The 69,891-nt window shown below is 54.3% G+C and overlaps 1 protein-coding gene and 4 long non-coding RNA genes across 7 annotated transcripts in view; 4 read left to right on the top strand and 1 right to left on the bottom strand.

Moving 5' to 3' along the window:
• Positions 1 to 12,733, bottom strand: part of LOC138734151 (ranBP-type and C3HC4-type zinc finger-containing protein 1-like) — a 13,970-nt gene extending 1,237 nt beyond the window's left edge. Inside the window, exons 1-13 of one of the 3 annotated variants that reach the window (XM_069881726.1) lie at positions 12,471 to 12,733; positions 11,508 to 11,682; positions 10,731 to 10,832; positions 8,320 to 8,461; positions 7,013 to 7,103; positions 5,812 to 6,091; positions 5,045 to 5,166; positions 3,971 to 4,144; positions 2,819 to 2,979; positions 1,950 to 2,061; positions 1,393 to 1,572; positions 896 to 994; positions 1 to 6 (exon numbers count right to left, since the gene is read on the bottom strand). The exon at positions 1 to 6 is cut by the window's left edge and continues 138 nt beyond it. In XM_069881726.1, coding sequence (XP_069737827.1) covers positions 1 to 6; positions 896 to 994; positions 1,393 to 1,572; positions 1,950 to 2,061; positions 2,819 to 2,979; positions 3,971 to 4,144; positions 5,045 to 5,166; positions 5,812 to 6,091; positions 7,013 to 7,103; positions 8,320 to 8,461; positions 10,731 to 10,832; positions 11,508 to 11,682; positions 12,471 to 12,722 — 1,896 coding nt within the window. In that variant the 5' untranslated portion in view covers positions 12,723 to 12,733. The remainder of the gene's footprint in view (positions 7 to 895; positions 995 to 1,392; positions 1,573 to 1,949; positions 2,062 to 2,818; positions 2,980 to 3,970; positions 4,145 to 5,044; positions 5,167 to 5,811; positions 6,092 to 7,012; positions 7,104 to 8,319; positions 8,462 to 10,730; positions 10,833 to 11,507; positions 11,683 to 12,470) is intronic. The other 2 variants (XM_069881728.1, XM_069881729.1) reach the window with 2 other exon arrangements.
• Positions 12,734 to 28,206: 15,473 nt separating this feature from the next.
• LOC138734175 (uncharacterized) lies at positions 28,207 to 29,045 on the top strand. The gene is made up of 2 exons (XR_011339537.1): positions 28,207 to 28,731; positions 28,820 to 29,045. It is a non-coding gene; the product is annotated as an uncharacterized lncRNA (long non-coding RNA).
• Positions 29,046 to 41,047: 12,002 nt separating this feature from the next.
• LOC138734176 (uncharacterized) lies at positions 41,048 to 41,866 on the top strand. Its single transcript, XR_011339538.1, has 2 exons — positions 41,048 to 41,552; positions 41,641 to 41,866. It is a non-coding gene; the product is annotated as an uncharacterized lncRNA (long non-coding RNA).
• Positions 41,867 to 56,859: 14,993 nt separating this feature from the next.
• On the top strand, positions 56,860 to 57,681 carry LOC138734170 (uncharacterized). The gene is made up of 2 exons (XR_011339533.1): positions 56,860 to 57,364; positions 57,453 to 57,681. It is a non-coding gene; the product is annotated as an uncharacterized lncRNA (long non-coding RNA).
• Positions 57,682 to 65,674: 7,993 nt separating this feature from the next.
• Positions 65,675 to 66,493, top strand: LOC138734171 (uncharacterized). Its single transcript, XR_011339534.1, has 2 exons — positions 65,675 to 66,179; positions 66,268 to 66,493. It is a non-coding gene; the product is annotated as an uncharacterized lncRNA (long non-coding RNA).
• The last annotated feature ends 3,398 nt before the right edge of the window (positions 66,494 to 69,891 follow it).

The raw sequence follows: 69,891 nt of genomic DNA, 5'->3' as shown, positions 1-69,891 counted from the left end.
CAGGGTCTGCGGGCACCCGAACCCGGCCCGGTGACACCAGAACCCATCATGGTGGCACCAAAACCCAGCCCGGTGGCACCAAAACCCAGCCCGGTGGCACCCAATCCCTCCTCTCGACACCAAAATCCATCCTGGTGACACCAAAACCCTCTTCTAGACACCAAAACCCATCCCAGCGACACCCAAACCCGGCCCGGTGACACCAGAACCCATCATGGTGGCACCAAAACCCAGCCCAGTGGCACCCAATCCCTCCTCTCGACACCAAAATCCATCCCGGTGTTACCAAAACCCATCCCAGTGACACCAAAACCCATCATGGTGAGACCAAAACCCAGCCTGGTGACACCAAAACCCAGCCTGGTGACACCAAAACCCAGCCTGGTGACACCAAAATCCATCCCAGTGACACCAAAACCCATCCCAGTGACACCACAACCCTCTTCTAGACACCAAAACCCAGCCTGGTGTCACCAAAACCCATCCCGGTGACACCAAAACCCATCCTGGTGTTACCAAAACCCACCCCGGTGACACCTAGACCCTCTTCTAGACACCAAAATCCATCCCAGTGTCACCAAACCCCATCCCGGTGACATCAAAACCCATCATGGTGACACCAAACCCCATCATGGTGACATCAAAACCCTCTTCTAGACACCAAAACCCATCCCAATGACATCAAAACCCAGCCCAGTGGCACCAAAACCCATCGTGGTGACACCAAAATCCATCCCAGTGACACCAAATCCCATCCCAGTGACACCAAATCCCATCCCAGTGGCAACAAAACCCATCCTGGTGTCACCAAAACCTTCTCAGTGACATCAAACCCCATCCCGGTGCCACCAGACCCCATCCCGGTGTCCCCAAGCCCCTGGTGGTGGCCCCCGACCTGCAGCATGGCGTTGGTTTGCCGAGCGGCCGCGTCGTCCTGGGCTCGAGCTTGGAGATCGTCCTGGTACTGGCGGCAGTTCTGGCCCTCGTGGATGGCCTGGAGGGCGAGAGACGGCACCGGTCGGCACCGCGAGGGGCTCCGAGAAGGTGGAGGTGGAGATGGAGCCACTCAACAGCTCCAGGGGCACCTCCAGGGGCACCTCCATGGTCCCAGGACCCTCTGGAGAAGGTGGAGATGGAGATGGAGCTACTCAACATCTCCAGGGGCACCTCCAGGGGCACCTCCATGGATCCAGGACCCCCTGGAGAAGGTGGAGATGGAGATGGAGCCACTCAACAGCTCCAGGGGCACCTCCAGGGTCACCTCCATGGTCCCAGGACCCTCTGGAGAAGGAGGAGATGGAGATGGAGCCACTCAACATCTCCAGGGGCACCTCCAGGGTCACCTCCAGGGTCACCTCCATGGATCCGGGCCCCCCAGGAGAAGACTCTGACCTTGCAGAGGAGGCAGTTGAGGGCCTGGCAGATGGGACACCGGAACTCGTTGACCGAGTCCTCGTAGAAGCACCAACCGCGGCAGTCGGGCGTCCGGCAGTGGAAGCTGTTGGGGCTTCTCCTCTCGGCCAGGACCAGGCTCCTCTCCAGGAAGAGCCGGTACTCGTCCGGGGACACCAGCTGGAAGGGCAGGAGACACCTCAGGGACCTCCTGGAGACCTTCCGAGTCTCTAATTCAAGGGGTTGGGGTGGTGGAACCTTGGAATCTTGGGTTGGAAGGGTCTTCAAGACCATCTAGAGACCTTCTGAGTCTCTAGTTCAATGGGAAGAGGTGGTAGAACCTTGGAATCTTGGGTTGGGTTGAGTTGGAAGGGACCTCAAAGCCCTTGAAGGTCCAGATCCACCTCCTGATGGATCCACGTGGGGTGGGTTGAAGGCCACGTGGGGTGGGTTGAAGGCCTCCTAGATCCCTCAGGAGGTGGATCTGGACCTCCAAGGGCTTCAAGGTCCCCTCCCGACCCCTCCTGGTGGCCCCAGCTCCAGGGGGACCTTCTCACCGCCCGGATCTCGCGTTCCTGGAGGTGGCTCCCGCAGGCGTAGGACTCGTCGCGGAAGGGACAGGCCACCAGCGGCTCCTCGCTGTGGTTGATCACCTGGCGGAGACATTCCCTGCAGAAGAAGAAGCAGAAGGACCTCAGGTGGCCACCACGGAGCTCTGGGGGGTCCCCATGGAGATTTTGGAGCTCGGGGTGGTCCCCATGGAGCTACGGGTGGTCCCCATGGAGATTTTGGAGCTCCAGGTGGTCCCCATGGAGCTCTAGGTGGTCCTCATGGAGGTTTTGGAGCTCTAGGTGGTCCCCAAGAAGCTCCGAGTGGTCCCCATGGAGGTTTTGGAGCTCTAGGTGGTCCCCATGGAGCTCTAGGTGGTCCTCATGGAGGTTTTGGAGCTCTACGTGGTCCCCATGGAGCTCTAGGTGGTCCCCATGGAAGTTTTGGAGCTCTGGGTGGTCCCCATGGAGCTCCGGGTGGTCCCCATGGAGGTTTTAGAGCTCTAGGTGGTCCCCATGGAGGTTCTGGAGCTCCGGGTGGTCCCCAGGGAGCTCTGGGTGGTCCCCAGGGACGTTTTGGAGCTCAAGGTGGTCCCCGTGGAGCTCCAGATGGTCCCCATGGAGCTCTAGGTGGTCCCCATGGAGTTTTTGGAGCTCCAGGTGGTCCCCATGGAGCTCCGGGTGGTCCCCATGGAGGTTTTGGAGCTCTGGGTGGTCCCTGTGGAGCTCTAGGTGGTCCCCATGGAGCTCCGGGTGGTCCCCATGGAGGTTTCGGAGCTCTGGGAGGTCCCCATGGAGGTTTCGGAGCTCGGGGAGGTCCCCATGGAGGTTGTGGAGCTCGGGGAGGTCCCCGGGAGGGGCGCGGTGGCCGCGGTTACCTGCAGAAGCTGTGGAGACACTCGCGGAGGAGGACGCCCTGGCCCGGGGGGACCAGGCGGCAGCAGATGCGGCACTCGAGGGGCTCCCTGGTGGCCACCAGGACCTCCTGCTCCAGCTCCAGCAGCTGCTGCAGGTTCTCCTGCCGCTCGGCCTCCAGCGCCTGCCGGACAAGGACCAAGGTCACCTCGGAGTGGCCACCAGAGCCCTCAGAGGGGCCACCAGGGCCCTAGAGGGGCCACCAGGGCCCTCAGAGTGGCCACCAGGGCCCTCAGAGTGGCCACCAGCCCCTTGGATCCATCTCCAGGTCCTCAAGATCCATCACCACGTGACTTGGTGGGAAAAGACCTTGGAGATCATCAAGTCCAACCCTCAAGTGGCCACCAGAGCCCTCAGAGTGGCCACCAGGGCCCAACTCTGAGACCCTAAAGTCCAAGACCCCAACTGGAGGATCTTTCAGGTCCTTCCAACCCAACTGGAGGATCTTTCAGGTCCTTCCAACCCAACTGGAGGATCCTTAAGTACCTTCCAACCCAACTGGAGGATCTTTAAGGTCCTTCCAACCCAACTGGATGATCCTTAAGGTCCTTCCAACCCAATCGGAGGATCTTTCAGGTCCTTCCAACCCAACTGGAGGATCCTTAAGGTCCTTCCAACCCAACTGGATGATCCTTAAGGTCCTTCCACCCCAATCGGAGGATCTTTCAGGTCCTTCCAACCCAACTGGAGGATCCTTAAGATCCTTCCAACCCAACTGGAAGATCCCTAAGGTCCTTCCAACCCAACTGGAGGATATTTGAGGTCCTTCCAACCCAACTGGAGGATCTTTGAGGTCCTTCCAACCCAACTGGAGGATCCTTAAGGTCCTTCCAACCCAACTGGAGGATCCTTAAGGTCCTTCCAACCCAACTGGAGGATCTTCCAGGTCCTTCCAACCCAACTGGAGGACCCTGAAGGTCCTTCCAACCCAACTGGAGGACCTTGAAGGTCCTTCCAACCCAACTGGAGGACGTTGAAGGTCCTTCCAACCCAACTGGAGGATCTTTCAGGACCTTCCAACCCAACTGGAGGATCCTTAATGTCCTTCCAACCCAACTGGAGGATCTTTCAGGCCCTTCCAACCCAACTGGAGGATCTCTGAGGACTTTCCCCACCTCGTGGTACTTGCGGGTCTCCTCCTGCTCCTGCCGCATCCTCCAAAGCTCCGACTCGTCCGGCTGGTGGCCCCCGGGGACGGAATAATCGGCGGGACGATGGGAGCTGCACATCTCGCAGCCGGGACGCGTCGGCTTGTTGATGAACGTGCACTGGGGGCACGACCAGCCCAACTGGGAGGGGGGCGCTTAGACTGGTTTGTACTGGGAGGGAGGGCCCGGCCCCAGCTGGGGACACGAGGAGCGGGACTGGGGGGACACGGAGGGATCCGGAGCCGGAAAAAGGGGGCGGGAAGCGGGATTGGGACGCGGGAAGAGGCTCCGACCCGGCCCAGAACCTTCAAACTGGGAAAAGAGGGAGAATAGAGCCCAGTGATACTGGTTTGTACTGGGATTGAGAGCCCAGTCCCAGTTGGGGACACGAGGAGCGGGACTGGGGGGACACGGAGGGAGCGGGAGCCGGAAAAAGGGGTCGGGAAGCGGGATGGGGACGCGGGAAGAGCCTCCGACCCGGCCCAGAACCTTCAAACTGGGAGGATGGAGCTCAAATAGGGATGAAGGTTACTGGTTTGTACTGGGATTGAGGTCCCAGTCCCAGTTGGGGACACGAGGAGCGGGACTGGGGGGACACGGAGGGAGCGGGAGCCGGAAAAAGGGGGCGGGAAGCGGGATTGGGACGCGGGAAGAGCCTCCGACCCGGCCCAGAACCTTCAAAGTGGGAGGATGGAGCCCAGTGATACTGGTTTGTACTGGGATTGAGGTCCCAGACCCAGTTGGGGACACGAGGAGCGGGACTGGGGGGACACGGAGGGAGCGGGAGCCGGAAAAAGGGGTTGGGAAGCGGGATTGGGATGCGGGAAGAGCCTCCGACCCGGCCCAGAACCTTCAAACTGGGAAATAAAGGAAGGACTGAGCCCAGTGATACTGGTTTGTACTGGGAGGGAGGGCCCGGCCCCAGCTGGGGACACGAGGAGCGGGACTGGGGGGACACGGAGGGAGCGGGAGCCGGAAAAAGGGGGCGGGAAGCGGGATGGGGACGCGGGAAGAGGCTCCGAGCGGGGCCACGGGTCCCACCTGCGCTGGAGAAGGAGGATCGGGAGCAGCCGGGGGGGATCCGAGGTCTCGGAGCTGGAGGGAATCCAGGGCCTGGTTGGTCTCCGCGAGGTCCAACCTCCTCCCGGCCTCGTTCCCGAAAGCTGGAGGAGAAAAAGAGGGAAGCGGGACGTGAAAACCAAGCCTGGAGACCACCTGGAGACCCAAAACCTCATCCTAGAGTCTCCATTCCCGCTCCCATGGACCCCAAAGTGGGATTAGAGGAGCTCCTGGAGCTTCTGAAATGGTTTTCCAGGCTCCAAGTCATCCTGGAGAGGCCGTTCCACCTTCTCCAGGGGAGCAGGAGGAGCTGAGAAGCTCCTGTGTCCTCCAGACCAGGTGGAGACCACCTGGAGACCCCAAAACCTCATCCTAGAGTCCCCATTCCCACTCCAATTCATCCAAATATGGGATTAGAGGAGCTCCTAGAGCTTCTGAGATGGTTTTCCAGGCTCCAAGTCATCCTGGAGAGGCCGTTCCACCTTCTCCAGTGGAGAAGAAGGTTCTGAAAGGTCCCTGTCCTCTCCAGACCACACAAAGACCACCTGGAGACCCCAAAACCTCATCCTAGAGTCTCCATTCCCACTCCCATGGATCCAAATATGGGATCAGAGGAGCTCCTAGAGCTTCTGAGACGGTCTCCAGCAGCTTCTCCAGCAGAGAAGAAGCTTCTGAGAAGCTCCTGTCCTCTCCAGACCCGGTGGAGACCCCCAACCCCCATCCTAGAGCAGAAGGTGGTGGCCCCAGACCTGGTTTGGAGGAGGTCCTGCTGGGGCAGGTGTTGTATTTGCGGCTCTGCTCCCCGAGGTCGCTGGAGAAGGAGGAGACGGAGCCGAGGAGCAGGCGGGCCTGGTCCTCCTCGTAGCGTTGGCGGGTCAAGTGGGCCGCCTTGGCCGAGAGGAGGTAGAGGAAGGCCACGTCCCCGTCGCGGCGGATGCCGTAGGAGGCCACCGTGCGGTCGTCCACGCAGAGACACTGCCCGATGATCCAGCGCTGGAGCAGGGGGTGGAACCCGTAGTCCTGGAAGATCTGGGAAGAGGCCAAGAAGGTCAAAAACATCCAAATAAAGAGGTGGAGAACGAGGTTTTCCCAAGAGGTTTGGAGCCTGGAGGACGTCGGGATGGGAAGGAGGAGGGTCTGGTGAGGATCGCGTGGTGGGACTTGATGGAGAAGCAGGAGAACCGGAGCTGAGGAGGCTCCAAAGAGGGAGAGGAGAAGGTTGGAGACTCCAGGAGGACCATGAAGGTCCAAAAGGGATCAGAAGGGTCTTCGCTTGCTGGGAATGGAGCTTGTTCCACAAAATCTGTGGAGCCACCATGGCCTGGAGGACACTGGGAGGGGCCTAGAGGACACCGGGAGGGGCCTGGAGGACACCGGGAGGGGCCTGGAGGACACCGGGAGGGGCCTGGAGGACACCGGGAGGGGCCTGGAGGACACCGGGAGGGGCCTGGAGGACACCGGGAGGGGCCTGGAGGAGGTTCTCCTGCTGCTTCCATGGTGGAACTCAAGGGAGAAGCAGGAGAACCGGAGCTGAGGAGGCTCCAAAGAGGGAAAGAAGAAGGTTGGAGACTCCAGGAGGACCATGAAGGTCTAAGAGGACACTGGGAGGGGCCTAGAGAAGGTTCTCCTGATGATCCCATGCTGGAACCCATTGGAGAAGCAGGAGAACCGGAGCTGAGGTGGCTCCAAAGAGGGAGAGGAGAAGGTTGGAGAGACCAGGAGGACCATGAAGGTCTAAGAGGACACTGGGAGGGGCCTGGAGGACACTGGGAGGGGCCTGGAGGAGGTTCTCCTGATGATCCCGTGGTGGAACTCAAGGAAGAAGCAGGAGAACCAGAGCTGAGGAGGCTCCAAAGAGGGAGAGGAGAAGGTTGGAGAGCCCAGGAGGACCATGAAGGTCTAAGAGGACACTGGGAAGGGCCTGGAGGAGGTCCCCGTGCCCCCTCGTACCTGCTGCTTGAGCTCCTCGATGGTCGTGTGAGCCTGGACCTGGATGGTGATGTTGGCAGAAGAGGTGGAGTCCTCCACGCCGACCTTCATGCTGGAGGAGGAGGAGAGAGGACGTTAGGAAGCTCGGTTCTCCCGCTTATTCCTCGTTCCAGCCTCATCCCAGAAGCCTCCAGAGAAGCTGGAGGTCGAGGAGACCTCTTGGAGCTTCAAGGAGACCTCTCGGAGCTTCAAGGATGACGGATCCTCCCTCAGATTGGTCCCAAAATCCAGCGCTTCCCAAGTTTTGGAGCCTCCTAGAGCTCCTCAACCCCCTGGAGACCACGTCAACCTTCTCCTCGTGGAGAAACCTTCAGAGAATCATGGAAGCAGCAGGTTGGAGAAGCTCCATAGGGTCAGAGTCCAACCATCCCACAGGTTCCTCACACGTTCTCCAGCTTCTTCTCCAGCTTCGTTGCTCTTGGCTGGACTCGCTCCAGCCCCTCAAGGTCCTTCTTGGGGCGAGGAACCCAAAACCGAGCTCGGATTTGGAGATGGGGCCTCACCGAGTCCAGAAGAACCTCCCTGGCGCTGCTGGTCACCCCGTTTCTGCTCCAAGCCAAGATGCCCTCGGCCTTCTCGGCCACCTGGGCTCGTGGTCAACCAACCCCCCCAGGTCCTTCTCCTCCAGGGACCTTTCCAGCTGCTCTTCTCCAAGCCTGGAGCTGCTCAGGGTTGAGATCCAAGAGCAGGACCCGGCGTTTGGCCTGGTTGAACCTCATCCCGTGGATCCAAGCTGTCCAGGTCCCTCTGGAGAAGCTCAAACCCCCTCTGGATCATCTCCTTGTGGACTCGGTGAGGTCACACCTTGACTCTTGGCTTGAGTTTTGGGTTCCTCGCTCCAAGAAGGACCTTGAGGGGCTGGAACGAGCGCAGAGAAGAGCGAGGAAGCTGGAGAAGAAGCTGGAGAAGGTGTGAGGAACCTGGGATGGTTCCTCCTGGAGACCTCGTCGCTCTCTCCAACCCCTTGGAAGGAGGTTGTGGAGAGGAGGGAGCCGGGATCTTCTCCCAAGGGGCTTGGAAAAGCATCTCAGGAGGGTTCCCAGAGAGGAACCGAGAGCAACGAGGTTGGAGAAGGACCCAGAGGGTTGGAGAGAAGCCACCCCAGCACGGGATTGATGGGAACGGGGGGAGGAGATGATCCTGAGGGTCTTCTCCGACCTCGAGTCTCCACGGTTTTATGATTCGAGGAGACATCAGGGTCCTGGGGGAGCCAGGAAGGGCCGTGGAGGAGCTGGAGGGGCTGGAAGAAGGTGGTGGGAGCTGCTCACCAGATGGAGTCGGGGGGGTAGGTGGATTCTCTCCAGAGGATGCGGAGCGGGGCCTGCTGGCGCGCCAAGGCCACCGCGGAGCGAGCCGCAAGGTCCTCGTCCCCACACTCGATGGCCTCGCAGAGCTGGAGAGCCAGGTCCTCTGCGGAGGAGGAGAAGGAGAAGGGTCAAGAGGAGAGGCCTCTCGGAGATGTTGCTGAGAAGTTTGGAATTGGAGGACCTCGAAGGTCCTTCCGGCCCAACCGGAGGACCTCTGAGGTCCTTCCGACCCCAACTGGAGGAGCTTCAACGTCCTTCCGACCCCAACTGGAGGATCTTTAAGGTCCTTTCCAACCCAAACTATTCTAGGATCTAGTTGGAAACGTTCCTCCACCAACTTTCCACAAAAAAAGCATCGACTTTAAACCAAAAAGCATCATTTCCTGAAAAAAAATTACGTTTTCCAACCCAAAATGTGGATTCTCCCCAAAAAGCCCTCGATTCTCCCCAAAAAGCCCTCGATTCTCCCCAAAAAGCCCTCGATTCTCCCCAAAAAGCCCTCGATTCTCCCCAAAAAGCCCTCGATTCTCCCCAAATCCCTCAATTTTCCACAAAACCCATGGATTTGCTGGAAAATAAATGACGTTTTCCCACCCAGAACACATCGATTCCCCATGAAAAGCGTCGATTTTCCACCAAAAAAGGCACCGATTTTCCGCAAAAAAAAAGCATCAATTTTCCACAAAAAAACCCTTTAATTTTCCACAAAAAAACCTGTTAATTTTCCGCGAAAAAAACTTTATTTTTTCACAAAACCCCTCTATTTTTCACAAAAAAACCCTCAATTTTCCACGAAAAAAACTCAATTTTCCGCAAAAAAACCCCTTTAATTTTCCGCAAAAAAAACCCCTTTAATTTTCTGAAAAAAACCCTTTATTTTTGCACAAAAAAACCCTCAATTTTCCGCAAAAAAAACCCTTTAATTTTCTGCAAAAAAAAACCCTTTAATTTTCTGAAAAAAATCCTCAATTTTCCACAAAAAACCCTCAATTTTCCGCAAAAAAAACCCTTTAGTTTTCCGCAAAAAAAACCCTTTAATTTTCTGAAAAAAAACCCTTTAATTTTCCACAAAAAACCCCTCAATTTTCCGCAAAAAAACCTCAATTTTCCGCAAAAAAAACCCCTTGATTTTCCACAAAAAAACCCTCCTCGATTTTCCACAAAAAAAACCCCTCGATTTCCACAAAAAGAAACTTGATTTTCCACAAAAAACCCAATTTTCCACAAAAAAACCCCCTTGATTTTCCACAAAAAAAACCCTTGATTTTGCACAAAAAAACCAATTTTCCACAAAAAAAACCCAATTTTCCATAAAAAAACCCCAATTTTCCATTAAAAAAACCCCAATTTTCCATAAACCCCCCTCAATTTTCCACAAAAACCCCTCAACTTTCCACAAAAAACCAATTTTCCACAAAATCCACTGATTTCCCATGAAAAAAATTCTGTTTTCCTAACAAAAAAAGCGATTTCCCACCAAAAAAACCCAATTTCACATGAAAAAAAAGCCAATTTCCCACAAACAATGAGGTTTCCCCGTGAAAAACGTTGATTTCCTGCAAACCCAGTTGATTTCACACCAAAAAAATTAGATTTTTGTATCAAAAAATGCTGACTTTGCACAAAAAGCCGCCATTTCCCATGAAAAGGCACCGAATTTTCTGGGAAAAAGTCAATTTTTCATGGAAAAAAGTTGATTTTTAGCAAAAACCATCGATGTTCTGCTAAGAACGTGGGTCCTGGAGGCACCTCAGCTCCTCCGGGGCCACCTCAGAGCCCTCCGGGGCCACCTCAGAGCCCCCCGGGGCCACCTCGAGCGCCTCCGGGGCCACCTCAGAGCCCTCCGGGGCCACCTCAGAGCCCTCCGGGGCCACCTCAAGCGCCTCCGGGGCCACCTCAAGCGCCTCCGGGGCCACCTCAGAGCCCTCCGGGGCCACCTCAGGCTCCTCCGGGGCCACTTGAAATCCCTCCGGGGCCACCTCAAGCGCCTCCGGGGCCACCCCAGAGCCCTCCGGGGCCACCTCAGCGCCCTCCGGGGCCACCCCAGAGCCCTCCGGGGCCACCTCAGAGCCCTCCGGGGCCACCCCAGCGCCCTCCGGGGCCACCCCAGCGCCCTCCGGGGCCACCTCGAGCGCCTCCGGGGCCACCCCAGCGCCCTCCGGGGCCACCTCAGAGCCCTCCGGGGCCACCTCGAGCGCCTCCGGGGCCACCTCAGAGCCCTCCGGGGCCACCTCAACGAATCCAGAGTTGGATTTTATGACCCTAAAGGTCTTCTCCAAGCTCAATTCCATGAGAAAGGAGCTTGGAGGGTCTCAACCGCGTCTCCCGGTGGCTTCTTGGAGAAGAAAAGAACCAAGAACCATCTCCCTCACCTTTCTCCGCGAGCTCCGAGGCCGGATCCGCCTCGGGATGGGGGTCGGAGGCGGAAGAAGGTGGTGGGGACGAGGCTTGGGGCGCTGGAGACGTCTCAGAAGCTGTGGAGACATCAAGAACATCATCAGCGCTCGCCAATCGTCCTCCCAACGGAGAAGACAATCCGGGAAGACGCGGAAACGAAGGGAAGAGGAACCCGAGAACGTTTCCAGAGGCGGAAAATCCAGAGGGAGCTGGAGAAACGGGGGCTGGAGAACCTCAGGAGAAGCCTAACGTGAGTTCTTCAAGCAGATTGAGGTTCTCCAAGCTCCATCCCACCTGGGATCTTCAAGAGATGGAGCTTCTCCCTCTCCAACCACATCCAGGATCTCCAACCACATCCAGGATCTCCAAGCTCCATCCCATCTGGGATGTTCCAGGTCTTTCCAAGCCCAACCGGAGGACCCTGAAGGTCCTTCCGACCCAACCGGAGGACCCTGAAGGTCCTTCCGACCCAACTGGAGGACCCTGAAGGTCCTTCCGACCCAACCGGAGGACCCTGAAGGTCCTTCCGACCCAACCGGAGGACCCTGAAGGTCCTTCCAAGCCCAACCGGAGGACCCTGAAGGTCCTTCCAAGCCCAACCGGAGGACCCTGAAGGTCCTTCCAAGCCCAACCGGAGGACCCTGAAGGTCCTTCCAAGCCCAACCGGAGGACCCTGAAGGTCCTGCCAAGCCCAAGAACTCCACGATTCTCCACCAATCCCCCCAGGGCCTCCAGGTCCAAGCAGCTCGGACCTTTCTGAGCTTCCCTCAAGGAGCTGCTGAGGATCGTCCACCACTTCTGGGCCTCCCGTTCCTCCTCGAAGTTGAGGATCACGGGATCTTCTGGAGAAGTCGGAACCCTCAGCTCGTGGCACGTGGGGCTCCGGACGCGGTAGGAGATGTCAGAGAGGTTGAACTCGACGAGGTTCTGCGGGAAGAAGAAGGAAAAGGATGGAAAGGGGGCTTGGAAGAGAATTGGGGGACACGGAGCTTCTCCGGGGCTTGGAAGGCCTTAAAGATCCTCCAGTTGCGGTTGGAAGGACCTTGAAGCTCCTCCAGTTGCGCTGGAAGGACCTTGAAGCTCCTCCAGTCGGGCCGGAAGGACCTTCAAGCTCCTCCAGTCGGGCCGGAAGGACCTTCAAGCTCCTCCAGTCGGGCCGGAAGGACCTTCAAGCTCCTCCAGTCGCGCTGGAAGGACCTTCAAGCTCCTCCAGTCGCGCTGGAAGGACCTTCAAGCTCCTCCAGTCGCGCTGGAAGGACCTTCAAGCTCCTCCAGTCGGGCTGGAAGGACCTTCAAGCTCCTCCAGTCGCGCTGGAAGGACCTTCAAGCTCCTCCAGTCGCGCTGGAAGGACCTTCAAGCTCCTCCAGTTGGCTTGGAAGGACCTTCAAGCTCCTCCAGTCGCACTGGAAGGACCTAAAAGATCCTCCAGCTGGGTTGGAAGGACCTTAAGGATCTTCCAGTTGGAGTTTCCAGCCCCGCGGACCCCGTTAACCCCCCAAAACGATCGTTTCCAGCCCCATCGACCCCGTTAACCCCCCAAAACGATCGTTTCCAGCCCCATCGACCCCGTTAACCCCCCAAAACGATCGTTTCCAGCCCCTCAGACCCCGTTAACCCCCCAAAACGATCGTTTCCAGCCCCATCGACCCCGTTAACCCCCCAAAACGATCGTTTCCAGCCCCACGGAGCCCGTTAACCTCCCCTCAGGCCTCACCTCGCCCCCAGGAGCCTCCGTTCCCCTCAGTCCGAGGCGGAAGCGGCGCCTCCCGCCGGTGCCCGGTTGGACGCTGAGCTGGAGCCGGAGGGAGGAGGCGGCGGGGAGCGAGGGGAGGCGGGAGGGCTCGGCCAGCCCCGCCCGCACCGCCATTAACACCGTGGGAGGAGAAGAAGGAGAAGGAGGAAGAGGCGCCGCCGCCTGAGGCCCCGCGGCCACCGGAGAAGGAGCGGGAGCCCCGGGCAGCGCCATCCCTGCTACTTCCGGCGCGAGCGTGACGTCACTTCCGGTCACCGCCCCTCCCTCCTCCCCGCGCTTTGAGTGACGGGCGCTTCCGTCCCGCCCTCCGCGTGCCTTTTGTCCCTCGCAGCCAATCAGAGCGCGGAGCGACGCGAGGGGGCGGGGCTTAATATGATTGACGTGCCTTATAGCCAATAGAAGCATAGGGAGCGTTGATTGACAGCTCGTTCAGCCAATGGGAAGCGAGGAAGGCGGTGGGGGGGGGGGCGGCCCGGACCGGGAAGGGCGGCGGGTGGGGCCTGTCCGCTTGTTGTCGTCCGGGAGCTGGGAGGGGGAGAAGCGGCGCTCAAGCCCCGAGGGAGCCGGCAGGTGCCGCTCAGCCGCTCGTCCCGAGCTTTTGAGGCTGGGGGAGTGGGTTGGGGGGGGTTTAACATGGCGAGGTGCGCGGAGGCCCCCGGGGCCGGCGCCAGGCGGCGGGCGGCGGCGGCGGCGGCCGAGGCGAACGCGCCCTCCTCGAGCTTCCAGCGGAGACGCCTCCTCGTAGCGGCGCGACGGGCCTGAAGGAGCCGCCACGGCGAGGAGGCCGCGCCGGGAACGACAGCGGGAAACGCCGGTAAGCCCCGCTTCCCCGTTAATCCGCGGGGAAGGGCGCGCGGACTACAACTCCCAGCGTGCCCCGCGGCGCGGGATGGGTCTGCTTGTATTGCTAGGCCGCGCGGGGCACGCTGGGAGTCGTAGTCCTCTATGGGGCTTAATGGTGGCGCGGGGCATGGTGGGAGTGGGAAGCCGCAATGGGGAAGCCCTATAGGCGCGCGCGGGGCATGCTGGGAGTTGTAGTTCTCGGCTCGCCGCCATTTTCCTGAGGGGGGGCGCGCAGTGACAGGTCCCTCAGCGGCTCATTTAGTTGGATTCTAAGCGTCTCCAGGGAATGTGGCTCCATCATCTCCCTGGGTGACTCTGTCAGGGCTTGATGACCCTTTTTATGAAGAAGTTCTTGATGTCCAGGCTAGTGGAGCCTGGAGATCCCGGCTCCCTCCTCTCCACGACCTCCTCTCAGGGAGTTGGAGAGAGGAGCAAGGTCTCCCCTCAGCCTCCTCTTCTCCAGGCTGAACCCCCCTCAGGTCCCTCACGCGTCCTCCAGCTTCTTCCCCAGCTTCGTTGCTCTTGTCCGGCTTCTCTCCAGCCCCTCGAGGTCCTTCTTGGAGGGAAGAACCCAAAACTGAAGCCGGATCCTCCGAGCTGTCTCTCATTTCAGGAGCCTTCGAGTGAGGAACCGCTGGGGAGCCCGGGACGATGAAGCTGCTGGAGAACTCGAGTTTCGAAGCAATAAACTCCCAGCTGACGGTGGAGACGGGCGACGCTCACATCATCGGCAGGTGGGTCCCAAGGATTGGAGAAGGTTGAGCCAAGGGAGCTTCAGCGCCTCCGCTTGCCTCAGTTTTCCCCACTTTTCTTTCTGTTTCCCCCATTTTTTCCCCAGTTTCCTGAGTTCTCTCAGTTTTCTTTCCATTTCCCCCATTTTCTCCCTCAGTTCTCTCACTTTTCCCCCAGTTTTCCCACTTTTCTTTCCATTTCTCCCCCAGTTTCCTCATTTTTGTTTCATTTCTCCCTATTTTTTCTCCTTGTTTCTTCAGTTTTCCCAGTTTTCTTTCCATTTCTCTCCATTTTCTCCCCCAGTTTCCTCAGTTTGCCCACTTTTCTTTCCATTTTCCCCTCAGTCTCCTCATTTTCTCCCCCAGTTTGCCCACTTTTCTTTCCATTTCTCCTCATTTTCTCCCCCAGTTTCCCCCAGTTTTCTTTCCATTTCCCCGATTTTCCCCCAGTTTTCCCAGTTTTCTTTCCATTTCCCCCATTTTCTCCCTCAGTTCTCTCACTTTTCCCAGTTTTCTTTCCATTTCCCCCCCAGTTTCCTCATTTTCCTTCCATTTCTCCCCATTTTTTCTCCTGGTTTTCCTAGTTTTCCTTCTGTTTTTTCTCATTTTCTCCCCCAGTTTCCTCACTTTTCTTTCCATCTTCCCCTCAGTCTCCTCGTTTTCCCCCCAGTCTTCCCAGTTTTCTTGCCATTTCCCCCATTTTTTCCCAGTTTTCCCAGTTTTCTTTACATTTCCCCCGTTTTCTCCCCCAGTTTCCTCACTTTCCCCCCAGTTTTCCCTCTTTTCTTTCCATTTTACCCATTTTCTCCCCCAGCTCCCTCAATTTTCCCCTCAGTTTTCCTACTTTTCTTTCCATTTCTCCATTTTCTCCACCAGTTCCCTCATTTTCCTTCCATTTCTCTTTCCATTTTCCCCATTTATCCCCCAGTTTCCTCATTTTCCTTCCGTTTCTCCCCATTTTCCCCATTTTTTCCCACAGTTCCCTCAGTTTTCTCCCAGTTTTTCCAGTTTTCTTTCCATTTCTCCCCATTTTCTCCCCCAGTTCCCTCACTTTTCCCCCAGTTTTCCCACTTTTCTTTCCATTTCCCCTCAGTCTCCTCATTTTCCCCTCAGTTTTCCCAGTTTTCTTTCCATTTCCCCCATTTTCTCCCCCAGTTTCCTCATTTTCCCCCCAATTTTCCCAGTTTTCTTTCCATTTCCCCCATTTTCTCCCTCAGTTCTCTCACTTTTCCCCCAGTTTTCCCACTTTTCTTTCCATTTCTCCCCCAGTTTCCTCATTTTCCTTCCATTTCTCCCCATTTTTCTCCCAGTTCCCTCAGTTTTCCCTCGGTTTTCCCACTTTTCTTTCCATTTCCCCCATTTTCTCCCCGAGTTTCCTCATTTTCCTTCCATTTCTCCCCATTTTCCCCATTTTTTCCCCACATTTCTTTCAGTTTTCCTCTAGTTTTCCCAGTTTTCTTTCCGTTTCTCCCCATTTTCTCCCTCAGTTCCCTCACTTTTCCCCCAGTTTTCCCAGTTTTCTTTCCATTTCTCCCCATTTTCCCCCATTTTCCCGCTTTTCTTTCCATTTCCCCTAGTTTCTCCCCCAGTTTCCTCAGTTTTCCCAGTTTTCTTTCCATTTTCCCCATTTTCTCCCCCAGTTTCCTCATTTTTGTTTCATTTCTCCCTATTTTTTCTCCTTGTTTCTTCAGTTTTCCCAGTTTTCTTTCCATTTCTCTCCATTTTCTCCCCCAGTTTCCTCAGTTTGCCCACTTTTCTTTCCATTTTCCCCTCAGTCTCCTCATTTTCTCCCCCAGTTTGCCCACTTTTCTTTCCATTTCTCCTCATTTTCTCCCCCAGTTTCCCCCAGTTTTCTTTCCATTTCCCCGATTTTCCCCCAGTTTTCCCAGTTTTCTTTCCATTTCCCCCATTTTCTCCCCCAGTTCCCTCACTTTTCCCAGTTTTCTTTCCATTTCCCCCCCAGTTTCCTCATTTTCCTTCCATTTCTCCCCATTTTTTCTCCTGGTTTTCTCAGTTTTCCTAGTTTTCCTTCTGTTTTTTCTCATTTTCTCCCCCAATTTCCTCACTTTTCTTTCCATCTTCCCCTCAGTCTCCTCGTTTTCCCCCCAGTCTTCCCAGTTTTCTTTCCATTTCCCCCATTTTTTCCCAGTTTTCCCAGTTTTCTTTACATTTCCCCCGTTTTCTCCTCCAGTTTCCTCACTTTCCCCCCAGTTTTCCCTCTTTTCTTTCCATTTTACCCATTTTCTCCCCCAGCTCCCTCAATTTTCCCCTCAGTTTTCCCACTTTTCTTTCCATTTCCCCATTTTCTCCCCCAGTTCCCTCACTTTTCCCAGGTTCTTTCCGTTTCTCCTCGTTTTCTCCCCCAGTTCCCTCACTTTTCCCCCAGTTTTCCCACTTCTCTTTCCATTTTCACCTCAGTCTCCTCATTTTCCCCTCAGTTTTCCCAGTTTTCTTTCCATTTCCCCCATTTTCTCCCCCAGTTTCCTCATTTTCCCCCCAGTTTTCCCACTTTTCTTTCTATTTCCCCCGTTTTCTCCCCCAGTTCCCTCATTTTCATTCCATTTCCCCCATTTTCTCCCTCAGCTCCGTCACTTTTCCCCTAGTCTGAGCCGGGGGGTGGGATCCGTGGGGTGGGATCCATTCCCTGGCGTCTGAGCCGTGGGGTGGGATCCGTGGGGCGGGATCCGTGGGGCGGGATCCCTGGATCGGGGTGCGTGGGGCGGGATCCGTGGGGCGGGATCCCTGGATCGGGGTGCGTGGGGCGGGATCCGTGGGGCGGGAGCCCTGGATCGGGGTGCGTGGGGCGGGATCCATGGGGCGGGATCCCTGGATTGGGATCCGTGGGGCGGGATCCGTGGGGCGGGATCCCTGGATTGGGGTCCGTGGGGTGGGATCCATGGGGCGGGATCCGTGGGGCGGGATCCCTGGATCGGGGTGCGTGGGGTGGGATCCGTGGGGCGGGATCCGTGGGGCGGGATCCCTGGATCGGGGTGCGTGGGGCGCTCTCTGTGCTGCACACGGTGGGTTTATTGGCCGCCTCCAGAGCCACCGACCCCGTCACGGGGCCACCAGCAGCTTCTCCGGGGCCACCAGCTGCTCCTCCGGGGCCACCAGCAGCTCCTCCAGTGTCACCAGTAGCTCCTCTGGGGTCACCAGCACCTTCTCCAGTGTCACCAGTAGCTTCTCCGGGGCCACCAGCAGCTCCTCCAGTATCATCAGTAGCTTCTCCAGGGCCACCAGCAGCGTCTCTGGTGCCACCAGCAGCGTCTCTGGGGCCACCAGCAGCGTCTCTGGGGCCACCAGCAGCGTCTCTGGGGCCACCAGCAGCTCCTCTGGGGCCACCAGCTGCTCCTCCAGTGTCACCAGCAGCTCCTCTGGGGCCACCAGCTGCTCCTCCAGTGTCACCAGCAGCTCCTCAGGGGCCACCAGCAGCTCCTCCGGGGCCACCAACAGCTCCTCCGGGGCCACCAGCAGCTCCTCCGGGGCCACCAGCTGCTCCTCCAGTGTCACCAGTTGCTCCTCTGGGGTCACCAGCACCTTCTCCAGTGTCACCAGCAGCTTCTCCGGGGCCACCAGCAGCTCCTCCAGTATCATCAGTAGCTTCTCCAGGGCCACCATCAGCGTCTCTGGTGCCACCATCAGCGTCTCTGGGGCCACCAGCAGCTCCTCTGGGGCCACCAGCAGCTCCTCCAGTATCATCAGTAGCTTCTCCAGGGCCACCATCAGCGTCTCTGGGGCCACCAGCAGCGTCTCTGGGGCCACCAGCAGCTCCTCTGGGGCCACCAGCAGCTCCTCTGGGGCCACCAGCAGCTTCTCCGGGGCCACCAGCAGCTTCTCCGGGGCCACCAGCAGCTTCTCCGGGGCCACCAACAGCTCCTCCGGGGCCACCAGCAGCTCCTCCAGTGTCACTAGCAGCTCCTCCGGGGCCACCAGCAGCTCCTCCAGGGCCACCAGCAGCTCCTCTGGGCCCACCAGCAGCTCCTCTGGGCCCACCAGCAGCTCCTCTGGGCCCACCAGCAGCTCCTCCAGGGCCACCAGCAGCTCCTCCAGGGCCACCAGCAGCTCCTCCAGTGTCACTAGCAGCTCCTCCGGGGCCACCAGCAGCTCCTCCGGGGCCACCAGCAGCTCCTCCGGGGCCACCAGCAGCTCCTCCAGGGCCACCAGCAGCTCCTCTGGGCCCACCAGCAGCTCCTCCGGGGCCACCAGCAGCTCCTCCGGGGCCACCAGCAGCTCCTCCAGTGTCACCAGCAGCTCCTCCGGGGCCACCAGCTGCTCTTCCAGTGTCACCAGTAGCTCCTCTGGGGTCACCAGCAGCTTCTCCTGGGCTACCAGCAGCTCCTCCAGTATCATCAGTAGCTTCTCCAGGGCAACCATCAGCGTCTCTGGGGCCACCAGCAGCTCCTCTGGGGCCACCAGCTGCTCCTCCAGTGTCACCAACAGCTCCTCTGGGGCCACCAACAGCTCCTCCGGGGCCACCAACAGCGTCTCTGGGGCCACCAACAGCGTCTCTGGGGCCACCAGCAGCTCCTCTGGGGCCACCAACAGCGTCTCCGGGGACACCAGCAGCTCCTCTGGGGCCACCAACAGGTTCTCGGTGCTACCAGCAGCTTCTCCAGCTCCTCTGGGGCCACCATCAGCGTCTCTGGGGCCACCATCAGCGTCTCTGGGGCCACCAGCAGCTCCTCTGGGGTCACCAGCAGCTTCTCCGGGGCCACCAGCAGCTCCTCCAGTATCACCAGTAGCTTCTCCAGGGCCACCATCAGCGTCTCTGGTGCCACCATCAGCGTCTCTGGTGCCACCATCAGCGTCTCTGGGGCCACCAGCAGCTCCTCCGGGGCCACCAGCAGCTCCTCCGGGGCCACCAGCAGCTCCTCCGGGGCCACCAGCAGCTCCTCCGGGGCCTCCAGCAGCTCCTCCGGGGCCACCAGCTGCTCCTCCAGTGTCACCAGTTGCTCCTCTGGGGTCACCAGCACCTTCTCCAGTGTCACCAGTAGCTCCTCTGGGGTCACCAGCAGCTTCTTCGGGGCCACCAGCAGCTCCTCCAGTATCATCAGTAGCTTCTCCAGGGCCACCATCAGCGTCTCTGGGGCCACCATCAGCGTCTCTGGGGCCACCATCAGCGTCTCTGGGGCCACCATCAGCGTCTCTGGGGCCACCAGCAGCTCCTCTGGGGCCACCAGCAGCTCCTCTGGGGCCACCAGCTGCTCCTCCAGTGTCACCAGCAGCTCCTCTGGGGCCACCAACAGCGTCTCCAGGGCCACCAGCAGCTCCTCTGGGGCTACCAGCAGCTCCTCTGGGGCCACCAACAGCGTCTCCGGGGACACCAGCAGCTCCTCTGGGGCCACCAGCAGCGTCTCCGGGGACACCAGCAGCTCCTCTGGGGCCACCAACAGGTTCTCGGTGCTACCAGCAGCTTCTCCAGCTCCTCTGGGGCCACCAACAGGTTCTCTGGGGCCACCAGCAGCTTCTCTGGGGCCACCAACAGCTCCTCTGGGGCCACCAGCATCTTCTCCAGCTCCTCTAGGGCCACCAATAGGTTCTCTGGGGCCACCAACAGCTTCTCTACAGCCACCAACAGCTTCTGGGTGCCCATGGTGGCATCTCCAGCTCTCCCAGTGGTGTCTCCGGGTTCTCTGGTGCCCATGGTGGCCTCTCCAGCTCTCCCAGTGGTGTCTCCGGGCTCTCCAGTGGCCGTGGTGGCATCTCCAGCTCTCCGGGTGGTGTCTCCGGGCTCTCCGGTGGCCGTGGTGGCATCTCCAGCTCTCCCAGTGGTGTCTCCGGGCTCTCCGGTGGCCGTGGTGGCATCTCCAGCTCTCCCAGTGGTGTCTCCGGGCCCTCTGGTGGCCGTGGTGGCCTCTCCGGGGCCCCAGTCCCTCCCAGTCCCTCCCAGTGCCCCCCAGTGCCCCGTGTCTCTCACCGCGGGTCCCCACCGGGGCCCTTTGGTGACCCAGCAGATCTCGGTTTGCAGAGGCGGCAGCGCAGCCAGTCGCACCCGTCCCGCTTCTGCACCACCACGGCACAGCCGGGGCAGCGCATGGCGTCCCCGCGCTGCACCAGGGTCTGCGGGCACCCGAACCCGGCCCGGTGACACCAGAACCCATCATGGTGGCACCAAAACCCAGCCCGGTGGCACCAAAACCCAGCCCGGTGGCACCAAAACCCAGCCCGGTGGCACCAAAACCCAGCCTGGTGGCACCAAAACCCATCCCAGTGTCACCAAGACCCATCCCAGTGTCACCAAGACCCATCCCAGTGTCACCAAAACCCTTTTCTAGACACCAAAACCCAGCCCGGTGGCACTGAAACCCAGCCAGGTGGCACCAAAATCCCTCATGGTGAGACCAAAACCCTCTTCTAGACACCAAAACTCAGCCCGCAGTCACCAAAACCCATCCTGGTGTCACCAAAACCCATCCCAGTGTCACCAAAACCCATCCCAGTGTCACCAAAACCCTCTTCTAGACACCAAAACCCATCCCGGTGGCAGCAAAACCCTCTTCTAGACACCAAAACCCATCCCTGTGTCACCAAAACCCTTCCAGTGACACCAAACCCCATCCTGGTGTCACCAAACCCCATCCCAGTGGATGTCTCCATGTCTCAGATCGCCAAGGACATCTGCACCTTCCTGCGCTGGGCGGCCGAGCCCGAGCACGATCACCGCAAGCGAATGGGATTAAAGGTTTTTCGGGGGGCTCCGACCCATCCCCTTCCCCCCCCCCCACCTGGGGCCCCTCCTGAACCCCCTTTTTTTCCTTCCTACCCCCCCAGATGCTGCTTCTCGGGGCTCTCCTGGCCCCCCTCTCCTATTACCTGAAGCGGCACAAGTGGTCGGTGATGAAGAGCCGGAAGATGATTTATCGGCCCCCCAAGTAGAAATTAAATAATAAAAAAAAAGGGGGGTGGGAAATGTGGGGGATCCCCCCCCCCAACCAGGTCCCATAGAGGGAGCCCCGAGCTCCATCGCGGGGTGGAAATAAAGGATTCGTTCCAGGGAGGAGGTTGAGGAGCTGGAGGGATCCTTGGGGTCTGAGCCGGGGGGTGGGATCCATGGGGTGAGATCCATTCCGTGGGGTAGGATCCATGGGGTGAGATCCATTCCGTGGGGTCTGAGCCATGGGGTGGGATCCATGGGGTGGGATCCATTCCATGGGGTCTGAGCCGTGGGGTGGGATCTGGGGGGTGGATCCATGGGGTGGGATTGGAGCTGTGGGGTGGGATCCATGGGGTGGGATCGGAGCTGTGGGGTGGGATCCATGGGGTGGGGTCTGAGCCATGGGGTGGGATCCATGGGGTGGGATCTATGGGGTGGGATCCATTCCCTGGGGTCTGAGCCGCGGGGTGGGATCCGTGGGGTGGGATCCATTCCATGGGATTGGAGCCATGGGGTCTGAGCCATGGGGTGGGATCTATTCCCTGGGGTCTGAGCTGTGGGGTGGGATCCGCGGGGTGGGATCCCTGGATTGGGGTCCGTGCGGTGGGATCCGTGGGGTGGGATTCGTGGGGTGGGATCCATGGGGCGGGATCTGTGGGGCGGGATCCCTGGATTGGGGTGCGTGGGGTGGGATCCCTGGATCGGGGTGCGTGGAGTGGGATCCGTGGGGCGGGATCCCTGGATCGGGGTGCGTGGGGCGGGATCCCTGGATCGGGGTGCGTGGGGTGGGATCCGTGGGGCGGGATCCCTGGATCGGGGTGCGTGGGGCGCTCTCTGTGCTGCACACGGTGGGTTTATTGGTCGCCTCCGGAGCCACCGACCCCGTCACGGGGCCACCAGCAGCTCCTCCAATGTCACCAGCAGCTCCTCCGGGGCCACCAGCAGCTCCTCCAGTGTCACCAGTAGCTTCTCCAGGGCCACCAGCTGCTCCTCCGGGGCCTCCAGCAGCTTCTCCGGGGCCACCAGCTGCTCCTCCAGTGTCACCAGCAGCTCCTCCGGGGCCACCAGCAGCTCCTCCAGTGTCGCCAGTAGCTCCTCTGGGGTCACCAGCAGCTTCTCCGGGGCCACCAGCAGCTCCTCCAGTATCACCAGTAGCTTCTCCAGGGCCACCATCAGCGTCTTTGGTGCCACCATCAGCGTCTCTGGGGCCACCAGCAGCTTCTCCGGGGCCACCAGCAGCTTCTCCAGGGCCACCAGCAGCTTCTCTGGGGCCACCAGCAGCTTCTCCAGGGCCACCATCTGCTCCTCTGGGGCCACCAGCACCTTCTCTGGGGCCACCAGCAGCTTCTTCGGGGCCACCAGCAGCTCCTCTGGAGCCACCAGCAGCTTCTCTGGGGCCACCAGCAGCTTCTCCGGGGCCACCAGCTGCTCCTCCAGTGTCACCAGTAGCTCCTCTGGGGCCACCAGCAGCTCCTCAGGGGCCACCAGCAGCTTCTCCAGCTCCTCTAGGGCCACCAATAGGTTCTCTGGGGCCACCAACAGCTGCTCTACAGACACCAACAGCTTCTGGGTGCCCATGGTGGCATCTCCAGCTCTCCCAGTGGTGTCTCCGGGCTCTCCGGTGGCCGTGGTGGCCTCTCCGGGGGGTCAGTGGCAGTTGTGGCACTGGGGGTGGCAGCGCTGGCCCGACACGTTGCAGCGGCAGCCGCCGCTCGTGTCACCCGGGCCCTGGGGGGGGACACGGGGGTCAAGATCAGGGTCAAGGTTGAGGTTCTGGTTGGGCTGGGGTCAAGGTTGAGGTTGGGGTCAAGGTTGAGGTTGGGGCCAAGGTTGAGGTTGAGGTCAAGGTTGGGGTCAACGTCGGGGTGGGGCCCATGGGGTGTCCCAGTGCCCCCAGTCCCTCCCAGTCTCTCCCAGTCCCTCCCAGTGCCCCCAGTCCCTCCCAGCCCCCTCCCAGTCCCTCCCAGTGCCCCCAGTCCCTCCCAGTGCCCCCATTATCCCCTCCCAGTCCCTCCCAGTCCCTCCCAGTGCCCCCCAGTGCCCCGTGTCTCTCACCGCGGGTCCCCACCGGGGCCCTTTGGTGACCCAGCAGATCTCGGTTTGGCAGAGGCGGCAGCGCAGCCAGTCGCACCCGTCCCGCTTCTGCACCACCACGGCACAGCCGGGGCAGCGCATGGCGTCCCCGCGCTGCACCAGGGTCTGCGGGCACCCGAACCCGGCCCGGTGACACCAGAACCCATCATGGTGGCACCAAAACCCAGCCCGGTGGCACCGAAACTCAGCCCGGTGACACCCAATCCCTCCTCTCGACACCAAAATCCATCCTGGTGACACCACAACCCTCTTCTAGACAACAAAACCCATCCCAGCAACACCCAAACCCGGCCCGGTGACACCGAAACCCAGCCTGGTGTCGCCAAAACCCATCCCGGTGACACCAAAACCCATCATGGTGACACCAAAACCCTCTTCTATGGGTGTGGGAGCCGGACCCCGAGTAACGATGAATCTCAATATGAGTATGGTCGTTCTCATTTATTCGTAAACACAACACTCCTTATATACCTTTCCAGCAGAGCATGCGCCAAGAAACAACTTACAATTGGTTCATTCAAACTGTCCACGCCTTAAAAGTTACAGGATTGGTTCACAAGGTTTGAGCGCGCGAAAGGTACCGGGCCGGGCCGGTCCGACCGGTTCAGGGACTTTCCGGCGCTGAGTCCCAGGCTTTTGTTATGCACCTCTCCCGGTCAGCATACCGAGGAAGGCTTAAAGGGGAACGCCAGGTTTAATCCTGAATGTTGAGCCCTGGGTTGTTCACTGCTATTAGATCATATATTCACCCTTCCACAAATCCCCCTTTTTGTTTTTGAACAAGCCAGGCTTCAACATTACGTGCAACATTATTTTTCTTACATATAACATTACACAGCTAAAAGTGCTGTCCCTTAAATAACCATTATCAACAACATTAATCCAACTATAACAAGTACACAAAACATCAGGGTAACAAACTTCTCATCTCATCGCTTATTCACTCGCGTTGTCTTCTTGCGCTGGCAACTGGTCGTGTGCCATAGATGACTCTCGATAGGGTCGAATGCTTCTAGCTGGTACCCATTTTGGACCACCCTCTGTGGAAACACACATATACCCTCAACCATTGAATATAACAGTAACAGGTCCTTTCCATACCCCAGTTATCGGATCCCTATATAGCACTTGAAAGCGAGGAATAGTTGTTTTTTCACTTAACTTTATGCTCTGATGGTGTATCACCACTGATGGCTCTTCTCTGTTACCCATTAAACACAAATAATTCAACGTAAACAATGCTTTACTTAACCTCATTTGCGCATCCATGTTTTCCCCTTTTTGCTTTCGCAAATAATCTTTCAAAACTAGATGCGTTCGCTCTACTAAAGCTTGTCCAGTAGGGGAATGCGGAATCCCTGTAAGGTGTCGAACTCCCCATTTAGACAAGAAGATCCTCGTTTTTTGGCTACCATAAGCAGGTCCATTATCTGTTTTTATAGTCTCAGGCACCCCCATAACCGCAAAACAAGATAACAAATGTTTACAAACATGTTGTGCCTTTTCCCCAGGTAATGCAGTCGCCCAGACAAATTTTGAGAAGGTATCAATTGTTACATGAACATATTTCAACCTTCCAAATTCTGCAATATGTGTAACATCTGTTTGCCAAAGTTCTAAAGATTTTAAACCCTTAGGGTTAACTCCTACCCCTATTCCCGGGCCGTGATTCCCACATTTTGGGCAAGCCTGTACAATACTGCGGGCTTCATTTTCTGTTAAATCATACTGTCGTTTTAAACCTTTGGCATTCTGGTGAAAGTGTTCATGGCTCTGCCTTGCTTGACAAAACTTATCCATGGGCGGCATATGTTGAGCTGGACTAACCAAGCTATCAGCTATTTGATTTCCTTCTCCCAGCCCCACGTCAAGTTGGTGACTACGAACATGAATAATACAACAAGGCTCAATACGTTGTTGAAGTGTTGATTGCAACTGCATAAATAATGTCCCTAGTCTGGGATTGTTTGTTTCTCTTATAAGAGCATCTTCTAACCTGGGCACTACTCCTGCTACATATAGCGAATCTGTGACAACATTGAGAGGAACATTCAACCAATTTAACAAGGCCCAAGCTACGGCAGTTAACTCCAAAGTCTGAAGAGAATCTTGAGGTTGTCCCTCTATAACGTGTTTATGCCATGCGTTGCCATCATGCCATACACAGACAGCACGATGCAATCGTTTTCCGGCATCAGTATAAACAGTAAGACCGTCTGTCAGTGGCTGTGTGCTGACCTTTGTTTTTTCCAACCACTGATTTCGGCACAATATTTGAAACCTTTTCCCTTGTGGATGCTGTGAATGTATCTTCCCTACAAATCCTAATAGGGCTTCCTGAATTGGCGTTACATTTCGTAACCACCACTCCAGGTCTACAGCATTAACTGGGATGCTAATATCTGCAGGCTCTTGTCCAGTGAGCTCAATGATTCGAGATCTACCCTTTCGTACCAATTCTGCTACAGCATCAGGTCGAGTTTGGATACTTGTTTTTGGCTGCACTCTTAGAAATACCCATTCCAAGATGATAAATTCATCAAACCCATCTTTGTCAGTGGCATCACTATCCAGTAAGGTAGAGACTGTCTCCCCCTTTTTGTTTTGCCACTGACAAATGACGGCATACGGTGATTCTAAACCATTACACACTATAAATGAAATAGGTATATCTACGATTCGCCGAGATGACCAAGAAGTTTGCTATTTGCAAACAATTTTTTGCAGCAGGCTATGGTGTTCTGCAGTAAGTTCGATCTCGTGAGCTGGATCCGCATTGCGTAATAACGCAGTCAGCGGGGCAATTTCAGTGTTTGAAATCCCCACACAGTTACGTACCCACTGAATGTCACCTAGCAATGTCTGTACATCTTTCACTGTTTTTAAACAAGTTTTGAGCTCTATCTTTTGAGGCCGAATTTGAGCATCGGTGATATGCCAACCCAAATATTTCCAGGGGCTTGATCTTTGTACCTTGTCAGGTGCAATAACAAGCCCTCTTGCTGCTAACATGTCTATTAAGATTTTTAACGCCATGTCGCTAAAGGGTTGGTTTTCTCTTTTAAACTAGAGAATTAAACAAAAATAATTTCTAAAAAAGAGAGACCACTCCCAGATTCTTCTGGAGCCTATCCCTTTGGGACATGAAAACAAATCATTTTTCAGAATATACCAAATTTAAGATGATCTTTAAGGCACCGATTGCAACATTTATGGAAAAGGACATGTGAAAACAAAATATATTACAACATATTAATACAGTTGGAAAATTCTAATTGAATGTGAGGTCATGAGAGATGCTGTTATCTCCCTCTTTCCTTATCCGTTTTCTTGAATTACAGGAAAGGCTAAGTGCATAAGCCCTTCACTGTTATTTGGAGTCATCAAGTGTCCCTGCATTATAGTATCCTTAATGACCCTGCTACCAGATGTGGGTGGCGCTGAAGGAATCAGTTCCTCGATGGGAGGAGTAGAGGGCCGCAGTGAAGGAGGGGCGCCAGAGCGAGGGCGGCGACCGCAGAAAGCCGTTCCTCCCTCCCGACGCACTTCCGCGTCCTCCTCAGTCGAGCCGGAACCGCTCAAAGAATCAACTTCCGGTTCGATCGGCTGTTGCGCGGTGATCCCGTTCCACTCCTCATCTACTTCATCCTCCCTTTTCAAGTCACTAACGGTTTTACACACAGTTCCTATCATGCCTTTTACCGCAGGCAGTCCGAATAACCGCGAAATCGGACCTGGTTTGGCTGGAACCCTTTCAACGTTAGATGCAGGTCCCAGCATCCGAATTGCTGCACGAGCTACCTCCCTTTCCGCGTTCATCTCCTTTAATGTCTCTAAAACGAGACGCCAATCTGCACGGACGGCCTTAACCGCTTTTCGTTCCTTTTCGGATCCCGAAATAGTTTTGTCCCGCAACGTATCCCCGTAGTTTTGCCAGTCCGTGACCGAAAATATCATCTGCAGGTCTTCAAAATGACCCAATCTTTGACCTAACTGTATTAAAACTACTACCTGCTTTACGGGTATATCATGCCCTCTCTTAGAGAGGATTCCCGCCAGCAGAGTGGCCGCAGCATCTGTTTGCATAGCTGCGCCTAAGGGGTGAGTCGCGACCTCACACTCCAGCATTTATCCTGCCCCGTTGGACCCAGATAATGCTACCCTCAGCCGGTTTGTTCTCCCAACCCGCCTCCTCTCGCTACTTAGAGTAGTCACGGAGAAATTAAAAAAGAGGAACCTGAACCATCCTCTGCTACCAGATATGGGCGTGGGAGCCGGACCCCGAGTAACGATGAATCTCAATATGAGTATGGTCGTTCTCATTTATTCGTAAACACAACACTCCTTATATACCTTTCCAGCAGAGCATGCGCCAAGAAACAACTTACAATTGGTTCATTCAAACTGTCCACGCCTTAAAAGTTACAGGATTGGTTCACAAGGTTTGAGCGCGCGAAAGGTACCGGGCCGGGCCGGTCCGACCGGTTCAGGGACTTTCCGGCGCTGAGTCCCAGGCTTTTGTTATGCACCTCTCCCGGTCAGCATACCGAGGAAGGCTTAAAGGGGAACGCCAGGTTTAATCCTGAATGTTGAGCCCTGGGTTGTTCACTGCTATTAGATCATATATTCACCCTTCCACACTCTTCTAGACACCAAAACCCATCCCGGTGACATCAAACCCCTCCTCTCGACACCAAAACCCATCATGGTGACACCAAAACCCTCTTCTAGACACCCAAACCCATCCCAGTGACACCCAAACCCGGCCCGGTGACACCAAAACCCATCCTGGTGTTACCAAAACCCAGCCCGGTGACTCCAAAATCCATCCCGGTGTCACCAAAACCCATCCCGGTGACATCAAACCCCTCTTCTAGACACCAAACCCCATCCCGGTGACATCAAAACCCATCCCAGTGGCACCAGATCCCTCCCGTAAACAACAAAACCCATCATGGTGACACCAAAACCCATCCTGGTGTCACCAAAATCCATCCCAGTGACACCAAATCCCATCCCGGTGACACCAGATCCCTCCTCTTGAAAACAAAACCCATCCCGGTGACACCAAAAACCCATCCATGTGACACCTAAACCCGTCCCGGCGACACCAAAACCCAGCCCAGTGGCACCAAATCCGTCATCTCGACACCAAACCCCATCCTGGTGTCACCTAAACCCATCCTGGTGACACCAAAACCCATCCCAGTGTCACCAAGACCCATCCCAGTGTCACCAAGACCCATCCCAGTGTCACCAAAACCCTTTTCTAGACACCAAAACCCAGCCCGGTGGCACTGAAACCCAGCCAGGTGGCACCAAAATCCCTCATGGTGAGACCAAAACCCTCTTCTAGACACCAAAACTCAGCCCGCAGTCACCAAAACCCATCCTGGTGTCACCAAAACCCATCCCAGTGTCACCAAAACCCATCCCAGTGTCACCAAAACCCTCTTCTAGACACCAAAACCCATCCCGGTGGCAGCAAAACCCTCTTCTAGACACCAAAACCCATCCCTGTGTCACCAAAACCCTTCCAGTGACACCAAACCCCATCCTGGTGTCACCAAACCCCATCCCAGTGGATGTCTCCATGTCTCAGATCGCCAAGGACATCTGCACCTTCCTGCGCTGGGCGGCCGAGCCCGAGCACGATCACCGCAAGCGAATGGGATTAAAGGTTTTTCGGGGGGCTCCGACCCATCCCCTTCCCCCCCCCCACCTGGGGCCCCTCCTGAACCCCCTTTTTTTCCTTCCTACCCCCCCAGATGCTGCTTCTCGGGGCTCTCCTGGCCCCCCTCTCCTATTACCTGAAGCGGCACAAGTGGTCGGTGATGAAGAGCCGGAAGATGATTTATCGGCCCCCCAAGTAGAAATTAAATAATAAAAAAAAAGGGGGGTGGGAAATGTGGGGGATCCCCCCCCCCAACCAGGTCCCATAGAGGGAGCCCCGAGCTCCATCGCGGGGTGGAAATAAAGGATTCGTTCCAGGGAGGAGGTTGAGGAGCTGGAGGGATCCTTGGGGTCTGAGCCGGGGGGTGGGATCCATGGGGTGAGATCCATTCCGTGGGGTAGGATCCATGGGGTGAGATCCATTCCGTGGGGTCTGAGCCATGGGGTGGGATCCATGGGGTGGGATCCATTCCATGGGGTCTGAGCCGTGGGGTGGGATCTGGGGGGTGGATCCATGGGGTGGGATTGGAGCTGTGGGGTGGGATCCATGGGGTGGGATTGGAGCTGTGGGGTGGGATCCATGGGGTGGGGTCTGAGCCATGGGGTGGGATCCATGGGGTGGGATCTATGGGGTGGGATCCATTCCCTGGGGTCTGAGCCGCGGGGTGGGATCCGTGGGGTGGGATCCATTCCATGGGATTGGAGCCATGGGGTCTGAGCCATGGGGTGGGATCTATTCCCTGGGGTCTGAGCTGTGGGGTGGGATCCGCGGGGTGGGATCCCTGGATTGGGGTCCGTGCGGTGGGATCCGTGGGGTGGGATTCGTGGGGTGGGATCCATGGGGCGGGATCTGTGGGGCGGGATCCCTGGATTGGGGTGCGTGGGGTGGGATCCCTGGATCGGGGTGCGTGGAGTGGGATCCGTGGGGCGGGATCCCTGGATCGGGGTGCGTGGGGCGGGATCCCTGGATCGGGGTGCGTGGGGTGGGATCCGTGGGGCGGGATCCCTGGATCGGGGTGCGTGGGGCGCTCTCTGTGCTGCACACGGTGGGTTTATTGGTCGCCTCCGGAGCCACCGACCCCGTCACGGGGCCACCAGCAGCTCCTCCAATGTCACCAGCAGCTCCTCCGGGGCCACCAGCAGCTCCTCCAGTGTCACCAGTAGCTTCTCCAGGGCCACCAGCTGCTCCTCCGGGGCCTCCAGCAGCTTCTCCGGGGCCACCAGCTGCTCCTCCAGTGTCACCAGCAGCTCCTCCGGGGCCACCAGCAGCTCCTCCAGTGTCGCCAGTAGCTCCTCTGGGGTCACCAGCAGCTTCTCCGGGGCCACAAGCAGCTCCTCCAGTATCACCAGTAGCTTCTCCAGGGCCACCATCAGCGTCTTTGGTGCCACCATCAGCGTCTCTGGGGCCACCAGCAGCTTCTCCGGGGCCACCAGCAGCTTCTCCAGGGCCACCAGCAGCTTCTCTGGGGCCACCAGCAGCTTCTCCAGGGCCACCATCTGCTCCTCTGGGGCCACCAGCACCTTCTCTGGGGCCACCAGCAGCTTCTTCGGGGCCACCAGCAGCTCCTCTGGAGCCACCAGCAGCTTCTCTGGGGCCACCAGCAGCTTCTCCGGGGCCACCAGCTGCTCCTCCAGTGTCACCAGTAGCTCCTCTGGGGCCACCAGCAGCTCCTCAGGGGCCACCAGCAGTGTCTCCGGGGCCACCAACAGCTCCTCTGGGGCCACCAGCAGCTCCTCCAGTGTCACCAGCAGCTCCTCTGGGGCCACCAACAGCGTCTCCGGGGCCACCAACAGCGTCTCCGGGGACACCAGCAGCTCCTCTGGGGCCACCAACAGCGTCTCCGGGGACACCAGCAGCTCCTCTGGGGCCACCAACAGCGTCTCCGGGGCCACCAGCAGCTCCTCTGGGGCCACCAACAGCGTCTCCGGGGACACCAGCAGCTCCTCAGGGGCCACCAGCAGTGTCTCCGGGGCCACCAACAGCTCCTCTGGGGCCACCAGCAGCTCCTCCAGTGTCACCAGCAGCTCCTCTGGGGCCACCAACAGTGTCTCCGGGGCCACCAACAGCGTCTCCGGGGACACCAGCAGCTCCTCTGGGGCCACCAACTGCGTCTCCGGGGACACCAGCAGCGTCTCCAGGGACACCAGCAGCTCCTCTGGGGCCACCAACAGCGTCTCCGGGGACACCAGCAGCTCCTCTGGGGCCACCAACTGCGTCTCCGGGGACACCAGCAGCGTCTCCAGGGACACCAGCAGCTCCTCTGGGGCCACCAACAGCATCTCCGGGGACACCAGCAGCTCCTCTGGGGCCACCAACAGCGTCTCCGGGGACACCAGCAGCTCCTCTGGGGCCACCAACAGCGTCTCCAGGGACACCAGCAGCTCCTCTGGGGCCACCAACAGCGTCTCCGGGGACACCAGCAGCTCCTCTGGGGCCACCAACAGCGTCTCCGGGGACACCAGCAGCTCCTCTGGGGCCACCAACAGCGTCTCCGGGGACACCAGCAGCTCCTCTGGGGCCACCAGCAGCTCCTCTGGGGCCACCAACAGGTTCTCGGTGCTACCAGCAGCTTCTCCACCTCCTATGGGGCCACCAACAGGTTCTCTGGGGCCACCAGCAGCTTCTCTGGGGCCACCAACAGCTCCTCTGGGGCCACCAGCAGCTTCTCCAGCTCCTCTAGGGCCACCAATAGGTTCTCTGGGGCCACCAACAGCTGCTCTACAGACACCAACAGCTTCTGGGTGCCCATGGTGGCATCTCCAGCTCTCCCAGTGGTGTCTCCGGGCTCTCCGGTGGCCGTGGTGGCCTCTCCGGGGGGTCAGTGGCAGTTGTGGCACTGGGGGTGGCAGCGCTGGCCCGACACGTTGCAGCGGCAGCCGCCGCTCGTGTCACCCGGGCCCTGGGGGGGGACACGGGGGTCAAGATCAGGGTCAAGGTTGAGGTTCTGGTTGGGCTGGGGTCAAGGTTGAGGTTGGGGTCAAGGTTGAGGTTGGGGCCAAGGTTGAGGTTGAGGTCAAGGTTGGGGTCAACGTCGGGGTGGGGCCCATGGGGTGTCCCAGTGCCCCCAGTCCCTCCCAGTCTCTCCCAGTCCCTCCCAGTGCCCCCAGTCCCTCCCAGCCCCCTCCCAGTCCCTCCCAGTGCCCCCAGTCCCTCCCAGTGCCCCCATTATCCCCTCCCAGTCCCTCCCAGTCCCTCCCAGTGCCCCCCAGTGCCCCGTGTCTCTCACCGCGGGTCCCCACCGGGGCCCTTTGGTGACCCAGCAGATCTCGGTTTGGCAGAGGCGGCAGCGCAGCCAGTCGCACCCGTCCCGCTTCTGCACCACCACGGCACAGCCGGGGCAGCGCATGGCGTCCCCGCGCTGCACCAGGGTCTGCGGGCACCCGAACCCGGCCCGGTGACACCAGAACCCATCATGGTGGCACCAAAACCCAGCCCGGTGGCACCGAAACTCAGCCCGGTGACACCCAATCCCTCCTCTCGACACCAAAATCCATCCTGGTGACACCACAACCCTCTTCTAGACAACAAAACCCATCCCAGCAACACCCAAACCCGGCCCGGTGACACCGAAACCCAGCCTGGTGTCGCCAAAACCCATCCCGGTGACACCAAAACCCATCATGGTGACACCAAAACCCTCTTCTATGGGTGTGGGAGCCGGACCCCGAGTAACGATGAATCTCAATATGAGTATGGTCGTTCTCATTTATTCGTAAACACAACACTCCTTATATACCTTTCCAGCAGAGCATGCGCCAAGAAACAACTTACAATTGGTTCATTCAAACTGTCCACGCCTTAAAAGTTACAGGATTGGTTCACAAGGTTTGAGCGCGCGAAAGGTACCGGGCCGGGCCGGTCCGACCGGTTCAGGGACTTTCCGGCGCTGAGTCCCAGGCTTTTGTTATGCACCTCTCCCGGTCAGCATACCGAGGAAGGCTTAAAGGGGAACGCCAGGTTTAATCCTGAATGTTGAGCCCTGGGTTGTTCACTGCTATTAGATCATATATTCACCCTTCCACAAATCCCCCTTTTTGTTTTTGAACAAGCCAGGCTTCAACATTACGTGCAACATTATTTTTCTTACATATAACATTACACAGCTAAAAGTGCTGTCCCTTAAATAACCATTATCAACAACATTAATCCAACTATAACAAGTACACAAAACATCAGGGTAACAAACTTCTCATCTCATCGCTTATTCACTCGCGTTGTCTTCTTGCGCTGGCAACTGGTCGTGTGCCATAGATGACTCTCGATAGGGTCGAATGCTTCTAGCTGGTACCCATTTTGGACCACCCTCTGTGGAAACACACATATACCCTCAACCATTGAATATAACAGTAACAGGTCCTTTCCATACCCCAGTTATCGGATCCCTATATAGCACTTGAAAGCGAGGAATAGTTGTTTTTTCACTTAACTTTATGCTCTGATGGTGTATCACCACTGATGGCTCTTCTCTGTTACCCATTAAACACAAATAATTCAACGTAAACAATGCTTTACTTAACCTCATTTGCGCATCCATGTTTTCCCCTTTTTGCTTTCGCAAATAATCTTTCAAAACTAGATGCGTTCGCTCTACTAAAGCTTGTCCAGTAGGGGAATGCGGAATCCCTGTAAGGTGTCGAACTCCCCATTTAGACAAGAAGATCCTCGTTTTTTGGCTACCATAAGCAGGTCCATTATCTGTTTTTATAGTCTCAGGCACCCCCATAACCGCAAAACAAGATAACAAATGTTTACAAACATGTTGTGCCTTTTCCCCAGGTAATGCAGTCGCCCAGACAAATTTTGAGAAGGTATCAATTGTTACATGAACATATTTCAACCTTCCAAATTCTGCAATATGTGTAACATCTGTTTGCCAAAGTTCTAAAGATTTTAAACCCTTAGGGTTAACTCCTACCCCTATTCCCGGGCCGTGATTCCCACATTTTGGGCAAGCCTGTACAATACTGCGGGCTTCATTTTCTGTTAAATCATACTGTCGTTTTAAACCTTTGGCATTCTGGTGAAAGTGTTCATGGCTCTGCCTTGCTTGACAAAACTTATCCATGGGCGGCATATGTTGAGCTGGACTAACCAAGCTATCAGCTATTTGATTTCCTTCTCCCAGCCCCACGTCAAGTTGGTGACTACGAACATGAATAATACAACAAGGCTCAATACGTTGTTGAAGTGTTGATTGCAACTGCATAAATAATGTCCCTAGTCTGGGATTGTTTGTTTCTCTTATAAGAGCATCTTCTAACCTGGGCACTACTCCTGCTACATATAGCGAATCTGTGACAACATTGAGAGGAACATTCAACCAATTTAACAAGGCCCAAGCTACGGCAGTTAACTCCAAAGTCTGAAGAGAATCTTGAGGTTGTCCCTCTATAACGTGTTTATGCCATGCGTTGCCATCATGCCATACACAGACAGCACGATGCAATCGTTTTCCGGCATCAGTATAAACAGTAAGACCGTCTGTCAGTGGCTGTGTGCTGACCTTTGTTTTTTCCAACCACTGATTTCGGCACAATATTTGAAACCTTTTCCCTTGTGGATGCTGTGAATGTATCTTCCCTACAAATCCTAATAGGGCTTCCTGAATTGGCGTTACATTTCGTAACCACCACTCCAGGTCTACAGCATTAACTGGGATGCTAATATCTGCAGGCTCTTGTCCAGTGAGCTCAATGATTCGAGATCTACCCTTTCGTACCAATTCCGCTACAGCATCAGGTCGAGTTTGGATACTTGTTTTTGGCTGCACTCTTAGAAATACCCATTCCAAGATGATAAATTCATCAAACCCATCTTTGTCAGTGGCATCACTATCCAGTAAGGTAGAGACTGTCTCCCCCTTTTTGTTTTGCCACTGACAAATGACGGCATACGGTGATTCTAAACCATTACACACTATAAATGAAATAGGTATATCTACGATTCGCCGAGATGACCAAGAAGTTTGCTATTTGCAAACAATTTTTTGCAGCAGGCTATGGTGTTCTGCAGTAAGTTCGATCTCGTGAGCTGGATCCGCATTGCGTAATAACGCAGTCAGCGGGGCAATTTCAGTGTTTGAAATCCCCACACAGTTACGTACCCACTGAATGTCACCTAGCAATGTCTGTACATCTTTCACTGTTTTTAAACAAGTTTTGAGCTCTATCTTTTGAGGCCGAATTTGAGCATCGGTGATATGCCAACCCAAATATTTCCAGGGGCTTGATCTTTGTACCTTGTCAGGTGCAATAACAAGCCCTCTTGCTGCTAACATGTCTATTAAGATTTTTAACGCCATGTCGCTAAAGGGTTGGTTTTCTCTTTTAAACTAGAGAATTAAACAAAAATAATTTCTAAAAAAGAGAGACCACTCCCAGATTCTTCTGGAGCCTATCCCTTTGGGACATGAAAACAAATCATTTTTCAGAATATACCAAATTTAAGATGATCTTTAAGGCACCGATTGCAACATTTATGGAAAAGGACATGTGAAAACAAAATATATTACAACATATTAATACAGTTGGAAAATTCTAATTGAATGTGAGGTCATGAGAGATGCTGTTATCTCCCTCTTTCCTTATCCGTTTTCTTGAATTACAGGAAAGGCTAAGTGCATAAGCCCTTCACTGTTATTTGGAGTCATCAAGTGTCCCTGCATTATAGTATCCTTAATGACCCTGCTACCAGATGTGGGTGGCGCTGAAGGAATCAGTTCCTCGATGGGAGGAGTAGAGGGCCGCAGTGAAGGAGGGGCGCCAGAGCGAGGGCGGCGACCGCAGAAAGCCGTTCCTCCCTCCCGACGCACTTCCGCGTCCTCCTCAGTCGAGCCGGAACCGCTCAAAGAATCAACTTCCGGTTCGATCGGCTGTTGCGCGGTGATCCCGTTCCACTCCTCATCTACTTCATCCTCCCTTTTCAAGTCACTAACGGTTTTACACACAGTTCCTATCATGCCTTTTACCGCAGGCAGTCCGAATAACCGCGAAATCGGACCTGGTTTGGCTGGAACCCTTTCAACGTTAGATGCAGGTCCCAGCATCCGAATTGCTGCACGAGCTACCTCCCTTTCCGCGTTCATCTCCTTTAATGTCTCTAAAACGAGACGCCAATCTGCACGGACGGCCTTAACCGCTTTTCGTTCCTTTTCGGATCCCGAAATAGTTTTGTCCCGCAACGTATCCCCGTAGTTTTGCCAGTCCGTGACCGAAAATATCATCTGCAGGTCTTCAAAATGACCCAATCTTTGACCTAACTGTATTAAAACTACTACCTGCTTTACGGGTATATCATGCCCTCTCTTAGAGAGGATTCCCGCCAGCAGAGTGGCCGCAGCATCTGTTTGCATAGCTGCGCCTAAGGGGTGAGTCGCGACCTCACACTCCAGCATTTATCCTGCCCCGTTGGACCCAGATAATGCTACCCTCAGCCGGTTTGTTCTCCCAACCCGCCTCCTCTCGCTACTTAGAGTAGTCACGGAGAAATTAAAAAAGAGGAACCTGAACCATCCTCTGCTACCAGATATGGGCGTGGGAGCCGGACCCCGAGTAACGATGAATCTCAATATGAGTATGGTCGTTCTCATTTATTCGTAAACACAACACTCCTTATATACCTTTCCAGCAGAGCATGCGCCAAGAAACAACTTACAATTGGTTCATTCAAACTGTCCACGCCTTAAAAGTTACAGGATTGGTTCACAAGGTTTGAGCGCGCGAAAGGTACCGGGCCGGGCCGGTCCGACCGGTTCAGGGACTTTCCGGCGCTGAGTCCCAGGCTTTTGTTATGCACCTCTCCCGGTCAGCATACCGAGGAAGGCTTAAAGGGGAACGCCAGGTTTAATCCTGAATGTTGAGCCCTGGGTTGTTCACTGCTATTAGATCATATATTCACCCTTCCACAAATCCCCCTTTTTGTTTTTGAACAAGCCAGGCTTCAACATTACGTGCAACATTATTTTTCTTACATATAACATTACACAGCTAAAAGTGCTGTCCCTTAAATAACCATTATCAACAACATTAATCCAACTATAACAAGTACACAAAACATCAGGGTAACAAACTTCTCATCTCATCGCTTATTCACTCGCGTTGTCTTCTTGCGCTGGCAACTGGTCGTGTGCCATAGATGACTCTCGATAGGGTCGAATGCTTCTAGCTGGTACCCATTTTGGACCACCCTCTGTGGAAACACACATATACCCTCAACCATTGAATATAACAGTAACAGGTCCTTTCCATACCCCAGTTATCGGATCCCTACATAGCACTTGAAAGCGAGGAATAGTTGTTTTTTCACTTAACTTTATGCTCTGATGGTGTATCACCACTGATGGCTCTTCTCTGTTACCCATTAAACACAAATAATTCAACGTAAACAATGCTTTACTTAACCTCATTTGCGCATCCATGTTTTCCCCTTTTTGCTTTCGCAAATAATCTTTCAAAACTAGATGCGTTCGCTCTACTAAAGCTTGTCCAGTAGGGGAATGCGGAATCCCTGTAAGGTGTCGAACTCCCCATTTAGACAAGAAGATCCTCGTTTTTTGGCTACCATAAGCAGGTCCATTATCTGTTTTTATAGTCTCAGGCACCCCCATAACCGCAAAACAAGATAACAAATGTTTACAAACATGTTGTGCCTTTTCCCCAGGTAATGCAGTCGCCCAGACAAATTTTGAGAAGGTATCAATTGTTACATGAACATATTTCAACCTTCCAAATTCTGCAATATGTGTAACATCTGTTTGCCAAAGTTCTAAAGATTTTAAACCCTTAGGGTTAACTCCTACCCCTATTCCCGGGCCGTGATTCCCACATTTTGGGCAAGCCTGTACAATACTGCGGGCTTCATTTTCTGTTAAATCATACTGTCGTTTTAAACCTTTGGCATTCTGGTGAAAGTGTTCATGGCTCTGCCTTGCTTGACAAAACTTATCCATGGGCGGCATATGTTGAGCTGGACTAACCAAGCTATCAGCTATTTGATTTCCTTCTCCCAGCCCCACGTCAAGTTGGTGACTACGAACATGAATAATACAACAAGGCTCAATACGTTGTTGAAGTGTTGATTGCAACTGCATAAATAATGTCCCTAGTCTGGGATTGTTTGTTTCTCTTATAAGAGCATCTTCTAACCTGGGCACTACTCCTGCTACATATAGCGAATCTGTGACAACATTGAGAGGAACATTCAACCAATTTAACAAGGCCCAAGCTACGGCAGTTAACTCCAAAGTCTGAAGAGAATCTTGAGGTTGTCCCTCTATAACGTGTTTATGCCATGCGTTGCCATCATGCCATACACAGACAGCACGATGCAATCGTTTTCCGGCATCAGTATAAACAGTAAGACCGTCTGTCAGTGGCTGTGTGCTGACCTTTGTTTTTTCCAACCACTGATTTCGGCACAATATTTGAAACCTTTTCCCTTGTGGATGCTGTGAATGTATCTTCCCTACAAATCCTAATAGGGCTTCCTGAATTGGCGTTACATTTCGTAACCACCACTCCAGGTCTACAGCATTAACTGGGATGCTAATATCTGCAGGCTCTTGTCCAGTGAGCTCAATGATTCGAGATCTACCCTTTCGTACCAATTCTGCTACAGCATCAGGTCGAGTTTGGATACTTGTTTTTGGCTGCACTCTTAGAAATACCCATTCCAAGATGATAAATTCATCAAACCCATCTTTGTCAGTGGCATCACTATCCAGTAAGGTAGAGACTGTCTCCCCCTTTTTGTTTTGCCACTGACAAATGACGGCATACGGTGATTCTAAACCATTACACACTATAAATGAAATAGGTATATCTACGATTCGCCGAGATGACCAAGAAGTTTGCTATTTGCAAACAATTTTTTGCAGCAGGCTATGGTGTTCTGCAGTAAGTTCGATCTCGTGAGCTGGATCCGCATTGCGTAATAACGCAGTCAGCGGGGCAATTTCAGTGTTTGAAATCCCCACACAGTTACGTACCCACTGAATGTCACCTAGCAATGTCTGTACATCTTTCACTGTTTTTAAACAAGTTTTGAGCTCTATCTTTTGAGGCCGAATTTGAGCATCGGTGATATGCCAACCCAAATATTTCCAGGGGCTTGATCTTTGTACCTTGTCAGGTGCAATAACAAGCCCTCTTGCTGCTAACATGTCTATTAAGATTTTTAACGCCATGTCGCTAAAGGGTTGGTTTTCTCTTTTAAACTAGAGAATTAAACAAAAATAATTTCTAAAAAAGAGAGACCACTCCCAGATTCTTCTGGAGCCTATCCCTTTGGGACATGAAAACAAATCATTTTTCAGAATATACCAAATTTAAGATGATCTTTAAGGCACCGATTGCAACATTTATGGAAAAGGACATGTGAAAACAAAATATATTACAACATATTAATACAGTTGGAAAATTCTAATTGAATGTGAGGTCATGAGAGATGCTGTTATCTCCCTCTTTCCTTATCCGTTTTCTTGAATTACAGGAAAGGCTAAGTGCATAAGCCCTTCACTGTTATTTGGAGTCATCAAGTGTCCCTGCATTATAGTATCCTTAATGACCCTGCTACCAGATGTGGGTGGCGCTGAAGGAATCAGTTCCTCGATGGGAGGAGTAGAGGGCCGCAGTGAAGGAGGGGCGCCAGAGCGAGGGCGGCGACCGCAGAAAGCCGTTCCTCCCTCCCGACGCACTTCCGCGTCCTCCTCAGTCGAGCCGGAACCGCTCAAAGAATCAACTTCCGGTTCGATCGGCTGTTGCGCGGTGATCCCGTTCCACTCCTCATCTACTTCATCCTCCCTTTTCAAGTCACTAACGGTTTTACACACAGTTCCTATCATGCCTTTTACCGCAGGCAGTCCGAATAACCGCGAAATCGGACCTGGTTTGGCTGGAACCCTTTCAACGTTAGATGCAGGTCCCAGCATCCGAATTGCTGCACGAGCTACCTCCCTTTCCGCGTTCATCTCCTTTAATGTCTCTAAAACGAGACGCCAATCTGCACGGACGGCCTTAACCGCTTTTCGTTCCTTTTCGGATCCCGAAATAGTTTTGTCCCGCAACGTATCCCCGTAGTTTTGCCAGTCCGTGACCGAAAATATCATCTGCAGGTCTTCAAAATGACCCAATCTTTGACCTAACTGTATTAAAACTACTACCTGCTTTACGGGTATATCATGCCCTCTCTTAGAGAGGATTCCCGCCAGCAGAGTGGCCGCAGCATCTGTTTGCATAGCTGCGCCTAAGGGGTGAGTCGCGACCTCACACTCCAGCATTTATCCTGCCCCGTTGGACCCAGATAATGCTACCCTCAGCCGGTTTGTTCTCCCAACCCGCCTCCTCTCGCTACTTAGAGTAGTCACGGAGAAATTAAAAAAGAGGAACCTGAACCATCCTCTGCTACCAGATATGGGCGTGGGAGCCGGACCCCGAGTAACGATGAATCTCAATATGAGTATGGTCGTTCTCATTTATTCGTAAACACAACACTCCTTATATACCTTTCCAGCAGAGCATGCGCCAAGAAACAACTTACAATTGGTTCATTCAAACTGTCCACGCCTTAAAAGTTACAGGATTGGTTCACAAGGTTTGAGCGCGCGAAAGGTACCGGGCCGGGCCGGTCCGACCGGTTCAGGGACTTTCCGGCGCTGAGTCCCAGGCTTTTGTTATGCACCTCTCCCGGTCAGCATACCGAGGAAGGCTTAAAGGGGAACGCCAGGTTTAATCCTGAATGTTGAGCCCTGGGTTGTTCACTGCTATTAGATCATATATTCACCCTTCCACACTCTTCTAGACACCAAAACCCATCCCGGTGACATCAAACCCCTCCTCTCGACACCAAAACCCATCATGGTGACACCAAAACCCTCTTCTAGACACCCAAACCCATCCCAGTGACACCCAAACCCGGCCCGGTGACACCAAAACCCATCCTGGTGTTACCAAAACCCAGCCCGGTGACTCCAAAATCCATCCCGGTGTCACCAAAACCCATCCCGGTGACATCAAACCCCTCTTCTAGACACCAAAACCCATCCCGGTGACATCAAAACCCATCCCAGTGGCACCAGATCCCTCCCGTAAACAACAAAACCCATCATGGTGACACCAAAACCCATCCTGGTGTCACCAAAATCCATCCCAGTGACACCAAATCCCATCCCGGTGACACCAGATCCCTCCTCTTGAAAACAAAACCCATCCCGGTGACACCAAAAACCCATCCATGTGACACCTAAACCCGTCCCGGCGACACCAAAACCCAGCCCAGTGGCACCAAATCCGTCATCTCGACACCAAACCCCATCCTGGTGTCACCTAAACCCATCCTGGTGACACCAAAACCCATCCCAGTGTCACCAAGACCCATCCCAGTGTCACCAAGACCCATCCCAGTGTCACCAAAACCCTTTTCTAGACACCAAAACCCAGCCCGGTGGCACTGAAACCCAGCCAGGTGGCACCAAAATCCCTCATGGTGAGACCAAAACCCTCTTCTAGACACCAAAACTCAGCCCGCAGTCACCAAAACCCATCCTGGTGTCACCAAAACCCATCCCAGTGTCACCAAAACCCATCCCAGTGTCACCAAAACCCTCTTCTAGACACCAAAACCCATCCCGGTGGCAGCAAAACCCTCTTCTAGACACCAAAACCCATCCCTGTGTCACCAAAACCCTTCCAGTGACACCAAACCCCATCCTGGTGTCACCAAACCCCATCCCAGTGGATGTCTCCATGTCTCAGATCGCCAAGGACATCTGCACCTTCCTGCGCTGGGCGGCCGAGCCCGAGCACGATCACCGCAAGCGAATGGGATTAAAGGTTTTTCGGGGGGCTCCGACCCATCCCCTTCCCCCCCCCCACCTGGGGCCCCTCCTGAACCCCCTTTTTTTCCTTCCTACCCCCCCAGATGCTGCTTCTCGGGGCTCTCCTGGCCCCCCTCTCCTATTACCTGAAGCGGCACAAGTGGTCGGTGATGAAGAGCCGGAAGATGATTTATCGGCCCCCCAAGTAGAAATTAAATAATAAAAAAAAAGGGGGGTGGGAAATGTGGGGGATCCCCCCCCCCAACCAGGTCCCATAGAGGGAGCCCCGAGCTCCATCGCGGGGTGGAAATAAAGGATTCGTTCCAGGGAGGAGGTTGAGGAGCTGGAGGGATCCTTGGGGTCTGAGCCGGGGGGTGGGATCCATGGGGTGAGATCCATTCCGTGGGGTAGGATCCATGGGGTGAGATCCATTCCGTGGGGTCTGAGCCATGGGGTGGGATCCATGGGGTGGGATCCATTCCATGGGGTCTGAGCCGTGGGGTGGGATCTGGGGGGTGGATCCATGGGGTGGGATTGGAGCTGTGGGGTGGGATCCATGGGGTGGGATTGGAGCTGTGGGGTGGGATCCATGGGGTGGGGTCTGAGCCATGGGGTGGGATCCATGGGGTGGGATCTATGGGGTGGGATCCATTCCCTGGGGTCTGAGCCGCGGGGTGGGATCCGTGGGGTGGGATCCATTCCATGGGATTGGAGCCATGGGGTCTGAGCCATGGGGTGGGATCTATTCCCTGGGGTCTGAGCTGTGGGGTGGGATCCGCGGGGTGGGATCCCTGGATTGGGGTCCGTGCGGTGGGATCCGTGGGGTGGGATTCGTGGGGTGGGATCCATGGGGCGGGATCTGTGGGGCGGGATCCCTGGATTGGGGTGCGTGGGGTGGGATCCCTGGATCGGGGTGCGTGGAGTGGGATCCGTGGGGCGGGATCCCTGGATCGGGGTGCGTGGGGCGGGATCCCTGGATCGGGGTGCGTGGGGTGGGATCCGTGGGGCGGGATCCCTGGATCGGGGTGCGTGGGGTGGGATCCGTGGGGCGGGATCCCTGGATCGGGGTGCGTGGGGCGCTCTCTGTGCTGCACACGGTGGGTTTATTGGTCGCCTCCGGAGCCACCGACCCCGTCACGGGGCCACCAGCAGCTCCTCCAATGTCACCAGCAGCTCCTCCGGGGCCACCAGCAGCTCCTCCAGTGTCACCAGTAGCTTCTCCAGGGCCACCAGCTGCTCCTCCGGGGCCTCCAGCAGCTTCTCCGGGGCCACCAGCTGCTCCTCCAGTGTCACCAGCAGCTCCTCCGGGGCCACCAGCAGCTCCTCCAGTGTCGCCAGTAGCTCCTCTGGGGTCACCAGCAGCTTCTCCGGGGCCACCAGCAGCTCCTCCAGTATCACCAGTAGCTTCTCCAGGGCCACCATCAGCGTCTTTGGTGCCACCATCAGCGTCTCTGGGGCCACCAGCAGCTTCTCCGGGGCCACCAGCAGCTTCTCCAGGGCCACCAGCAGCTTCTCTGGGGCCACCAGCAGCTTCTCCAGGGCCACCATCTGCTCCTCTGGGGCCACCAGCACCTTCTCTGGGGCCACCAGCAGCTTCTTCGGGGCCACCAGCAGCTCCTCTGGAGCCACCAGCAGCTTCTCTGGGGCCACCAGCAGCTTCTCCGGGGCCACCAGCTGCTCCTCCAGTGTCACCAGTAGCTCCTCTGGGGCCACCAGCAGCTCCTCAGGGGCCACCAGCAGTGTCTCCGGGGCCACCAACAGCTCCTCTGGGGCCACCAGCAGCTTCTCCAGCTCCTCTAGGGCCACCAATAGGTTCTCTGGGGCCACCAACAGCTGCTCTACAGACACCAACAGCTTCTGGGTGCCCATGGTGGCATCTCCAGCTCTCCCAGTGGTGTCTCCGGGCTCTCCGGTGGCCGTGGTGGCCTCTCCGGGGGGTCAGTGGCAGTTGTGGCACTGGGGGTGGCAGCGCTGGCCCGACACGTTGCAGCGGCAGCCGCCGCTCGTGTCACCCGGGCCCTGGGGGGGGACACGGGGGTCAAGATCAGGGTCAAGGTTGAGGTTCTGGTTGGGCTGGGGTCAAGGTTGAGGTTGGGGTCAAGGTTGAGGTTGGGGCCAAGGTTGAGGTTGAGGTCAAGGTTGGGGTCAACGTCGGGGTGGGGCCCATGGGGTGTCCCAGTGCCCCCAGTCCCTCCCAGTCTCTCCCAGTCCCTCCCAGTGCCCCCAGTCCCTCCCAGCCCCCTCCCAGTCCCTCCCAGTGCCCCCAGTCCCTCCCAGTGCCCCCATTATCCCCTCCCAGTCCCTCCCAGTCCCTCCCAGTGCCCCCCAGTGCCCCGTGTCTCTCACCGCGGGTCCCCACCGGGGCCCTTTGGTGACCCAGCAGATCTCGGTTTGGCAGAGGCGGCAGCGCAGCCAGTCGCACCCGTCCCGCTTCTGCACCACCACGGCACAGCCGGGGCAGCGCATGGCGTCCCCGCGCTGCACCAGGGTCTGCGGGCACCCGAACCCGGCCCGGTGACACCAGAACCCATCATGGTGGCACCAAAACCCAGCCCGGTGGCACCGAAACTCAGCCCGGTGACACCCAATCCCTCCTCTCGACACCAAAATCCATCCTGGTGACACCACAACCCTCTTCTAGACAACAAAACCCATCCCAGCAACACCCAAACCCGGCCCGGTGACACCGAAACCCAGCCTGGTGTCGCCAAAACCCATCCCGGTGACACCAAAACCCATCATGGTGACACCAAAACCCTCTTCTATGGGTGTGGGAGCCGGACCCCGAGTAACGATGAATCTCAATATGAGTATGGTCGTTCTCATTTATTCGTAAACACAACACTCCTTATATACCTTTCCAGCAGAGCATGCGCCAAGAAACAACTTACAATTGGTTCATTCAAACTGTCCACGCCTTAAAAGTTACAGGATTGGTTCACAAGGTTTGAGCGCGCGAAAGGTACCGGGCCGGGCCGGTCCGACCGGTTCAGGGACTTTCCGGCGCTGAGTCCCAGGCTTTTGTTATGCACCTCTCCCGGTCAGCATACCGAGGAAGGCTTAAAGGGGAACGCCAGGTTTAATCCTGAATGTTGAGCCCTGGGTTGTTCACTGCTATTAGATCATATATTCACCCTTCCACAAATCCCCCTTTTTGTTTTTGAACAAGCCAGGCTTCAACATTACGTGCAACATTATTTTTCTTACATATAACATTACACAGCTAAAAGTGCTGTCCCTTAAATAACCATTATCAACAACATTAATCCAACTATAACAAGTACACAAAACATCAGGGTAACAAACTTCTCATCTCATCGCTTATTCACTCGCGTTGTCTTCTTGCGCTGGCAACTGGTCGTGTGCCATAGATGACTCTCGATAGGGTCGAATGCTTCTAGCTGGTACCCATTTTGGACCACCCTCTGTGGAAACACACATATACCCTCAACCATTGAATATAACAGTAACAGGTCCTTTCCATACCCCAGTTATCGGATCCCTATATAGCACTTGAAAGCGAGGAATAGTTGTTTTTTCACTTAACTTTATGCTCTGATGGTGTATCACCACTGATGGCTCTTCTCTGTTACCCATTAAACACAAATAATTCAACGTAAACAATGCTTTACTTAACCTCATTTGCGCATCCATGTTTTCCCCTTTTTGCTTTCGCAAATAATCTTTCAAAACTAGATGCGTTCGCTCTACTAAAGCTTGTCCAGTAGGGGAATGCGGAATCCCTGTAAGGTGTCGAACTCCCCATTTAGACAAGAAGATCCTCGTTTTTTGGCTACCATAAGCAGGTCCATTATCTGTTTTTATAGTCTCAGGCACCCCCATAACCGCAAAACAAGATAACAAATGTTTACAAACATGTTGTGCCTTTTCCCCAGGTAATGCAGTCGCCCAGACAAATTTTGAGAAGGTATCAATTGTTACATGAACATATTTCAACCTTCCAAATTCTGCAATATGTGTAACATCTGTTTGCCAAAGTTCTAAAGATTTTAAACCCTTAGGGTTAACTCCTACCCCTATTCCCGGGCCGTGATTCCCACATTTTGGGCAAGCCTGTACAATACTGCGGGCTTCATTTTCTGTTAAATCATACTGTCGTTTTAAACCTTTGGCATTCTGGTGAAAGTGTTCATGGCTCTGCCTTGCTTGACAAAACTTATCCATGGGCGGCATATGTTGAGCTGGACTAACCAAGCTATCAGCTATTTGATTTCCTTCTCCCAGCCCCACGTCAAGTTGGTGACTACGAACATGAATAATACAACAAGGCTCAATACGTTGTTGAAGTGTTGATTGCAACTGCATAAATAATGTCCCTAGTCTGGGATTGTTTGTTTCTCTTATAAGAGCATCTTCTAACCTGGGCACTACTCCTGCTACATATAGCGAATCTGTGACAACATTGAGAGGAACATTCAACCAATTTAACAAGGCCCAAGCTACGGCAGTTAACTCCAAAGTCTGAAGAGAATCTTGAGGTTGTCCCTCTATAACGTGTTTATGCCATGCGTTGCCATCATGCCATACACAGACAGCACGATGCAATCGTTTTCCGGCATCAGTATAAACAGTAAGACCGTCTGTCAGTGGCTGTGTGCTGACCTTTGTTTTTTCCAACCACTGATTTCGGCACAATATTTGAAACCTTTTCCCTTGTGGATGCTGTGAATGTATCTTCCCTACAAATCCTAATAGGGCTTCCTGAATTGGCGTTACATTTCGTAACCACCACTCCAGGTCTACAGCATTAACTGGGATGCTAATATCTGCAGGCTCTTGTCCAGTGAGCTCAATGATTCGAGATCTACCCTTTCGTACCAATTCTGCTACAGCATCAGGTCGAGTTTGGATACTTGTTTTTGGCTGCACTCTTAGAAATACCCATTCCAAGATGATAAATTCATCAAACCCATCTTTGTCAGTGGCATCACTATCCAGTAAGGTAGAGACTGTCTCCCCCTTTTTGTTTTGCCACTGACAAATGACGGCATACGGTGATTCTAAACCATTACACACTATAAATGAAATAGGTATATCTACGATTCGCCGAGATGACCAAGAAGTTTGCTATTTGCAAACAATTTTTTGCAGCAGGCTATGGTGTTCTGCAGTAAGTTCGATCTCGTGAGCTGGATCCGCATTGCGTAATAACGCAGTCAGCGGGGCAATTTCAGTGTTTGAAATCCCCACACAGTTACGTACCCACTGAATGTCACCTAGCAATGTCTGTACATCTTTCACTGTTTTTAAACAAGTTTTGAGCTCTATCTTTTGAGGCCGAATTTGAGCATCGGTGATATGCCAACCCAAATATTTCCAGGGGCTTGATCTTTGTACCTTGTCAGGTGCAATAACAAGCCCTCTTGCTGCTAACATGTCTATTAAGATTTTTAACGCCATGTCGCTAAAGGGTTGGTTTTCTCTTTTAAACTAGAGAATTAAACAAAAATAATTTCTAAAAAAGAGAGACCACTCCCAGATTCTTCTGGAGCCTATCCCTTTGGGACATGAAAACAAATCATTTTTCAGAATATACCAAATTTAAGATGATCTTTAAGGCACCGATTGCAACATTTATGGAAAAGGACATGTGAAAACAAAATATATTACAACATATTAATACAGTTGGAAAATTCTAATTGAATGTGAGGTCATGAGAGATGCTGTTATCTCCCTCTTTCCTTATCCGTTTTCTTGAATTACAGGAAAGGCTAAGTGCATAAGCCCTTCACTGTTATTTGGAGTCATCAAGTGTCCCTGCATTATAGTATCCTTAATGACCCTGCTACCAGATGTGGGTGGCGCTGAAGGAATCAGTTCCTCGATGGGAGGAGTAGAGGGCCGCAGTGAAGGAGGGGCGCCAGAGCGAGGGCGGCGACCGCAGAAAGCCGTTCCTCCCTCCCGACGCACTTCCGCGTCCTCCTCAGTCGAGCCGGAACCGCTCAAAGAATCAACTTCCGGTTCGATCGGCTGTTGCGCGGTGATCCCGTTCCACTCCTCATCTACTTCATCCTCCCTTTTCAAGTCACTAACGGTTTTACACACAGTTCCTATCATGCCTTTTACCGCAGGCAGTCCGAATAACCGCGAAATCGGACCTGGTTTGGCTGGAACCCTTTCAACGTTAGATGCAGGTCCCAGCATCCGAATTGCTGCACGAGCTACCTCCCTTTCCGCGTTCATCTCCTTTAATGTCTCTAAAACGAGACGCCAATCTGCACGGACGGCCTTAACCGCTTTTCGTTCCTTTTCGGATCCCGAAATAGTTTTGTCCCGCAACGTATCCCCGTAGTTTTGCCAGTCCGTGACCGAAAATATCATCTGCAGGTCTTCAAAATGACCCAATCTTTGACCTAACTGTATTAAAACTACTACCTGCTTTACGGGTATATCATGCCCTCTCTTAGAGAGGATTCCCGCCAGCAGAGTGGCCGCAGCATCTGTTTGCATAGCTGCGCCTAAGGGGTGAGTCGCGACCTCACACTCCAGCATTTATCCTGCCCCGTTGGACCCAGATAATGCTACCCTCAGCCGGTTTGTTCTCCCAACCCGCCTCCTCTCGCTACTTAGAGTAGTCACGGAGAAATTAAAAAAGAGGAACCTGAACCATCCTCTGCTACCAGATATGGGCGTGGGAGCCGGACCCCGAGTAACGATGAATCTCAATATGAGTATGGTCGTTCTCATTTATTCGTAAACACAACACTCCTTATATACCTTTCCAGCAGAGCATGCGCCAAGAAACAACTTACAATTGGTTCATTCAAACTGTCCACGCCTTAAAAGTTACAGGATTGGTTCACAAGGTTTGAGCGCGCGAAAGGTACCGGGCCGGGCCGGTCCGACCGGTTCAGGGACTTTCCGGCGCTGAGTCCCAGGCTTTTGTTATGCACCTCTCCCGGTCAGCATACCGAGGAAGGCTTAAAGGGGAACGCCAGGTTTAATCCTGAATGTTGAGCCCTGGGTTGTTCACTGCTATTAGATCATATATTCACCCTTCCACAAATCCCCCTTTTTGTTTTTGAACAAGCCAGGCTTCAACATTACGTGCAACATTATTTTTCTTACATATAACATTACACAGCTAAAAGTGCTGTCCCTTAAATAACCATTATCAACAACATTAATCCAACTATAACAAGTACACAAAACATCAGGGTAACAAACTTCTCATCTCATCGCTTATTCACTCGCGTTGTCTTCTTGCGCTGGCAACTGGTCGTGTGCCATAGATGACTCTCGATAGGGTCGAATGCTTCTAGCTGGTACCCATTTTGGACCACCCTCTGTGGAAACACACATATACCCTCAACCATTGAATATAACAGTAACAGGTCCTTTCCATACCCCAGTTATCGGATCCCTATATAGCACTTGAAAGCGAGGAATAGTTGTTTTTTCACTTAACTTTATGCTCTGATGGTGTATCACCACTGATGGCTCTTCTCTGTTACCCATTAAACACAAATAATTCAACGTAAACAATGCTTTACTTAACCTCATTTGCGCATCCATGTTTTCCCCTTTTTGCTTTCGCAAATAATCTTTCAAAACTAGATGCGTTCGCTCTACTAAAGCTTGTCCAGTAGGGGAATGCGGAATCCCTGTAAGGTGTCGAACTCCCCATTTAGACAAGAAGATCCTCGTTTTTTGGCTACCATAAGCAGGTCCATTATCTGTTTTTATAGTCTCAGGCACCCCCATAACCGCAAAACAAGATAACAAATGTTTACAAACATGTTGTGCCTTTTCCCCAGGTAATGCAGTCGCCCAGACAAATTTTGAGAAGGTATCAATTGTTACATGAACATATTTCAACCTTCCAAATTCTGCAATATGTGTAACATCTGTTTGCCAAAGTTCTAAAGATTTTAAACCCTTAGGGTTAACTCCTACCCCTATTCCCGGGCCGTGATTCCCACATTTTGGGCAAGCCTGTACAATACTGCGGGCTTCATTTTCTGTTAAATCATACTGTCGTTTTAAACCTTTGGCATTCTGGTGAAAGTGTTCATGGCTCTGCCTTGCTTGACAAAACTTATCCATGGGCGGCATATGTTGAGCTGGACTAACCAAGCTATCAGCTATTTGATTTCCTTCTCCCAGCCCCACGTCAAGTTGGTGACTACGAACATGAATAATACAACAAGGCTCAATACGTTGTTGAAGTGTTGATTGCAACTGCATAAATAATGTCCCTAGTCTGGGATTGTTTGTTTCTCTTATAAGAGCATCTTCTAACCTGGGCACTACTCCTGCTACATATAGCGAATCTGTGACAACATTGAGAGGAACATTCAACCAATTTAACAAGGCCCAAGCTACGGCAGTTAACTCCAAAGTCTGAAGAGAATCTTGAGGTTGTCCCTCTATAACGTGTTTATGCCATGCGTTGCCATCATGCCATACACAGACAGCACGATGCAATCGTTTTCCGGCATCAGTATAAACAGTAAGACCGTCTGTCAGTGGCTGTGTGCTGACCTTTGTTTTTTCCAACCACTGATTTCGGCACAATATTTGAAACCTTTTCCCTTGTGGATGCTGTGAATGTATCTTCCCTACAAATCCTAATAGGGCTTCCTGAATTGGCGTTACATTTCGTAACCACCACTCCAGGTCTACAGCATTAACTGGGATGCTAATATCTGCAGGCTCTTGTCCAGTGAGCTCAATGATTCGAGATCTACCCTTTCGTACCAATTCTGCTACAGCATCAGGTCGAGTTTGGATACTTGTTTTTGGCTGCACTCTTAGAAATACCCATTCCAAGATGATAAATTCATCAAACCCATCTTTGTCAGTGGCATCACTATCCAGTAAGGTAGAGACTGTCTCCCCCTTTTTGTTTTGCCACTGACAAATGACGGCATACGGTGATTCTAAACCATTACACACTATAAATGAAATAGGTATATCTACGATTCGCCGAGATGACCAAGAAGTTTGCTATTTGCAAACAATTTTTTGCAGCAGGCTATGGTGTTCTGCAGTAAGTTCGATCTCGTGAGCTGGATCCGCATTGCGTAATAACGCAGTCAGCGGGGCAATTTCAGTGTTTGAAATCCCCACACAGTTACGTACCCACTGAATGTCACCTAGCAATGTCTGTACATCTTTCACTGTTTTTAAACAAGTTTTGAGCTCTATCTTTTGAGGCCGAATTTGAGCATCGGTGATATGCCAACCCAAATATTTCCAGGGGCTTGATCTTTGTACCTTGTCAGGTGCAATAACAAGCCCTCTTGCTGCTAACATGTCTATTAAGATTTTTAACGCCATGTCGCTAAAGGGTTGGTTTTCTCTTTTAAACTAGAGAATTAAACAAAAATAATTTCTAAAAAAGAGAGACCACTCCCAGATTCTTCTGGAGCCTATCCCTTTGGGACATGAAAACAAATCATTTTTCAGAATATACCAAATTTAAGATGATCTTTAAGGCACCGATTGCAACATTTATGGAAAAGGACATGTGAAAACAAAATATATTACAACATATTAATACAGTTGGAAAATTCTAATTGAATGTGAGGTCATGAGAGATGCTGTTATCTCCCTCTTTCCTTATCCGTTTTCTTGAATTACAGGAAAGGCTAAGTGCATAAGCCCTTCACTGTTATTTGGAGTCATCAAGTGTCCCTGCATTATAGTATCCTTAATGACCCTGCTACCAGATGTGGGTGGCGCTGAAGGAATCAGTTCCTCGATGGGAGGAGTAGAGGGCCGCAGTGAAGGAGGGGCGCCAGAGCGAGGGCGGCGACCGCAGCCAGCCGCTCCTCCCTCCCGACGCACTTCCGCGTCCTCCTCAGTCGAGCCGGAACCGCTCAAAGAATCAACTTCCGGTTCGATCGGCTGTTGCGCGGTGATCCCGTTCCACTCCTCATCTACTTCATCCTCCCTTTTCAAGTCACTAACGGTTTTACACACAGTTCCTATCATGCCTTTTACCGCAGGCAGTCCGAATAACCGCGAAATCGGACCTGGTTTGGCTGGAACCCTTTCAACGTTAGATGCAGGTCCCAGCATCCGAATTGCTGCACGAGCTACCTCCCTTTCCGCGTTCATCTCCTTTAATGTCTCTAAAACGAGACGCCAATCTGCACGGACGGCCTTAACCGCTTTTCGTTCCTTTTCGGATCCCGAAATAGTTTTGTCCCGCAACGTATCCCCGTAGTTTTGCCAGTCCGTGACCGAAAATATCATCTGCAGGTCTTCAAAATGACCCAATCTTTGACCTAACTGTATTAAAACTACTACCTGCTTTACGGGTATATCATGCCCTCTCTTAGAGAGGATTCCCGCCAGCAGAGTGGCCGCAGCATCTGTTTGCATAGCTGCGCCTAAGGGGTGAGTCGCGACCTCACACTCCAGCATTTATCCTGCCCCGTTGGACCCAGATAATGCTACCCTCAGCCGGTTTGTTCTCCCAACCCGCCTCCTCTCGCTACTTAGAGTAGTCACGGAGAAATTAAAAAAGAGGAACCTGAACCATCCTCTGCTACCAGATATGGGCGTGGGAGCCGGACCCCGAGTAACGATGAATCTCAATATGAGTATGGTCGTTCTCATTTATTCGTAAACACAACACTCCTTATATACCTTTCCAGCAGAGCATGCGCCAAGAAACAACTTACAATTGGTTCATTCAAACTGTCCACGCCTTAAAAGTTACAGGATTGGTTCACAAGGTTTGAGCGCGCGAAAGGTACCGGGCCGGGCCGGTCCGACCGGTTCAGGGACTTTCCGGCGCTGAGTCCCAGGCTTTTGTTATGCACCTCTCCCGGTCAGCATACCGAGGAAGGCTTAAAGGGGAACGCCAGGTTTAATCCTGAATGTTGAGCCCTGGGTTGTTCACTGCTATTAGATCATATATTCACCCTTCCACAAATCCCCCTTTTTGTTTTTGAACAAGCCAGGCTTCAACATTACGTGCAACATTATTTTTCTTACATATAACATTACACAGCTAAAAGTGCTGTCCCTTAAATAACCATTATCAACAACATTAATCCAACTATAACAAGTACACAAAACATCAGGGTAACAAACTTCTCATCTCATCGCTTATTCACTCGCGTTGTCTTCTTGCGCTGGCAACTGGTCGTGTGCCATAGATGACTCTCGATAGGGTCGAATGCTTCTAGCTGGTACCCATTTTGGACCACCCTCTGTGGAAACACACATATACCCTCAACCATTGAATATAACAGTAACAGGTCCTTTCCATACCCCAGTTATCGGATCCCTATATAGCACTTGAAAGCGAGGAATAGTTGTTTTTTCACTTAACTTTATGCTCTGATGGTGTATCACCACTGATGGCTCTTCTCTGTTACCCATTAAACACAAATAATTCAACGTAAACAATGCTTTACTTAACCTCATTTGCGCATCCATGTTTTCCCCTTTTTGCTTTCGCAAATAATCTTTCAAAACTAGATGCGTTCGCTCTACTAAAGCTTGTCCAGTAGGGGAATGCGGAATCCCTGTAAGGTGTCGAACTCCCCATTTAGACAAGAAGATCCTCGTTTTTTGGCTACCATAAGCAGGTCCATTATCTGTTTTTATAGTCTCAGGCACCCCCATAACCGCAAAACAAGATAACAAATGTTTACAAACATGTTGTGCCTTTTCCCCAGGTAATGCAGTCGCCCAGACAAATTTTGAGAAGGTATCAATTGTTACATGAACATATTTCAACCTTCCAAATTCTGCAATATGTGTAACATCTGTTTGCCAAAGTTCTAAAGATTTTAAACCCTTAGGGTTAACTCCTACCCCTATTCCCGGGCCGTGATTCCCACATTTTGGGCAAGCCTGTACAATACTGCGGGCTTCATTTTCTGTTAAATCATACTGTCGTTTTAAACCTTTGGCATTCTGGTGAAAGTGTTCATGGCTCTGCCTTGCTTGACAAAACTTATCCATGGGCGGCATATGTTGAGCTGGACTAACCAAGCTATCAGCTATTTGATTTCCTTCTCCCAGCCCCACGTCAAGTTGGTGACTACGAACATGAATAATACAACAAGGCTCAATACGTTGTTGAAGTGTTGATTGCAACTGCATAAATAATGTCCCTAGTCTGGGATTGTTTGTTTCTCTTATAAGAGCATCTTCTAACCTGGGCACTACTCCTGCTACATATAGCGAATCTGTGACAACATTGAGAGGAACATTCAACCAATTTAACAAGGCCCAAGCTACGGCAGTTAACTCCAAAGTCTGAAGAGAATCTTGAGGTTGTCCCTCTATAACGTGTTTATGCCATGCGTTGCCATCATGCCATACACAGACAGCACGATGCAATCGTTTTCCGGCATCAGTATAAACAGTAAGACCGTCTGTCAGTGGCTGTGTGCTGACCTTTGTTTTTTCCAACCACTGATTTCGGCACAATATTTGAAACCTTTTCCCTTGTGGATGCTGTGAATGTATCTTCCCTACAAATCCTAATAGGGCTTCCTGAATTGGCGTTACATTTCGTAACCACCACTCCAGGTCTACAGCATTAACTGGGATGCTAATATCTGCAGGCTCTTGTCCAGTGAGCTCAATGATTCGAGATCTACCCTTTCGTACCAATTCTGCTACAGCATCAGGTCGAGTTTGGATACTTGTTTTTGGCTGCACTCTTAGAAATACCCATTCCAAGATGATAAATTCATCAAACCCATCTTTGTCAGTGGCATCACTATCCAGTAAGGTAGAGACTGTCTCCCCCTTTTTGTTTTGCCACTGACAAATGACGGCATACGGTGATTCTAAACCATTACACACTATAAATGAAATAGGTATATCTACGATTCGCCGAGATGACCAAGAAGTTTGCTATTTGCAAACAATTTTTTGCAGCAGGCTATGGTGTTCTGCAGTAAGTTCGATCTCGTGAGCTGGATCCGCATTGCGTAATAACGCAGTCAGCGGGGCAATTTCAGTGTTTGAAATCCCCACACAGTTACGTACCCACTGAATGTCACCTAGCAATGTCTGTACATCTTTCACTGTTTTTAAACAAGTTTTGAGCTCTATCTTTTGAGGCCGAATTTGAGCATCGGTGATATGCCAACCCAAATATTTCCAGGGGCTTGATCTTTGTACCTTGTCAGGTGCAATAACAAGCCCTCTTGCTGCTAACATGTCTATTAAGATTTTTAACGCCATGTCGCTAAAGGGTTGGTTTTCTCTTTTAAACTAGAGAATTAAACAAAAATAATTTCTAAAAAAGAGAGACCACTCCCAGATTCTTCTGGAGCCTATCCCTTTGGGACATGAAAACAAATCATTTTTCAGAATATACCAAATTTAAGATGATCTTTAAGGCACCGATTGCAACATTTATGGAAAAGGACATGTGAAAACAAAATATATTACAACATATTAATACAGTTGGAAAATTCTAATTGAATGTGAGGTCATGAGAGATGCTGTTATCTCCCTCTTTCCTTATCCGTTTTCTTGAATTACAGGAAAGGCTAAGTGCATAAGCCCTTCACTGTTATTTGGAGTCATCAAGTGTCCCTGCATTATAGTATCCTTAATGACCCTGCTACCAGATGTGGGTGGCGCTGAAGGAATCAGTTCCTCGATGGGAGGAGTAGAGGGCCGCAGTGAAGGAGGGGCGCCAGAGCGAGGGCGGCGACCGCAGAAAGCCGTTCCTCCCTCCCGACGCACTTCCGCGTCCTCCTCAGTCGAGCCGGAACCGCTCAAAGAATCAACTTCCGGTTCGATCGGCTGTTGCGCGGTGATCCCGTTCCACTCCTCATCTACTTCATCCTCCCTTTTCAAGTCACTAACGGTTTTACACACAGTTCCTATCATGCCTTTTACCGCAGGCAGTCCGAATAACCGCGAAATCGGACCTGGTTTGGCTGGAACCCTTTCAACGTTAGATGCAGGTCCCAGCATCCGAATTGCTGCACGAGCTACCTCCCTTTCCGCGTTCATCTCCTTTAATGTCTCTAAAACGAGACGCCAATCTGCACGGACGGCCTTAACCGCTTTTCGTTCCTTTTCGGATCCCGAAATAGTTTTGTCCCGCAACGTATCCCCGTAGTTTTGCCAGTCCGTGACCGAAAATATCATCTGCAGGTCTTCAAAATGACCCAATCTTTGACCTAACTGTATTAAAACTACTACCTGCTTTACGGGTATATCATGCCCTCTCTTAGAGAGGATTCCCGCCAGCAGAGTGGCCGCAGCATCTGTTTGCATAGCTGCGCCTAAGGGGTGAGTCGCGACCTCACACTCCAGCATTTATCCTGCCCCGTTGGACCCAGATAATGCTACCCTCAGCCGGTTTGTTCTCCCAACCCGCCTCCTCTCGCTACTTAGAGTAGTCACGGAGAAATTAAAAAAGAGGAACCTGAACCATCCTCTGCTACCAGATATGGGCGTGGGAGCCGGACCCCGAGTAACGATGAATCTCAATATGAGTATGGTCGTTCTCATTTATTCGTAAACACAACACTCCTTATATACCTTTCCAGCAGAGCATGCGCCAAGAAACAACTTACAATTGGTTCATTCAAACTGTCCACGCCTTAAAAGTTACAGGATTGGTTCACAAGGTTTGAGCGCGCGAAAGGTACCGGGCCGGGCCGGTCCGACCGGTTCAGGGACTTTCCGGCGCTGAGTCCCAGGCTTTTGTTATGCACCTCTCCCGGTCAGCATACCGAGGAAGGCTTAAAGGGGAACGCCAGGTTTAATCCTGAATGTTGAGCCCTGGGTTGTTCACTGCTATTAGATCATATATTCACCCTTCCACACTCTTCTAGACACCAAAACCCATCCCGGTGACATCAAACCCCTCCTCTCGACACCAAAACCCATCATGGTGACACCAAAACCCTCTTCTAGACACCCAAACCCATCCCAGTGACACCCAAACACGGCCCGGTGACACCAAAACCCATCCTGGTGTTACCAAAACCCAGCCCGGTGACTCCAAAATCCATCCCGGTGTCACCAAAACCCATCCCGGTGACATCAAACCCCTCTTCTAGACACCAAAACCCATCCCGGTGACATCAAAACCCATCCAGTGGCACCAGATCCCTCCCGTAAACAACAAAACCCATCATGGTGACACCAAAACCCATCCTGGTGTCACCAAAATCCATCCCAGTGACACCAAATCCCATCCCGGTGACACCAGATCCCTCCTCTTGAAAACAAAACCCATCCCGGTGACACCAAAAACCCATCCATGTGACACCTAAACCCGTCCCGGCGACACCAAAACCCAGCCCAGTGGCACCAAATCCGTCATCTCGACACCAAACCCCATCCTGGTGTCACCTAAACCCATCCTGGTGACACCAAAACCCATCCCAGTGTCACCAAGACCCATCCCAGTGTCACCAAGACCCATCCCAGTGTCACCAAAACCCTTTTCTAGACACCAAAACCCAGCCCGGTGGCACTGAAACCCAGCCAGGTGGCACCAAAATCCCTCATGGTGAGACCAAAACCCTCTTCTAGACACCAAAACTCAGCCCGCAGTCACCAAAACCCATCCTGGTGTCACCAAAACCCATCCCAGTGTCACCAAAACCCATCCCAGTGTCACCAAAACCCTCTTCTAGACACCAAAACCCATCCCGGTGGCAGCAAAACCCTCTTCTAGACACCAAAACCCATCCCTGTGTCACCAAAACCCTTCCAGTGACACCAAACCCCATCCTGGTGTCACCAAACCCCATCCCAGTGGATGTCTCCATGTCTCAGATCGCCAAGGACATCTGCACCTTCCTGCGCTGGGCGGCCGAGCCCGAGCACGATCACCGCAAGCGAATGGGATTAAAGGTTTTTCGGGGGGCTCCGACCCATCCCCTTCCCCCCCCCCACCTGGGGCCCCTCCTGAACCCCCTTTTTTTCCTTCCTACCCCCCCAGATGCTGCTTCTCGGGGCTCTCCTGGCCCCCCTCTCCTATTACCTGAAGCGGCACAAGTGGTCGGTGATGAAGAGCCGGAAGATGATTTATCGGCCCCCCAAGTAGAAATTAAATAATAAAAAAAAAGGGGGGTGGGAAATGTGGGGGATCCCCCCCCCCCCCAACCAGGTCCCATAGAGGGAGCCCCGAGCTCCATCGCGGGGTGGAAATAAAGGATTCGTTCCAGGGAGGAGGTTGAGGAGCTGGAGGGATCCTTGGGGTCTGAGCCGGGGGGTGGGATCCATGGGGTGAGATCCATTCCGTGGGGTAGGATCCATGGGGTGAGATCCATTCCGTGGGGTCTGAGCCATGGGGTGGGATCCATGGGGTGGGATCCATTCCATGGGGTCTGAGCCGTGGGGTGGGATCTGGGGGGTGGATCCATGGGGTGGGATTGGAGCTGTGGGGTGGGATCCATGGGGTGGGATTGGAGCTGTGGGGTGGGATCCATGGGGTGGGGTCTGAGCCATGGGGTGGGATCCATGGGGTGGGATCTATGGGGTGGGATCCATTCCCTGGGGTCTGAGCCGCGGGGTGGGATCCGTGGGGTGGGATCCATTCCATGGGATTGGAGCCATGGGGTCTGAGCCATGGGGTGGGATCTATTCCCTGGGGTCTGAGCTGTGGGGTGGGATCCGCGGGGTGGGATCCCTGGATTGGGGTCCGTGCGGTGGGATCCGTGGGGTGGGATTCGTGGGGTGGGATCCATGGGGCGGGATCTGTGGGGCGGGATCCCTGGATTGGGGTGCGTGGGGTGGGATCCCTGGATCGGGGTGCGTGGAGTGGGATCCGTGGGGCGGGATCCCTGGATCGGGGTGCGTGGGGCGGGATCCCTGGATCGGGGTGCGTGGGGTGGGATCCGTGGGGCGGGATCCCTGGATCGGGGTGCGTGGGGCGCTCTCTGTGCTGCACACGGTGGGTTTATTGGTCGCCTCCGGAGCCACCGACCCCGTCACGGGGCCACCAGCAGCTCCTCCAATGTCACCAGCAGCTCCTCCGGGGCCACCAGCAGCTCCTCCAGTGTCACCAGTAGCTTCTCCAGGGCCACCAGCTGCTCCTCCGGGGCCTCCAGCAGCTTCTCCGGGGCCACCAGCTGCTCCTCCAGTGTCACCAGCAGCTCCTCCGGGGCCACCAGCAGCTCCTCCAGTGTCGCCAGTAGCTCCTCTGGGGTCACCAGCAGCTTCTCCGGGGCCACCAGCAGCTCCTCCAGTATCACCAGTAGCTTCTCCAGGGCCACCATCAGCGTCTTTGGTGCCACCATCAGCGTCTCTGGGGCCACCAGCAGCTTCTCCGGGGCCACCAGCAGCTTCTCCAGGGCCACCAGCAGCTTCTCTGGGGCCACCAGCAGCTTCTCCAGGGCCACCATCTGCTCCTCTGGGGCCACCAGCACCTTCTCTGGGGCCACCAGCAGCTTCTTCGGGGCCACCAGCAGCTCCTCTGGAGCCACCAGCAGCTTCTCTGGGGCCACCAGCAGCTTCTCCGGGGCCACCAGCTGCTCCTCCAGTGTCACCAGTAGCTCCTCTGGGGCCACCAGCAGCTCCTCAGGGGCCACCAGCAGTGTCTCCGGGGCCACCAACAGCTCCTCTGGGGCCACCAGCAGCTCCTCCAGTGTCACCAGCAGCTCCTCTGGGGCCACCAACAGCGTCTCCGGGGCCACCAACAGCGTCTCCGGGGACACCAGCAGCTCCTCTGGGGCCACCAACAGCGTCTCCGGGGACACCAGCAGCTCCTCTGGGGCCACCAACAGCGTCTCCGGGGACACCAGCAGCTCCTCTGGGGCCACCAACAGCGTCTCCGGGGACACCAGCAGCTCCTCAGGGGCCACCAGCAGTGTCTCCGGGGCCACCAACAGCTCCTCTGGGGCCACCAGCAGCTCCTCCAGTGTCACCAGCAGCTCCTCTGGGGCCACCAACAGCGTCTCCGGGGCCACCAACAGCGTCTCCGGGGACACCAGCAGCTCCTCTGGGGCCACCAACTGCGTCTCCGGGGACACCAGCAGCGTCTCCAGGGACACCAGCAGCTCCTCTGGGGCCACCAACAGCGTCTCCGGGGACACCAGCAGCTCCTCTGGGGCCACCAACTGCGTCTCCGGGGACACCAGCAGCGTCTCCAGGGACACCAGCAGCTCCTCTGGGGCCACCAACAGCATCTCCGGGGACACCAGCAGCTCCTCTGGGGCCACCAACAGCGTCTCCGGGGACACCAGCAGCTCCTCTGGGGCCACCAACAGCGTCTCCGGGGACACCAGCAGCTCCTCTGGGGCCACCAGCAGCTCCTCTGGGGCCACCAACAGGTTCTCGGTGCTACCAGCAGCTTCTCCACCTCCTATGGGGCCACCAACAGGTTCTCTGGGGCCACCAGCAGCTCCTCTGGGGCCACCAACAGCTCCTCTGGGGCCACCAGCAGCTTCTCCAGCTCCTCTAGGGCCACCAATAGGTTCTCTGGGGCCACCAACAGCTGCTCTACAGACACCAACAGCTTCTGGGTGCCCATGGTGGCATCTCCAGCTCTCCCAGTGGTGTCTCCGGGCTCTCCGGTGGCCGTGGTGGCCTCTCCGGGGGGTCAGTGGCAGTTGTGGCACTGGGGGTGGCAGCGCTGGCCCGACACGTTGCAGCGGCAGCCGCCGCTCGTGTCACCCGGGCCCTGGGGGGGGACACGGGGGTCAAGATCAGGGTCAAGGTTGAGGTTCTGGTTGGGCTGGGGTCAAGGTTGAGGTTGGGGTCAAGGTTGAGGTTGGGGCCAAGGTTGAGGTTGAGGTCAAGGTTGGGGTCAACGTCGGGGTGGGGCCCATGGGGTGTCCCAGTGCCCCCAGTCCCTCCCAGTCTCTCCCAGTCCCTCCCAGTGCCCCCAGTCCCTCCCAGCCCCCTCCCAGTCCCTCCCAGTGCCCCCAGTCCCTCCCAGTGCCCCCATTATCCCCTCCCAGTCCCTCCCAGTCCCTCCCAGTGCCCCCCAGTGCCCCGTGTCTCTCACCGCGGGTCCCCACCGGGGCCCTTTGGTGACCCAGCAGATCTCGGTTTGGCAGAGGCGGCAGCGCAGCCAGTCGCACCCGTCCCGCTTCTGCACCACCACGGCACAGCCGGGGCAGCGCATGGCGTCCCCGCGCTGCACCAGGGTCTGCGGGCACCCGAACCCGGCCCGGTGACACCAGAACCCATCATGGTGGCACCAAAACCCAGCCCGGTGGCACCGAAACTCAGCCCGGTGACACCCAATCCCTCCTCTCGACACCAAAATCCATCCTGGTGACACCACAACCCTCTTCTAGACAACAAAACCCATCCCAGCAACACCCAAACCCGGCCCGGTGACACCGAAACCCAGCCTGGTGTCGCCAAAACCCATCCCGGTGACACCAAAACCCATCATGGTGACACCAAAACCCTCTTCTATGGGTGTGGGAGCCGGACCCCGAGTACCGATGAATCTCAATATGAGTATGGTCGTTCTCATTTATTCGTAAACACAACACTCCTTATATACCTTTCCAGCAGAGCATGCGCCAAGAAACAACTTACAATTGGTTCATTCAAACTGTCCACGCCTTAAAAGTTACAGGATTGGTTCACAAGGTTTGAGCGCGCGAAAGGTACCGGGCCGGGCCGGTCCGACCGGTTCAGGGACTTTCCGGCGCTGAGTCCCAGGCTTTTGTTATGCACCTCTCCCGGTCAGCATACCGAGGAAGGCTTAAAGGGGAACGCCAGGTTTAATCCTGAATGTTGAGCCCTGGGTTGTTCACTGCTATTAGATCATATATTCACCCTTCCACAAATCCCCCTTTTTGTTTTTGAACAAGCCAGGCTTCAACATTACGTGCAACATTATTTTTCTTACATATAACATTACACAGCTAAAAGTGCTGTCCCTTAAATAACCATTATCAACAACATTAATCCAACTATAACAAGTACACAAAACATCAGGGTAACAAACTTCTCATCTCATCGCTTATTCACTCGCGTTGTCTTCTTGCGCTGGCAACTGGTCGTGTGCCATAGATGACTCTCGATAGGGTCGAATGCTTCTAGCTGGTACCCATTTTGGACCACCCTCTGTGGAAACACACATATACCCTCAACCATTGAATATAACAGTAACAGGTCCTTTCCATACCCCAGTTATCGGATCCCTATATAGCACTTGAAAGCGAGGAATAGTTGTTTTTTCACTTAACTTTATGCTCTGATGGTGTATCACCACTGATGGCTCTTCTCTGTTACCCATTAAACACAAATAATTCAACGTAAACAATGCTTTACTTAACCTCATTTGCGCATCCATGTTTTCCCCTTTTTGCTTTCGCAAATAATCTTTCAAAACTAGATGCGTTCGCTCTACTAAAGCTTGTCCAGTAGGGGAATGCGGAATCCCTGTAAGGTGTCGAACTCCCCATTTAGACAAGAAGATCCTCGTTTTTTGGCTACCATAAGCAGGTCCATTATCTGTTTTTATAGTCTCAGGCACCCCCATAACCGCAAAACAAGATAACAAATGTTTACAAACATGTTGTGCCTTTTCCCCAGGTAATGCAGTCGCCCAGACAAATTTTGAGAAGGTATCAATTGTTACATGAACATATTTCAACCTTCCAAATTCTGCAATATGTGTAACATCTGTTTGCCAAAGTTCTAAAGATTTTAAACCCTTAGGGTTAACTCCTACCCCTATTCCCGGGCCGTGATTCCCACATTTTGGGCAAGCCTGTACAATACTGCGGGCTTCATTTTCTGTTAAATCATACTGTCGTTTTAAACCTTTGGCATTCTGGTGAAAGTGTTCATGGCTCTGCCTTGCTTGACAAAACTTATCCATGGGCGGCATATGTTGAGCTGGACTAACCAAGCTATCAGCTATTTGATTTCCTTCTCCCAGCCCCACGTCAAGTTGGTGACTATGAACATGAATAATACAACAAGGCTCAATACGTTGTTGAAGTGTTGATTGCAACTGCATAAATAATGTCCCTAGTCTGGGATTGTTTGTTTCTCTTATAAGAGCATCTTCTAACCTGGGCACTACTCCTGCTACATATAGCGAATCTGTGACAACATTGAGAGGAACATTCAACCAATTTAACAAGGCCCAAGCTACGGCAGTTAACTCCAAAGTCTGAAGAGAATCTTGAGGTTGTCCCTCTATAACGTGTTTATGCCATGCGTTGCCATCATGCCATACACAGACAGCACGATGCAATCGTTTTCCGGCATCAGTATAAACAGTAAGACCGTCTGTCAGTGGCTGTGTGCTGACCTTTGTTTTTTCCAACCACTGATTTCGGCACAATATTTGAAACCTTTTCCCTTGTGGATGCTGTGAATGTATCTTCCCTACAAATCCTAATAGGGCTTCCTGAATTGGCGTTACATTTCGTAACCACCACTCCAGGTCTACAGCATTAACTGGGATGCTAATATCTGCAGGCTCTTGTCCAGTGAGCTCAATGATTCGAGATCTACCCTTTCGTACCAATTCTGCTACAGCATCAGGTCGAGTTTGGATACTTGTTTTTGGCTGCACTCTTAGAAATACCCATTCCAAGATGATAAATTCATCAAACCCATCTTTGTCAGTGGCATCACTATCCAGTAAGGTAGAGACTGTCTCCCCCTTTTTGTTTTGCCACTGACAAATGACGGCATACGGTGATTCTAAACCATTACACACTATAAATGAAATAGGTATATCTACGATTCGCCGAGATGACCAAGAAGTTTGCTATTTGCAAACAATTTTTTGCAGCAGGCTATGGTGTTCTGCAGTAAGTTCGATCTCGTGAGCTGGATCCGCATTGCGTAATAACGCAGTCAGCGGGGCAATTTCAGTGTTTGAAATCCCCACACAGTTACGTACCCACTGAATGTCACCTAGCAATGTCTGTACATCTTTCACTGTTTTTAAACAAGTTTTGAGCTCTATCTTTTGAGGCCGAATTTGAGCATCGGTGATATGCCAACCCAAATATTTCCAGGGGCTTGATCTTTGTACCTTGTCAGGTGCAATAACAAGCCCTCTTGCTGCTAACATGTCTATTAAGATTTTTAACGCCATGTCGCTAAAGGGTTGGTTTTCTCTTTTAAACTAGAGAATTAAACAAAAATAATTTCTAAAAAAGAGAGACCACTCCCAGATTCTTCTGGAGCCTATCCCTTTGGGACATGAAAACAAATCATTTTTCAGAATATACCAAATTTAAGATGATCTTTAAGGCACCGATTGCAACATTTATGGAAAAGGACATGTGAAAACAAAATATATTACAACATATTAATACAGTTGGAAAATTCTAATTGAATGTGAGGTCATGAGAGATGCTGTTATCTCCCTCTTTCCTTATCCGTTTTCTTGAATTACAGGAAAGGCTAAGTGCATAAGCCCTTCACTGTTATTTGGAGTCATCAAGTGTCCCTGCATTATAGTATCCTTAATGACCCTGCTACCAGATGTGGGTGGCGCTGAAGGAATCAGTTCCTCGATGGGAGGAGTAGAGGGCCGCAGTGAAGGAGGGGCGCCAGAGCGAGGGCGGCGACCGCAGAAAGCCGTTCCTCCCTCCCGACGCACTTCCGCGTCCTCCTCAGTCGAGCCGGAACCGCTCAAAGAATCAACTTCCGGTTCGATCGGCTGTTGCGCGGTGATCCCGTTCCACTCCTCATCTACTTCATCCTCCCTTTTCAAGTCACTAACGGTTTTACACACAGTTCCTATCATGCCTTTTACCGCAGGCAGTCCGAATAACCGCGAAATCGGACCTGGTTTGGCTGGAACCCTTTCAACGTTAGATGCAGGTCCCAGCATCCGAATTGCTGCACGAGCTACCTCCCTTTCCGCGTTCATCTCCTTTAATGTCTCTAAAACGAGACGCCAATCTGCACGGACGGCCTTAACCGCTTTTCGTTCCTTTTCGGATCCCGAAATAGTTTTGTCCCGCAACGTATCCCCGTAGTTTTGCCAGTCCGTGACCGAAAATATCATCTGCAGGTCTTCAAAATGACCCAATCTTTGACCTAACTGTATTAAAACTACTACCTGCTTTACGGGTATATCATGCCCTCTCTTAGAGAGGATTCCCGCCAGCAGAGTGGCCGCAGCATCTGTTTGCATAGCTGCGCCTAAGGGGTGAGTCGCGACCTCACACTCCAGCATTTATCCTGCCCCGTTGGACCCAGATAATGCTACCCTCAGCCGGTTTGTTCTCCCAACCCGCCTCCTCTCGCTACTTAGAGTAGTCACGGAGAAATTAAAAAAGAGGAACCTGAACCATCCTCTGCTACCAGATATGGGCGTGGGAGCCGGACCCCGAGTAACGATGAATCTCAATATGAGTATGGTCGTTCTCATTTATTCGTAAACACAACACTCCTTATATACCTTTCCAGCAGAGCATGCGCCAAGAAACAACTTACAATTGGTTCATTCAAACTGTCCACGCCTTAAAAGTTACAGGATTGGTTCACAAGGTTTGAGCGCGCGAAAGGTACCGGGCCGGGCCGGTCCGACCGGTTCAGGGACTTTCCGGCGCTGAGTCCCAGGCTTTTGTTATGCACCTCTCCCGGTCAGCATACCGAGGAAGGCTTAAAGGGGAACGCCAGGTTTAATCCTGAATGTTGAGCCCTGGGTTGTTCACTGCTATTAGATCATATATTCACCCTTCCACACTCTTCTAGACACCAAAACCCATCCCGGTGACATCAAACCCCTCCTCTCGACACCAAAACCCATCATGGTGACACCAAAACCCTCTTCTAGACACCCAAACCCATCCCAGTGACACCCAAACACGGCCCGGTGACACCAAAACCCATCCTGGTGTTACCAAAACCCAGCCCGGTGACTCCAAAATCCATCCCGGTGTCACCAAAACCCATCCCGGTGACATCAAACCCCTCTTCTAGACACCAAAACCCATCCCGGTGACATCAAAACCCATCCAGTGGCACCAGATCCCTCCCGTAAACAACAAAACCCATCATGGTGACACCAAAACCCATCCTGGTGTCACCAAAATCCATCCCAGTGACACCAAATCCCATCCCGGTGACACCAGATCCCTCCTCTTGAAAACAAAACCCATCCCGGTGACACCAAAAACCCATCCATGTGACACCTAAACCCGTCCCGGCGACACCAAAACCCAGCCCAGTGGCACCAAATCCGTCATCTCGACACCAAACCCCATCCTGGTGTCACCTAAACCCATCCTGGTGACACCAAAACCCATCCCAGTGTCACCAAGACCCATCCCAGTGTCACCAAGACCCATCCCAGTGTCACCAAAACCCTTTTCTAGACACCAAAACCCAGCCCGGTGGCACTGAAACCCAGCCAGGTGGCACCAAAATCCCTCATGGTGAGACCAAAACCCTCTTCTAGACACCAAAACTCAGCCCGCAGTCACCAAAACCCATCCTGGTGTCACCAAAACCCATCCCAGTGTCACCAAAACCCATCCCAGTGTCACCAAAACCCTCTTCTAGACACCAAAACCCATCCCGGTGGCAGCAAAACCCTCTTCTAGACACCAAAACCCATCCCTGTGTCACCAAAACCCTTCCAGTGACACCAAACCCCATCCTGGTGTCACCAAACCCCATCCCAGTGGATGTCTCCATGTCTCAGATCGCCAAGGACATCTGCACCTTCCTGCGCTGGGCGGCCGAGCCCGAGCACGATCACCGCAAGCGAATGGGATTAAAGGTTTTTCGGGGGGCTCCGACCCATCCCCTTCCCCCCCCCCACCTGGGGCCCCTCCTGAACCCCCTTTTTTTCCTTCCTACCCCCCCAGATGCTGCTTCTCGGGGCTCTCCTGGCCCCCCTCTCCTATTACCTGAAGCGGCACAAGTGGTCGGTGATGAAGAGCCGGAAGATGATTTATCGGCCCCCCAAGTAGAAATTAAATAATAAAAAAAAAGGGGGGTGGGAAATGTGGGGGATCCCCCCCCCCAACCAGGTCCCATAGAGGGAGCCCCGAGCTCCATCGCGGGGTGGAAATAAAGGATTCGTTCCAGGGAGGAGGTTGAGGAGCTGGAGGGATCCTTGGGGTCTGAGCCGGGGGGTGGGATCCATGGGGTGAGATCCATTCCGTGGGGTAGGATCCATGGGGTGAGATCCATTCCGTGGGGTCTGAGCCATGGGGTGGGATCCATGGGGTGGGATCCATTCCATGGGGTCTGAGCCGTGGGGTGGGATCTGGGGGGTGGATCCATGGGGTGGGATTGGAGCTGTGGGGTGGGATCCATGGGGTGGGATTGGAGCTGTGGGGTGGGATCCATGGGGTGGGGTCTGAGCCATGGGGTGGGATCCATGGGGTGGGATCTATGGGGTGGGATCCATTCCCTGGGGTCTGAGCCGCGGGGTGGGATCCGTGGGGTGGGATCCATTCCATGGGATTGGAGCCATGGGGTCTGAGCCATGGGGTGGGATCTATTCCCTGGGGTCTGAGCTGTGGGGTGGGATCCGCGGGGTGGGATCCCTGGATTGGGGTCCGTGCGGTGGGATCCGTGGGGTGGGATTCGTGGGGTGGGATCCATGGGGCGGGATCTGTGGGGCGGGATCCCTGGATTGGGGTGCGTGGGGTGGGATCCCTGGATCGGGGTGCGTGGAGTGGGATCCGTGGGGCGGGATCCCTGGATCGGGGTGCGTGGGGCGGGATCCCTGGATCGGGGTGCGTGGGGTGGGATCCGTGGGGCGGGATCCCTGGATCGGGGTGCGTGGGGCGCTCTCTGTGCTGCACACGGTGGGTTTATTGGTCGCCTCCGGAGCCACCGACCCCGTCACGGGGCCACCAGCAGCTCCTCCAATGTCACCAGCAGCTCCTCCGGGGCCACCAGCAGCTCCTCCAGTGTCACCAGTAGCTTCTCCAGGGCCACCAGCTGCTCCTCCGGGGCCTCCAGCAGCTTCTCCGGGGCCACCAGCTGCTCCTCCAGTGTCACCAGCAGCTCCTCCGGGGCCACCAGCAGCTCCTCCAGTGTCGCCAGTAGCTCCTCTGGGGTCACCAGCAGCTTCTCCGGGGCCACCAGCAGCTCCTCCAGTATCACCAGTAGCTTCTCCAGGGCCACCATCAGCGTCTTTGGTGCCACCATCAGCGTCTCTGGGGCCACCAGCAGCTTCTCCGGGGCCACCAGCAGCTTCTCCAGGGCCACCAGCAGCTTCTCTGGGGCCACCAGCAGCTTCTCCAGGGCCACCATCTGCTCCTCTGGGGCCACCAGCACCTTCTCTGGGGCCACCAGCAGCTTCTTCGGGGCCACCAGCAGCTCCTCTGGAGCCACCAGCAGCTTCTCTGGGGCCACCAGCAGCTTCTCCGGGGCCACCAGCTGCTCCTCCAGTGTCACCAGTAGCTCCTCTGGGGCCACCAGCAGCTCCTCAGGGGCCACCAGCAGTGTCTCCGGGGCCACCAACAGCTCCTCTGGGGCCACCAGCAGCTCCTCCAGTGTCACCAGCAGCTCCTCTGGGGCCACCAACAGCGTCTCCGGGGCCACCAACAGCGTCTCCGGGGACACCAGCAGCTCCTCTGGGGCCACCAACAGCGTCTCCGGGGACACCAGCAGCTCCTCTGGGGCCACCAACAGCGTCTCCGGGGACACCAGCAGCTCCTCAGGGGCCACCAGCAGTGTCTCCGGGGCCACCAACAGCTCCTCTGGGGCCACCAGCAGCTCCTCCAGTGTCACCAGCAGCTCCTCTGGGGCCACCAACTGCGTCTCCGGGGACACCAGCAGCGTCTCCAGGGACACCAGCAGCTCCTCTGGGGCCACCAACAGCGTCTCCGGGGACACCAGCAGCTCCTCTGGGGCCACCAACTGCGTCTCCGGGGACACCAGCAGCGTCTCCAGGGACACCAGCAGCTCCTCTGGGGCCACCAACAGCGTCTCCGGGGACACCAGCAGCTCCTCTGGGGCCACCAACAGCGTCTCCGGGGACACCAGCAGCTCCTCTGGGGCCACCAACAGCGTCTCCGGGGCCACCAGCAGCTCCTCTGGGGCCACCAACAGCGTCTCCGGGGACACCAGCAGCTCCTCAGGGGCCACCAGCAGTGTCTCCGGGGCCACCAACAGCTCCTCTGGGGCCACCAGCAGCTCCTCCAGTGTCACCAGCAGCTCCTCAGGGGCCACCAACAGCGTCTCCGGGGACACCAACAGCGTCTCCGGGGACACCAGCAGCTCCTCTGGGGCCACCAACTGCGTCTCCGGGGACACCAGCAGCGTCTCCAGGGACACCAGCAGCTCCTCAGGGGCCACCAACAGCGTCTCCGGGGACACCAGCAGCTCCTCTGGGGCCACCAACTGCGTCTCCGGGGACACCAGCAGCGTCTCCAGGGACACCAGCAGCTCCTCTGGGGCCACCAACAGCATCTCCGGGGACACCAGCAGCTCCTCTGGGGCCACCAACAGCGTCTCCGGGGACACCAGCAGCTCCTCTGGGGCCACCAACAGCGTCTCCGGGGACACCAGCAGCTCCTCTGGGGCCACCAGCAGCTCCTCTTGGGCCACCAACAGGTTCTCGGTGCTACCAGCAGCTTCTCCACCTCCTATGGGGCCACCAACAGGTTCTCTGGGGCCACCAGCAGCTTCTCTGGGGCCACCAACAGCTCCTCTGGGGCCACCAGCAGCTTCTCCAGCTCCTCTAGGGCCACCAATAGGTTCTCTGGGGCCACCAACAGCTGCTCTACAGACACCAACAGCTTCTGGGTGCCCATGGTGGCATCTCCAGCTCTCCCAGTGGTGTCTCCGGGCTCTCCGGTGGCCGTGGTGGCCTCTCCGGGGGGTCAGTGGCAGTTGTGGCACTGGGGGTGGCAGCGCTGGCCCGACACGTTGCAGCGGCAGCCGCCGCTCGTGTCACCCGGGCCCTGGGGGGGGACACGGGGGTCAAGATCAGGGTCAAGGTTGAGGTTCTGGTTGGGCTGGGGTCAAGGTTGAGGTTGGGGTCAAGGTTGAGGTTGGGGCCAAGGTTGAGGTTGAGGTCAAGGTTGGGGTCAACGTCGGGGTGGGGCCCATGGGGTGTCCCAGTGCCCCCAGTCCCTCCCAGTCTCTCCCAGTCCCTCCCAGTGCCCCCAGTCCCTCCCAGCCCCCTCCCAGTCCCTCCCAGTGCCCCCAGTCCCTCCCAGTGCCCCCATTATCCCCTCCCAGTCCCTCCCAGTCCCTCCCAGTGCCCCCCAGTGCCCCGTGTCTCTCACCGCGGGTCCCCACCGGGGCCCTTTGGTGACCCAGCAGATCTCGGTTTGGCAGAGGCGGCAGCGCAGCCAGTCGCACCCGTCCCGCTTCTGCACCACCACGGCACAGCCGGGGCAGCGCATGGCGTCCCCGCGCTGCACCAGGGTCTGCGGGCACCCGAACCCGGCCCGGTGACACCAGAACCCATCATGGTGGCACCAAAACCCAGCCCGGTGGCACCGAAACTCAGCCCGGTGACACCC

This window comes from Phaenicophaeus curvirostris, unplaced genomic scaffold (assembly GCF_032191515.1).
Source record: "Phaenicophaeus curvirostris isolate KB17595 unplaced genomic scaffold, BPBGC_Pcur_1.0 scaffold_68, whole genome shotgun sequence".
Classification (NCBI taxonomy): domain Eukaryota; kingdom Metazoa; phylum Chordata; class Aves; order Cuculiformes; family Cuculidae; genus Phaenicophaeus; species Phaenicophaeus curvirostris.
The sequence above is the reverse complement of the archived record's forward strand: the minus strand, read 5'-3'. Positions and strand labels throughout refer to the sequence as shown.